The sequence below is a fragment of the Pygocentrus nattereri genome, chromosome 6, assembly GCF_015220715.1.
Source record: "Pygocentrus nattereri isolate fPygNat1 chromosome 6, fPygNat1.pri, whole genome shotgun sequence".
NCBI classification, from domain to species: Eukaryota; Metazoa; Chordata; class Actinopteri; order Characiformes; family Serrasalmidae; genus Pygocentrus; species Pygocentrus nattereri.
Genome location: NC_051216.1, coordinates 25,988,859 through 26,060,701, shown reverse-complemented (window position 1 = coordinate 26,060,701; position 71,843 = coordinate 25,988,859). Strand labels below are relative to the sequence as shown.

Here is a 71,843-nt window from a genome sequence, read left to right as displayed (position 1 = left end):
CAACCTGCATTCTGCCCGAAGACTGCTGGGATAGGCTCCAGCGACCCGGATGGATGGATATGTTTTGGTTATGATTCTTTTCTTTTTCCTTATTTTTACATGTATATGGTTAGATTTCCTTTTTGTATTTAGTTGGGTGTCTTTATATATACTGCTCAAAAAAATAAAGGGAACACTTAAACAACACAATATAACTGTAAATCAAACTTCTGTGAAATCAAACTGTCCACTTAGGAAGCAACACTGATTGACAATCAATTTCACAGCTGTTGTGCAAATGGAATAGATGTTAGACGGGTCAAAAAAAAGTGTTATTTTCTTGATTGATCTTTAAAATACATTTTGGATTTGTGTTGGTGTATTTATGTTTTGAGTGTTTGGTTTTACTTAAATTTTTCGTGTGCTGTGCTGTGTAATTTTGGGTGTTTTTGATTTCTTTTGGGGCCGTCTGACTATCTCCACCTGGACCTAATAACTGTCTCTTTAATCAGCCTATCAGCGTGGAAAGCGAGCGCGGGTGCTCGGGGACTCTTATTTTAAAAGCGGACTTTTACAGGAGGGGAGAGAGATCCGGGGAGAGAGATCCGGGGAGAGAGATCGGTGGCGAGAGATCGGTGGCACAGGTGTGCTGCGGGTGTGGATAGTGCAGCAGAGGCGGAAGCAGCCGGGAGCGTGGCTAGAACGCCAGCAGGATTCGGCGCAGCATTAGCCGGCAGTAGGGGCTTGGTCCGAGTGGCGTGTGAGTGCAGCGGCTGGCAGCAGATTCAGGAGGAACTGCTGGAGTGTGTGCATGCGGTGACGTCAGCGGCGGCTCAAAGGGAATGCTGGATAGAAGACCGAGGGTCATCCTATACACCACAGGCGTGTTGCTGCAATTTCTGGGTAGTGGTTTCGATCACTACCCGGAACTGTGTGAGTACGAGCAGCTGTTTTACAGGTGGTGTATATTTTAAGGAACCAGGAGTGCTGGACTGCCATTGCTTTTATTAATTAACTCTAAATACTCTGACTACACTCGGAAACCCTCTCTGTAGCCACTAGGCTAATTTAAACCCAAGCTTGAGTACACAAAGGACATATTACTGGTCAGTCTTTTCTTTTATTTTGTCCTAGAGCGGCGTGGTGAGACTCAAGGGAGCCGTGTCTACATTCCCCTGGTCGTTATGGACTTCTTTTATTGAAACAGTGAACCGGACTTTCCTTTCTTTTAGTTCCTGTGTATTCTTGGTTCCCCTTTGTGTTTTTTTGGTTTATTTGGTATTATTCTTTTGTTTTGCGTTTTTGTTTATTTATTTTCCTGTTGTTTTGCTTTCGTTCCCATTAATCTACCGCAACGACCTAGCTTTTAGTGTATATATTTGCTCAAAGTATAAAATAAAACATTGCTTGTTTGAGTATGCTGTCTCCTGTTGGGATCACTGGCTCATACTCTGTTCCCTCCCAAACGAATTTATTATTTCTTTACTAGTGTGGGTGAGTCGTGTGGAGTTTGGGTTAGATTGGGTTCTGGTTGTACATCTTTCTCTATCTCAATGGTTCCTAGGAGTAGTAAATTTTAATAGTAGGTTTTAAGTGTTCTAGATTGTTTTAAAATTCTATTCCTAGGGGCTATGTGATATGTTGGAAGTCCCTGGTTATTTTAGGAATACATACATGGTTTAACACTACCTTATATTTAACTAACCCACGCGACACCCGCCCCTTTTCTGGCGTAGTCGGCAGGATTGGGAGTGAAAGAGTGCCAGTTTTCCCAAAGGATAACAGAAAAAAAAAAATTTTTCATAATGATGATGCCGGTGTTTCCAGGTGCCCCTTGGGTACCTAAGTTTAAAGGACCTGATGGTGATTTTATGTACTCTGATTGGAAAGAACAGGTACAAGGTTTGTTGGAGGTACAAGATCTTACAGAACCTAGGAAGGTGCAGATTTTAATGGGTGCTCTATCGGGAGAAGCAAAGCGAGAAGTAAATGTGTTAGAAGCTGGGGATAGAGATACAGCAGTGAAAATTTTCAAACACTTGGATAACTTGTATGCAGCTGAAGTACCACTTCCTGTCCTAAGAACACAATTCTTTAGTTGTAGACAGAGGCCAGGTGAGACTTTTAAAGCTTTTGTGTTACGATTGAGGGAACTTTTCTGCAGACTGCGGAGGCGAAACCCGGAGGGAGCCCTCACTGAAACACAGTTGAAAGACCAGCTGTTGTTGGGGCTAGAAGATGGACCGTTCAGACGGGCTTTGCAGACTTTTGCTCGGAGAATGCCTGCAGGGACCTTCGCAGACCTACACCAAGAAGCCTTACTATTGGAAACCGAATATGGGCCCAACAGGTATGATATGTCATGTTCAGTGATCCGTGAGACCAGTGCATCTCATTCGCGTCCACAACAGGCGGATTGGAGGGCGGAGCTGAAACAAGAGTTGCTGCAAGAAATGCGTGGCCAAATGCGCGAATTGACCCAAGAGGTAATCAAAGAGCTGAAACCTTTGTGGTGTGAACCCAGCCCTAATGTTCCGCCTACTAGGGCTACTACCAGCCGAAACCGGGATCCGACACAACCAAATCAATGGGATGCTGATGGTAAGCCTATTTGTCGTCGTTGCAAGCAACCTGGACATTTTGCTAGGAACTGCAGGGGAACTGCTGTTGTAGGGCCGCATTTAAACTAAATTGCCCTGCTGCAGAGGTCCAAGCAGTGGGGCCCTTGGCTGAGACAGAGCATAATAGGACCACAGATACTTTTATTGGAAATTGCCCTATAGTAGAAATTCTGGTGGAAAATGTACAGGACTTTTAGATACTGGTTCTCAGGTTACCCTGATGCAACACCAAATGCTGAAGAAGTATTTCCCTCAGTATCAGATGGGTAGAGCCCCTATTTTAACACTAAAAGCTGCTAATGGACTTGAAATACCCTATGTTGGCTATGCTGTTCTGAACTTCGAAGTCGCTGGAGTTCAGATCCCAGAACGGGGTGTTGTGATCGTTAAAGATGAGTGTTCTACTTACCCAATGATTATTGGCATGAATGTCCTGTCTGCATGCTGGAATGATCTCTTCCAGGAACGAGAGCGGCTGAGGTGGAAAGGAACCTCCCCCAGGAATGACAGAAAACTGTGGCAGCAAACACTTGCGACCTGCCAACGGATTGCTGCCCAAGAGCAGCGAGATGGCTTTGTGGGTCATGTCTGGTCTGCTAGCCGGCGTAGGATCTGTGTTCCCCCAGAAAGTGAAATGATCGTGTGGGGACGTGTCCGGGGGAACAGGAGGGGCCAAGAATACTGTGGCCTAGTGGAGCCAGTGTTGGATGGAGGTGCTTTGACTGTGGCACGGACAGTAGCGAGGGTAAAGTATGGACGAATCCCTGTCCGCCTGTGTAATGTTCACCCGTATCCTATGTTTATAGGAAAGTTTCAGAAGCTGGGCAAACTGTATGAAGTGCAACAAGCTGATGTCCATGGACAATATGATCTCCAGCTGGACGTTAAGTCAGAAGGCGTGGTGGAAGTGAGTGTAATCGAGACTGTTCCTGTGGGGAAGGGTACCCCCCACATTTGAGGTGAGCCAGTTTGCTACCCGTCCGGATCTAACAGATCAGCAGCAGGCTGAATTAGGTCACTTACTCCAAAAGTGGACGAGTGTGTTTGCTCAGAACGAGGAAGACTTTGGATGCACCGATGCTATCCATCATAGCATACCTACAGGTGGGGCCCTTCCTATTAGAGAGAGGTTCCGACCTCTACCCCCTAAGATGTACCAAGAGATGCGAACATTGCTTGCCGATATGCTGAACAGTGGTGTAATTTCTGAGAGTTCTAGCCCTTGGGCTGCCCCAGTCGTGATGGTCAGGAAAAAGGATGGAAATTGGCGATTTTGTGTAGATTACAGAAAATTGAATTCTGTCACTCTTAAGGATGCTTTTCCCATGCCCAGGATTGAAGAGACCTTGACTACCTTAACCCAAGCACAGTGGTTTAGCACTCTTGACCTGGCTAGTGGCTATTGGCAGGTGGGTGTACATCCAGATGATCAACCAAAGACTGCATTTGCTACACCATTAGGATTATTCCAGTTTCGTAGGATGCCTTTCGGATTGTGCAACGCACCAGCTACCTTCCAGCGACTAATGCAGTATTGCCTGAGAGGCCAAGTAGCTGAATTTCTGTTTGTTTATTTAGATGATATAATTGTGTATTCTGCTGACTTCTCTCTGCATTTACAACACCTGGAACAAGTGTTTGAACGCCTCAGTCGGTACGGATTGAAGCTGAGGCCAGACAAGTGCAACCTGCTCCAGAAGCAAGTTAAGTTCCTGGGACATGTGGTGGATGGGTGCGGTGTACGTCCTGACCCGGAGAAAATTGCTGCTGTCCAAGAGTGGGCGGTTCCTACAACCATCAAGGAGGTGAGGGCATTTTTGGGACTTGCTGGCTATTATAGACGCTTCATTGATGGGTTTGCTAAGCTGGCACGGCCGTTGAATTCACTGTTGGTAGGTATGCCAGTGGACAGAAAGACCTCCCATCGCCAAATCAGTTGGACACCTGCATGCCAAAGCGCCTTTGAACAGTTGAAACAGCATCTTACTGAAGCTCCTATCTTGGCTTATGCAAACTTTTCAGAACCTTTTATTGTATACACTGATGCCAGTAATCAAGGATTGGGGGCAGTTTTGTCTCAGATGCAGGATGGCCGTGAACGTGTCATTGCATATGCTAGTCGGAGCCTCCACCCAAGTGAGAAAAATGATGCCAATTATAGCTCTTTTAAATTGGAATTGTTGGCGCTGAAGTGGGCAGTTACTGAGAAATTCCGTGGTTATCTCACAGGAGCCAAGTTCACCGTCATGACCGATAACAACCCGGTGGCTCATTTGCAGACTGCTAAGCTGGGGGCCACTGAGCAACGGTGGGTAGCCCAATTGGCCAGCTTTGATTTCGAGGTGAAGTACCGGGCGGGTCGTGAAAATGGAAATGCTGACGCACTATCTAGATTCCCTTGTGTCAAGGTTCCCCCAAGTGTAGGGGTGATGGCAGCTGAACTGCAGGAGGCCTCTGGCGAAACAGAGATGCCCGTGGAAGCTGTGGACTGGCAGCATGCCCAGGAGCAGGATGATGGTGTGCGTACCCTGAAATGGTATGTAGAACAAGGGGTTTTCCCCACGGCTGCTGAGAGGAAGGCTCTGCCAAGAGTGTCACAACAGTTGCTCCACCAGAGACGAAAGTTGCAAAGTAAGGATGGACTCTTGTACAGGATTGTTATTGACCCCTTCACGAATGAGCCCTATTCCCAGATTGTCTGCCCAGTACAGTGGCGGAAAGAGGTTTGGTTGCGGTACCATGAGGCTACAGGACACTCTGGGGTTGAGAAGACCCTGCTTCGCATAAGGCGGCATTTCTATTGGCCCCAAATGGAGGAAGAGGTGAGAGGGTTCCAGTCTGGGTGTGTCTCTTGTGGTTTGCAGAAAGGTAATATGGAGCTTAAGGCCCCTTTGCACCCCATTTCTGTGTCTTTTCCCTTAGAGGTGATAGCACTAGACTTTCTGTCCTTAGGTAGGCCAACAGATACTTACCAGAATATCTTGGTAGCAGTAGACATGTTTACTCGCTATGCATGGGCGATCCCCACAAGAGACCAAACAGCTAAGACTACGGTAAAAGCTTTGTGGCTGCATGTGATCCAGACATTTGGGTGTCCACTAAGATTTCATTCTGATAGAGGGCCTAATTTCGAGTCTGCACTTTTCCAGCAGCTATGCGAGGCTTATGGTATAACCCGAAGTAGGACCACGTCATATCATCCGGCTGGGAATGGTAGAGTAGAGCGCATGAACCAGACCCTGCTCCATATGTTACGTACACTAGAGGTGCAGAAGCAGGACAGGTGGCCAGAGTTTCTCCCTGAGTTGCTTCAAGCTTATAATAATACTGTCCATAGTGCTACTGGTTTTACCCCGTCTTATTTGATGTTTGGTAGGGTAGTTCGTACCCCAGTAGACACAGGCCTGGGTGTAGGACAGGGACAGCCAAGGAAGAGCTTGAGTGGGTGGGTACAGGATCACCACCAGAAATTGACCTGGGCATATTCTGTAGCTAAACGGAGAATGGATGAGGCAGCAAGTCAGTCTAAGCAGCAGTTTGATCGCCGTGCTAAGGCAACCCCTCTACTTCCAGGACAGAGAGTTTGGGTACGGGACAGGAATAGACAAGGGCGAGGGAAGCTGTGTGGTTGGTGGAGTCCCACTCCTTATGTTATAGTTGAGTCAATTGGAGAGACTGGGGTAGTATATAAGGTGAGGCCGGAACAGGGAGGACCAGAGAAAACACTCCATAGGAATGCCTTAAAACAGTGTTTGTCTAAGCCCAGTGGTCCTCAACAGAGCCAGCAGGAGGAAAGGGAAACGGGGGCTGACGGCGGGTTTATTCCTTATAGTGTTTGGACTGCAACCCCGAATGTACCTGATGAGGTTTTGGCCAATGTTCCTGTTCGCCGTTCCACTCGTGCTAATTTTGGACAGAGACCGGTACGTTATAGAGAGGATTCTTAATTATAGCAGGGACTGCTTATGTTTTAGCGTGGGGGGGTGTTAGACGGGTCAAAAAAAAGTGTTATTTTCTTGATTGATCTTTAAAATACATTTTGGATTTGTGTTGGTGTATTTATGTTTTGAGTGTTTGGTTTTACTTAAATTTTTCGTGTGCTGTGCTGTGTAATTTTGGGTGTTTTTGATTTCTTTTGGGGCCGTCTGACTATCTCCACCTGGACCTAATAACTGTCTCTTTAATCAGCCTATCAGCGTGGAAAGCGAGCGCGGGTGCTCGGGGACTCTTATTTTAAAAGCGGACTTTTACAGGAGGGGAGAGAGATCCGGGGAGAGAGATCCGGGGAGAGAGATCGGTGGCACAGGTGTGCTGCGGGTGTGGATAGTGCAGCAGAGGCGGAAGCAGCCGGGAGCGTGGCTAGAACGCCAGCAGGATTCGGCGCAGCATTAGCCGGCAGTAGGGGCTTGGTCCGAGTGGCGTGTGAGTGCAGCGGCTGGCAGCAGATTCAGGAGGAACTGCTGGAGTGTGTGCATGCGGTGACGTCAGCGGCGGCTCAAAGGGAATGCTGGATAGAAGACCGAGGGTCATCCTATACACCACAGGCGTGTTGCTGCAATTTCTGGGTAGTGGTTTCGATCACTACCCGGAACTGTGTGAGTACGAGCAGCTGTTTTACAGGTGGTGTATATTTTAAGGAACCAGGAGTGCTGGACTGCCATTGCTTTTATTAATTAACTCTAAATACTCTGACTACACTCGGAAACCCTCTCTGTAGCCACTAGGCTAATTTAAACCCAAGCTTGAGTACACAAAGGACATATTACTGGTCAGTCTTTTCTTTTATTTTGTCCTAGAGCGGCGTGGTGAGACTCAAGGGAGCCGTGTCTACATTCCCCTGGTCGTTATGGACTTCTTTTATTGAAACAGTGAACCGGACTTTCCTTCCTTTTAGTTCCTGTGTATTCTTGGTTCCCCTTTGTGTTTTTTTGGTTTATTTGGTATTATTCTTTTGTTTTGCGTTTTTGTTTATTTATTTTCCTGTTGTTTTGCTTTCGTTCCCATTAATCTACCGCAACGACCTAGCTTTTAGTGTATATATTTGCTCAAAGTATAAAATAAAACATTGCTTGTTTGAGTATGCTGTCTCCTGTTGGGATCACTGGCTCATACTCTGTTCCCTCCCAAACGAATTTATTATTTCTTTACTAGTGTGGGTGAGTCGTGTGGAGTTTGGGTTAGATTGGGTTCTGGTTGTACATCTTTCTCTATCTCAATGGTTCCTAGGAGTAGTAAATTTTAATAGTAGGTTTTAAGTGTTCTAGATTGTTTTAAAATTCTATTCCTAGGGGCTATGTGATATGTTGGAAGTCCCTGGTTATTTTAGGAATACATACATGGTTTAACACTACCTTATATTTAACTAACCCACGCGACATAGACAACAGGTGGAAATTATTAGCAATTAGCAAGACACACTCAATAAAGGAGTGGTTCTGCAGGTGGGGACCACAGACCACTTCTCAGTACCTTTCTGCTTTCTGGCTGATGTTTTGGTCACTTTTGAATGTTGGTGGTGCTTTCACACTCGTGGTAGCATGAGACAGACTCTACAAACCACACAAGTGGCTCAGGTAGTGCAGCTCATCCAGGATGGCACATCAATGCGAGCTGTGGCAAGAAGATTTGCTGTGTCTGTCAGTGTAGTGTCCAGATGCTGGAGGCGCTACCAGGAGACAGGTCAGTACACCAGGAGATGTGGAGGAGGCCGTAGGATGGCAACAACCTAGCAGCAGGACCGCTACCTCCACCTTTGTGCAAGGAGGAACAGGAGGAGCACTGCCAGAGCCCTGCAAAATGACCTCCAGCAGGCCACAAATGTGCATGTGTCTGCACAAACGGTTAGAAACCGATTCCATGAGGATGGTATGAGGGCCCGACGTCCACAGATGGGGGCTGTGCTCACAGCCCAACACCGTGCAGGACGCTTGGCATTTGCCAGAGAACACCAGGATTGGCAAATTCGCCACCAGTGCCCTGTCCTCTTCACAGATGAAAGCAAGTTCACACTGAGCACATGTGACAGACGTGACAGAGTCTGGAGACGCCGTGGAGAGCGATCTGCTGCCTGCAACATCCTTCAGCGTGACCGGTTTGGCAGAGAGTCAGTAATGGTGTGGGGTGGCATTTCTTTGGAGGGCCGCACAGCCCTCCATGTGCTCGCCAGAGGTGGCCTGACTGCCATTAGGTACTGAGATGAGATCCTCAGACCCCTTGTGAGACCATATGCTGGTGTGGTTGGCCCTGGGTTCCTCCTAATGCAGGACAATGCTAGACCTCATGTGGCTGGAGTGTGTCAGCAGTTCCTGCAAGATGAAGGCATTGAAGCTATGGATGCTTTAGTCCAAGTCTGGGAGGAGATCCCTCAGGAGACCATCCGCCATCTCATCAGGAGCATGCACAGGTGTTGTAGGGAGGTCATACAGGCACGTAGAGGCCACACACAATACTGAGCCTAATTTTGACTTGTTTTAAGGACATTACATCAAAGTTGGATCAGCCTGTAGTGTGTTTTTCCTCTTTAGTTTTGTGTGTGACTCCAAATCCAGGCCTCCACTGGTTAATAAATTTGATTTCCATTGATGATTTTTGTGTGATTTTGTTGTCGGCACATTCAGCTTTGTACAGAACAAAGTATTCAATGAGAATATTTCATTCATTCAGATCTAGGATGTGTTATTTGAGTGTTCCCTTTATTTTTTGAGCAGTGTATGTAGTTGGTTAAGTTTCTTTTCTTTTTTGTTAAGTTGATTTCCTTTTTTTATATATTTGGGTAATTTTTTATTTTATTTTTTTTAGTCTTTTTATATGTAGTTGCTTATGTTTCCTTGCTTTTTATATGTAAATGGTTACTTTTCCTTTTTTATAGTTAAGTCAAAACCAAAGATGTACAACAGGATCAGTTAAAAGTGAAACTGAAACTTAACAAAGCGCCAATAGCGAGTTCCTCACTGTATATTTCTACTTAATTTGAGTTTAATGGTTGGTTGTTTTACCAAGTGAGACGTTCCTGATACAAGGAACGGGAAAACATGGTCAGGTGACCTCTGTGAAAGATGCAACTCTCGCGACCAATTGCAAAAAAACAGGCAACGAGCGGTATCCGCATTGAAAAATACCGCAGCAGACCCAAGCATGGTAAAAAGACCTCTTTCACCTTGGAAAAATGCAGTTCTAAAGCAGGAAGAAGCCGTGTAGTAGTTCATGGCAAGGAAAATACTGCTGAAGAATTGAGCAGAGAGGAGAAAAGGAGGGAAATCGCGATGTGAAGAGGGATGTTTCAGCTCATTGTTTGACTGCAAGCTGGCACTGGTAGGGCTGTTCCTAGCCTCAAGCAGAATTGCGCAGTAATTTGATTTGATTATAATTTGTAATTGTGAGGTACCTGGTAAATTTGCATTGTATCTGCTCTTAGGTTATCAACCTGTTGCTGAATATTGAAGCACAGACTGAGTGCTAAAGGGAAAGTTCATCATATAAACCTCTGACAGAAGGCAAAGTTTGTGCTTCCTGGGGATGTTAGAAGAATATTCCGTATTCAGGAGTGGATACAAGTATCCTTGTTGCAGTTTGAGCATAGGCCCTTTTCAAGTTAGGGCAGGAGTTGAAGAAATATCCCAGATAAGTTGCCAATAGTCTTTTTTTATATGTAGCTGTTTGTTTTCTTACTTCTCTATATGTAGGTGTTTGTTTCCTTTCTTTTTTCTTTTTTGGATGTTTATTCTTTCTTGTCCTCCCTTATAAATACATTACGAATAAAAATGTTTTTATAGTCCTCTGATGAGGGGAGTGATCATGTGTTTTTTTGTTATTTTTATATGTAGTTGGTTAAGTTTGTATTCTTTTTAGATGTAACCGGTTACATTTCTTTTCTATTTATCTTTTTCCTTTACCTGAACTCAGTGGACATCCTCAATTGGGTGTTTATAACCTTTGCAGTAAGATGTTTCTAGGCCATTATGGATGTTCGCAAGAGGTCCTGTTGTAGTCCTGGTGGAGGATTCCTAAGAAATACATTCACAGGGTAACATCCCAGTATAGTTCCTCTTTTAACATTTTTGTTACCTTTAGAGAAAGTTTTAAAACATATATATGTGGTCCCCTCAGTCATTTATCACAATGTGGCAGCTGATTACGTCACTAGTTTTCACCTTTAGGTGCGAATAGGAAGCAGCCCAGTTAACAGATCTGATAGCAGGAATATAGAATACTGTTTTACAACATGTTCATATAAACTGCATGATGAACTGTAGCCTGCAACCCCATACAAAACTATTTATTTAAAAACTAAATATCCTGCTAGTGGGACATAACAGGGTGATGGTTGGTTGAAAAGTGTCCACTATTCTTTGCAGAGAACAAACAAGTGCATCGTATTGCAGTTACCAGTGAGAGGGTCTTCTTTTTGCTCTTCTAAAAATCTTTGTCATGCTCCTGATTGTGTGTGTGTGTGTTAGATTAAGTCTTTTTTGGCTTAAAGTTTTATGTTTAGACAGGGATCTAATACCTGGACAACTGAATATCAGGTTGTTTGGCAGTTTTCATCCTGTCATTATAACAATAAGAAATCAATTCATAATATATAATATTGTGCTTTTTACATCATCACAATGCGTTTATAGACAACCTTTATATGTACAGTGAGAGACAAGCTTTTTTTGTCATGCATGGTTTGTGTCAGTCATCCAGTAGTCAGTTTTTCACCCCTGGGCCACTACTGGCTGGATATTTTTTTTGTTTGCTGAACTGTTCTCACCTTAGCAGTGACACCGATGTGTAAGAAGTCCAGCAGCACTGCTTAAGTTCTTTTCACTTGTTTTAACTACACAAACGTCCATGTCATTGGCACTGCTGTGCTGATGTGTGCGGATCAGCACCAAAATTATATTTGATCAGTAGTGATCATATGGTGGTCCCCTATCAGTGTTGAATGTAGCAGGGGGGTGCTGATAAACTCTACAGCAAGAGAATGGTTACAGTCAGTAACTGTAAATGTACAAAGTGTACCTATATGTGTAAATGAAAAGGACGAAAATAAAAAGGGTATGCAAACTGTGGGGGATACCTGAAAAACAGGATCTAGAACAACAGGAGAGTGAGTGGTGGACTTGGCTTCAAGCTAAAAGGGGAGAACCAGATGCACCAGTAGCACAGGCTTGGGGGCTCCTGGAGACGTCCCATTAGTAATTGTCCATGAACCCCCAGATCTGCACCTGTTTTCTAATGGGAAAAACAACAAAAGCTTGACTGAAGAATTATGTTTTCAGCCTACATGACCTTACAGTCATATTATGCAAACTAAACACCCTGGCCAGAATACAAGTTTAGTTGGATTTCTAAGTGAAAATAAGTACACATTGTCTACAAGGAACAAACTTCAATATGGCATATTCAGAAAATTTCTAATCAACTGTTTCATGTAAGACATCAGGGAAAAAAAAATAAAATTAAATATGACGTGTCATATTTTGTTTCTTAATATGGTGAATATTTGTTAAAGTGATCATGTAATTGTGTAGAATTGTGATCTCTGTAGAGGATGTGTATTTTTTCAAGTTATAAAATCAACATTCAGCATGTATATTTAAGATTAGATTAATCCACAATGGGGAAGTTTCACCTCCGCATTTAACCCATCTGTGAAATGGAATACCACATTCACACTAGTGAGTACACACTAGGGGGCAGCGAGAACACTTGCCTCAAGCAGTGGGCATCCCTATCCGCAGTGCCTGAGGAGCAGTTGGGAGTTCGGTGTCTTGCTCAAGGACACCTCGGTCATGTACTGTGGGCTCTGGGGATCGAACCAGTGACCTTCCAATCACAGGGCTAGTTCCCTCCAGCCCACAACTTCTCATACGTACATATATATATATATGCATACACACACAGGCCAATTTATTAGATACCCCTACTTACCATATAGGTGCACTTTCGAGTTCTGCAATTACAGGATTGTACTGTTTCTCACATAATGCGACAAGTACAGAAACTCTGAGAACTGAGCTAACTCTCCAGCAGCATTGCTGACTTGTGCCACACTATGTCCAGGAACTAAAACTGTGATGTACAATACTGTTTCATTACAACCTATTTTATTCTTAAAATTTTAAATTGAATGAATAAAAGTTTATACCTCGCAATTCTGTTCAGTCCATGTAAAGTTGCATATACAGACTTTACACCCCCCCTGTTTTTGTTAGCCTATGCGTCTCCGACCTTATAAGGGAAATTTTTGCGATTGTGATTGTTTAACACTGGCCAAAATTGTAGTGTATTCCTGGCAGGAATCTAACAAACCATAATGTTTAAAGTAACCAATGATTTTATGTCTGACTGTCAGTGTCAACAGCACTTTTCTGTGTGAATAGATTCTCGTTCACTGCCAGGTTGAGTAATTTCTTCATTAATGCGGCAGTTTATACTAGGCTTAACTCACATGGTATCATTTAGTATCAGATGTTGGTGTCATTTTAATGAGTACGGGTAAATGAGCGCAGCATCAGGCTGATAACTGATACCAGTATCATTACTCATGCATCCCTAATTAACTGATTGAAAACTTGGATATGTGCTTTGTGATTTGTCTGTGCTCTTGAGCTAACCTGATTCAACTCATTAACCATGTAACAAGTACCTCATTGGCTGGGTTATGTGGGAAAACACCAGGAGTGGGGTTGAGAACCGCTGCTCTAAGGTTACTTGATTCTTAGTCTTTTCAGTGTGATTATCAGCTCTGCTGTCCTCAAGTTCATCACACAAACACACATTTTCTAAGCCGCTTCTCCCTCAAGGTTGCTGGGGGGGCTACTTTTTAAAATAACCACTTTATGGTGTTTAATATTGGACAATAATTAAATGTGATTAATCAGACGACTCGGCTAACATCACTTTAATATTCTGCAGTTAAATTACTGCAGTTTTAATAGACTATTTATGTGAAGTACCTATTTTATAAGGTCATCAATATGCTTAGACTTCATCTTGCTGTAATGTGCTATGCAGCTGTTCCTTTCGCTCTTCTTTGACCATGCTTATATTTCTGTTGTTGTCAGTTGAACCTGACCTGTGCATAAGACCTAAACTAGGAAGCACTCATGTTTCTGTTCTTGTCCATACAGAGGTCCATAAAGCTTTTCTTGAAAACAGTAATTTCCCCACTGGCCTCTAGTTGGGAGAGTTTTCAGATAGAATAAACCCTTCATCTCCCTGGCTCTATTAGGATGCTATGAAAAGTCTGTGGGGGTGGTCACAGGCTTTGGTGACGGCTCTGATATGGCCCTCCCCACTGAACCCTCACACAGAGTAACCGTACCACTGCACCCCTGAACATGCTCCCCAATGTGCTCTAAAACAGCTGTAGAAAAGCCCGTATTTCATGTTTCTGGCCTCCATGTCTTTAAAAGGAAAAAATTGTCTCAATTAAAAATAAATCCATTTTATGATGCCACTGTTGAGTTTTAAACTTGACTCCACCACTGGAGCTGGAGGTGTGCATAAACAATAGACATTATGATGACATGAAGGTATGTTTCAAAATCATGCAAATAAGAGACTCAAAATGAATGAAAAATTCATTATGTTAAGACTACTGCAAAACACAAACACATCACATCCAAGCTTATAAAAAAACCCTAAACATGGCAAACATCTCAAAACATCAAGATCTGACCACAAGATTCATGAGGAAAAAAGACAGGCAGTCCTAGATGGCATTTTCTAAGCTTGGTTGTTGGTTTCTTTAACTGGTTCATGTAATAGTCAGAATGGCTCTTTCTCTCTTCCTCCTCTTTCTCTTCTTCTCCTCAAAGCGACCTGTGGCATCAGCAAAGAACATCACATCTTCTTTACTCTCGATCTCCCGCTGGAGGAACTGAAGGCCTGCGCTGTTAAAGCCCAGCACATCCTAAGGAAGTTGAGCAGAGTGATGAAAACTGATAGTCTAATGGAGACAGCAGTTTGCTGCAGTTGAAACATACTTACTCTGATTTCGCGGACTTTGGAGATAGTGTTGGTTCTCAACTCATCAATAACTGACAGCAGCATCTGGTTACCAGTGATCTGACCAAAGTGGATTCTTCAAAAGAACATAGACTTGAGTGCAAAGCATTTCTAACTCAAATTTCATCCTCCTATTAAGCATATTTAAAATGGATCAGTGGTCCTGAAGATCTACCTTCCTGTGGAGCCCAGTTCCAACCACAATCTATCACACCTGATCCAGTCCTTAATTGGCTGGATCAGAAACAGTGTTAGGTAAGTGTGGACAGCATGTTAGAGGCAGGTTGGAAGAAAACTCTTCTGGAAAGCAGCTCTCCAGGAGAAAGGTTGGTGACCACTGATATAATGTTGCAGAACTCAGTGGCTATGTTTACATGGTAAGATTTTTGCCAATCCGATTAAATACATTCCGATGACAGATTCAGATTGATTTGTTTATATGGACACACAGATACAGGTGTTTCTCCTTCTATTTAACAGATTATTTACAGGATTACACACCTCATTCAATCGGACAGAAATTGTATTCTGAATGGCCTCAATTGGACTAGACTATTCTGATTGAGGTGTTTACATGGACATATTCTATTCCAATTGAGCTATTAGTTGGATTATTAACAGATTATTAGGCTGCATGTTAACGTGGCTACTGTCACATGTAAGTTCTTGGTAACCAAAGTCGGTAGGTGTAATTCTGAAAAATAGGAGGTCATAAATACCTGAGCAAAAAGAAGAGGCAGCGGCAGACCAGCTCCACCTCTAGGCCCTGCTGTATGTAGGTGTTGAAGAGTGAGAGCAGATCGGGGATGTAGGGGAATGGCAGCACCAGCAGAGAAACCTCCAGCTCACTGAAATCAGAGGCAGAGAGAATTACTTAAACTACACTTACAAACTAACATCTCACATACATTAGAGCAGGCATGTCAAATTGCGGACCTTCTGGTCAAAAGTGATGCAGAGATTTCTACTCATCTACCACTCTGAATTCAGTTCATGAAGGCTTTGCTAAATAGCTGATGAGCTGAATCAGAATCAAACATATTACTACTGTATCACACAATGTTCACTCTTTGTCACCTAACAAATGTTTGTATTTGTTCTGTGTTCTCAGTGTATGCAGGCCTTCAACAGCAGCAGAGAGCACATGTACACCATGCAGCACACACAGCAAAGGAGTAATTTTCCTACCTGGACCGGACCTTCTTGATGACCTCTAGCACATAGCGAGAGGGCTGTGGGACAGCGAAAAAATGGGTTACTGCAGTAATCAGCAGTATAATCCATTTTGTGACATACCAATGCACCAAGTTAAGCATATATTTTTAAAAGGGTATTCCACTGATCTTTCATTATACATAATGTAATCGTTAAAATCTAAACAAAGTCAGTCAGAATAGCCCGATATGGATGTCTAAGCCTATTATCAGGAAATTGTGAGTTCGATCTCTGCTGATGCTACAGCCATCAGTGATCGGGAGTCCACCATCATTCAGCGCGATGCTCATTAGCTGATATAACATATATGTAGGTTGGCACTTTCCTCCAAGCTCGTTCAGCTGTCCAATGACACTGCTTTAGCAGTAGTTCGAAAAGAAGCAGTGGCTGGCTTCACAGAATTTGGAGAAAAAATGCGCTAGCTTTTGGTCTCCTACAATATCGCCCTGATATCATGTGATTGAGGGCGTCCTAACCAGTGGGTGGAACTGGGTTGAGAAAATTGGGATGAAAAAATTCCCTCAAAAAACAGACAATACAGTCATGGCCAAAAGTTTTGAGAATGATACAAATATTAATTTTTACAAAGTCTACTGCTTCAGTTTTTATAATGGCAATTTGCATATACTCCAGAATGTTATAAAGAGTGATCAGCTTAACAGCAATTAATTGCAAAGTCAATATTTGCCTAGAAAATGAACTTTATCCCCCAAAACACATTTCAACTTCATTGCAGCCCTGCCTTAAAAGGACCAGCTAACATCGTTTCAGTGATTGCTCCATTAACACAGGTGTGGGTGTTGATGAGGACAGGGCTGGAGATCAATCTGTCATGATTAAGTAAGAATGACACCACTGGACACTTTAAAAGGAGGCTGGTGCTTGGCATCATTGTTTCTCTTCTGTTAACCATGGTTATCTCTAAAGAAACACGTGCAGTCATCATTGCACTGCACAAAAATGGCCTAACAGGGAAGAGTATCGCAGCTAGAAAGATTGCACCTCAGTCAACAATCTATCGCATCATCAAGAACTTCAAGGAGAGAGGTTCCATTGTTGCCAAAAAGGCTCCAGGGCGCCCAAGAAAGACCAGCAAGCGCCAGGACCGTCTCTTAAAAGTGTTTCAGCTACGGGATTGGGCTACCAGCAGTGCAGAGCTTGCTCAGGAATGGCAGCAGGCAGGTGTGAGTGCATCTGCATGCACTGTGAGGCCTGGTCTCAAGGAGGGCAGCAAAGAAGCCACTTCTCTCCAGAAAAAAACATCAGGGACAGACTGATATTCTGCAAAAGGTACAGGGAGTAGACTGCTGAGGACTGGGGTAAAGTCATTTTTTCTGATGAATCCCCTTTCCGATTGTTTGGGACATCTGGAAAACAGCTTGTTCGGAGAAGACGAGGTGAGCGCTACCACCAGTCTTGTCTCATGCCAACTGTAAAGCATCCTGAAACCATTCATGTGTGGGGTTGCTTCTCAGCCAAGGGAATCGGCTCTCTCGCAGTCTTGCCTAAAACACAGCCATGAATAAAGAATGGTACCAGAATGTCCTCCGAGAGCAACTTCTCCCAACCGTCCAAGAGCAGTTTGGTGATCAACAATGCCTTTTCCAGCATGATGGAGCACCTTGCCATAAAGCAAAGGTGATAACTAAATGGCTCAGGGAACAAAACATAGAGATTTTGGGTCCATGGCCTGGAAACTCCCCAGATCTTAGGTCAATCATCAAGAGATGGGTGGACAAACAAAAACCTGCAAATTCTGACAAAATGCAAGCATTGATTGTGCAAGAATGGACTGCTATCAGTCAGGATTTGGTCCAGAAGTTGATTGAGAGCATGCCAGGGAGAATTGCAGAGGTCCTGAATAAGAAGGGTCAACACTGCAAATATTGACTTGCTGCATTAACTCATTCTAACTGTCAATAAAAGCTTTTGTTACTCATAATATGATTGCAATTATATTTCTGTATGTGATAAAAACATCTGACAAACACACATAAAAACCAGAGGGCAGCAGATCATGTGAAAATATAATATTTGTGTCATTCTCAAAACATTTGGCCATGACTGTAGTCTGATATGAAATACTCTGTTCTAGAGAAAGACAGGATTCAGAATTGCTCACATCACCACCACTGTACAGAAAATCCAGGAAACTAAGTTCCTCTACTGTGAGCCATTTCACGTCAAAATACTTTGAATAACTTAACTATTCTGACATTTTGAAAAATCAATGGAAGTTCCCTTTAATAGTCTGTAGAGGTCTCTGCTTTCAGGATAAGGAGCTAATCCTGCTGTTTACAATGTAAAAGGTCATTATTAAAATATAAATTAAATATGTGCTGCTTACCGAGATATTACCATAGGCCATAAGGGTGGGGTTTGTTGGAGGGGGCGGTAACTGCAAAACAACATTATGTAAACAATCAAGCACAGGTTGTTGATTTCCCTGCTCAAACACATTGGATTACACCTGTCTGTTAACTGTTAGGTTTAGTCTGTGTGTTTGGGTAGGGAAACTATAAAACTCCAGGACTGCAGGTGTGCACCCCTGGTCTAAACAGTTTTGTATATGCAGCAGCTCAAAATGATTTCCACTGAAATATTAAGTATAAAACCCATAAAGAAAAGCACTAGGAAAAAAATAAGTAAAATAACAAAAGATCAAGTGAATTAAAAGAATATGTTTTCAGATGTCTCTTAAAAGTATGAACCAAACTTGACTGTCTAATTGTGTTCCACAGTTTAGATGCATAATAACAGAAAGAGGCCTCTTTACTTTTTCTGTAATTTGCACAGGTTACTTGCAGGAGGTCTGTCACTGTCAGCAGATCTAAGATCACAAGGATCTGGGCTGCTGCATTTTGTGCAACTTGTGGGAGATGTATTGCTTCCTTGAGAAGCCCTCTAAAAAGTTAGAATAATCATTGCTGCTTATATCAAGTGCTTGGACAAGTTTTCCTCCCTATCTTTGAGACTTAAAAGTCCTAAATTTAACATTTCTGATGCTTACTTTTGAATCACCCTTCCTGGATCGGGGTCTTGTCATGCCAGAAGGGCTTGTGTGGTCTAGGATCTTCAGAGCTAAGTCGTCGGGAGCAATATGCTCCTGGTAGGGTCTCCCAGGGCGAACAGGTCTGGAGTGAAAACCCAGACCAACACAATCCAAAAACTCACCATGAAAAACGGGCACAGAAAACAGTGTACCCTGCCCAGGATAGGGTCACCAGGACCTACCCCTGGAGACAGGCCTGGGGGTAGTGTCCCCTGGCAAGTGCCTGGTGGCCGGGCAGCCCACGTAACCCGGCCGGGCTCAGCCTGAAGAGGCAACATGGGGGAACCATGTGGGCCCACCACCCGCAACGTCCAGCATGGGGGAGCAGTGCAGTGCTGCACAGGCAGTGGGAGATTGCAGGGGGGCCCTTGGAGGCCTAGGCCCTTGCAGAAGAAACATGGAATTAAACCTCACTCAAGGGGAAGGAGCCGGAACTTGTGCGGGAGTTTGAGAGTTACCAACTAGATATAGTTGGGCTCACCTCCACCCACAGTGTCTGCTCTGAAACCAAACTCTTTGATGGGGTTGGTCCCTCTCCTACTCAGGGGTTGCACAGGGTGAGAGGCACTGGGCGGGAGTGGGGATACTCACGAGTCCCAGACTGGCAGCCGTGCAGTTGGAGTTTGTCCCGGTGGACGAGAGGGTCACCTCAATGCGAATTAAAATCGCAGAGAGGAAAACTCACTGTTGTGTGTGCTTATGCACCAAACAACAGGTCAGAGTATTCTGCCTTCTTGGAGCGAGTGGGCGGGGTTCTGGAAAGGGTCCCACCTACAGACTCCACAGTCTTACTGGGGGACTTCAATGCTTATGTTGGCAATGACTGGGAGACCTGGAGAGGCGTGATTGGGAAGAACGGCCTGCCCGATCTAAACCCGAATGGTGAAATGTTATTGGACTTCTGTGCCAGGCATGGATTGTCCATAACAAACACCAAACACAAGTTCAAACTCAAGGATGTTCATAAGTGTACATGGTACCAGAGCTCCTTGGGTCAGAGGTCAATGATCGACTTTGTTGTTGTTTCATCTGACTTGGGACCGTATGTTCTGGACACTCAGGTAAAGAGAGGTGCTGAGCTGTCAACTGATCACCATCTGGTGAGGAGTTGGATCAGATGGCAAGGAAAACTGATGGTCAGACCCGGTAGGCCCAAGCGAATAGTGAGGGTGTGCTGGGAACGACTGTCGGAGGCCCCAGTTCAGAATGATTTCAACTCCCATCTCTGGGAGAGATTTTCTCATGTCCCGGAGGAGGTAGGGGACATGGAGTCTGAATGGACCCTGTTCAAAACCTCCATTGTGGAAGCTGCTGGGCATAGCTGTGGCCAAAAGCTTGTGGGTGCCTGTCAGGGCAGTAACCCAAGGGAGGCCGTCAAGCTGAAGAAAGAGGCCTTTAGGGACTGGATGGCCCAAAGGACTCCCGGACTCAGCAGAGAGGTAACGACAGGCAAAAAAGGTGGCAGCCGCAACGGTGGCAGAAGCAAAATCCAGGGCGTGGGAGGAGTTGGTGAAGCCATGGAAAAAGACTTTTGGTCAGCTTCAAGGAGGTTCTGGACAACTGTCCTGCGACTCAGCAGTGGTCGGGGTGGCTGCGCCCAAGCTGTAATCAGCAAGGGTGGAGAAACTCTGACTTCAAATGAGGATATTGTCGGTCAGTGGAAGGAGCACTTTGAAGAACTCCTTAATCCGGGAGACATGCCTACCTCACAGGAGTCAGGGCCGGAGGCCTCTGGCGGGTCAAACTCCATTTCCCTGGTGGAGGTCACTGAGGCAGCTGGCAAGCTCTTCAGTGGCAAGGCACCGGGGGTGGAGGAGATTCGTCCGGAGATGCTTAAGGCTCTGGATTTTGTGGGGCTGTCGTGGCTGACGCGCCTCTGCAATACTGCATGGACCTCAGGAACAGTACCCTTGGACTGGCAGACCGAGGTGGTGGTCCCCATTTTTAAAAAATGGATGCCTCCAGTGCTCACTGGAGCGGTTTGTAGCTGAGTGTGAAGCGGTTGGTATGCGTATCAGCGCCTCCAAATCTGAGTCCATGGTCTTAGCCCCTCAAAAGGATGGCATGTCCACTCCAGGTAAGGGGGAAGGACTTGCCCCAGGTGGAGGAGTTTAAGTATCTCAGGGTCTTGCTCACGAGTGATGGGAAGAGGGATCGTGAGATCAGCTGCAAGATGGGACAGGCGGCAGCGGTAATGCAGTCAACTGTACCGGACTGCAGTGGTGAAGAGTGAGCTGAGCAATAAGGTAAAGCTCTCTGTTTACCGGTCGGTCTACATCCCGACCCTCACCTATAGTCATGAGCTGTGGGTAATGACTGAAAGAATGAGACTGCGAATACAAGCGGAAATGAGCTTTCTTCGCAGGGTGGCGGGCTACACTCTATTTGATAGGGTGAGGAGCTCGGCCATCCAGGAGGACCTCGGAGTAGAGCCGCTACTCCTCTGCATTGAGAGGAGCCAGCTGAGATGGTTCAGGCATCTGATTTGGATGCCCCCTGGACGCCTCCCGGTGGGGGTGTACCAGGCACGGCTTGCCAGGAAAAGACCCTGGGGTCGTCCTAGGACCTGCTGGAGGGATTACATCTCCAAGTTGGCCTGGGAGCAGCTTGGGGTCCCTGGGAATGAGCTGGAGGAAGTTGCGAGGGACAGGGTCATCTGGGATTCTCTGCTCTCCCAACTGCTACCGCGACCCTATCTGGATTAAGCGGTTAACGACGACGATGACAATGATGACGATGATGATGTATGACTTTTGAATCAAGGGATGGGTTAACTTTGCAAGGAAACATAAATGTTGAGTAAAAAAAATTGATGAACATAATGATGTTGCAAAGGAACTGTTGTAGTAGGGATGTGTGTGTGAGTGTATGCTAGGATTTAAGGTTGAAGAGACAGTCAAACACACCTCCTTCCCTTCTGCCTTGCAAGCAGCTGTGTGCTCCTCTAGCATCTTGCTCTCCTTCCGGTAGAGTTCTAGAGACTCCATTATACGCTCAGCCTGGAATGAAGGACAGGAAAGAGTGAGTGTTCCAGTTAAATTTTAGTTATCACCAGAACCACATCATCTTCCCTCAATGCTGGAACTCACAGCTTTGACTGTCTCTATAGTCTTCTTTCCAGCAGGCTCTGCTTCTCCTTTGGTCTCTCCAGGAACCTGGGCATAAATGAGTTATCAAATCATGAGTCTAGCTGATATTACTGAAACAAGAGAAAGCCACAAACAATTTGTGAAGATCAAGACAACTGCTTACTACAGGCTCATCTCCTTTGGCCAAAGACTCTTCAAATTCTGCTTCTCTTTCCTGAAAAAGTCAGTCAGACAGAAATAAAGTAGGTTAAATGACCAGGTTGAGGTTTGGTGGCTAACTGCTGTTCAGATACAGTTCATGATTTAAAAATAAATAAATACGAACAAAAATTAATTTCATTATTATTTGGGTATAAAAACAGCTACCATTGTATTTTTCATGTTAGTCACATCTCTGTCTACTACATCTGTAGCACATTATCTGGACAATAATTACAAAGCATTTTTTGCACCCATGGGTGGGCAATATGATTATTTGTTATCATTAATATAAGATTACATCACAATATGCTTTTCTGAGTATTTTACATATATACACACACGTGGAAAAAATTGTTGGTACCCCTCGATTAATGAAAGAAAAACCCACAATTGTAACAAAAATAACTTTAATTTGACAAAAGTAATAATAAATAAAAATTCTATGAAAATGAACAAATGAAAGTCAGATATTGCTTTTCAAACATGCTTCAACAGAATTACTTAAAAAAATAAACTCATGAAACAGCCCTGGACAGAAATGATGGTACCCCTGAAAAATGTGACCAAACGGACACGTTAAATCAAGGTGTTCACTAATTAGCATCACAGGTGTCTACAATCTTGTAATCAGTCAGTGGGCCTATATATAGGGCTACAGGTAGTCACTGTACTGTTTGGTGACAAGGTGTGTACCACACTCAATATGGACCAGAGGAAGCAAAGGAAAGAGTTGTCTCAGGACATTAGAAAGAAAATTATAGACAAGCATGTTAAAGGTAAAGGTTATAAGACCATCTCCAAGCAGCTTGATGTTCCTGTGACTACAGTTGCATATATTATTCAGAAATTTAAGATCCATGGGACTGTAGCCAACCTCCCTGGACGTGGACGCAGGAGGAAAATTGATGACAAATCAAAAAGACGGATAATACGAATGGTAACAAAAGAGCCAAGAACAACTTCTAAAGAGATTAAAGGTGAACTTCAAGCTCAAGGAACATCAGTGTCAGATCGTACCATCCGTCGATGTTTGAGCCAAAGTGGACTTAATGGGAGACGACCAAGGAGGACACCATTGTTGAAAACAAAACATAAAAAAGCCAGACTGGAATTTGCCAAACTACATGTTGACAAGCCACAAAGCTTCTGGGAGAATGTCCTATGGACAGATGAGACAAAAATGGAACGTTTTGGCAAGGCACATCAGCTCTATGTTCATAGAGGGGAAAATGAAGCATATCAAGAAAAGAACACTGTCCCTACTGTGAAACATGGAGGAGGCTCTGTTATGTTCTGGGGCTGCTTTGCTGCATCTGGCACAGGGTGTCTTGAATCTGTGCAGGGTACAATGAAATCTCATGACTATTAAGGAATTCTAGAGAGAAATGTGCTGTCTAGTGTCGGAAAGCTTGGTCTCAGTCGCAGGTCATGGGTCTTGCAACAGGATAATGACCCAAAACACACATCTAAAAACACCCAAGGATGGCTAAAAGGAAAACACTGGACTATTCTGAAGTGGCCTTCTATGAGCCCTGACCTAAATCCTATTGAGCATCTTTGGAAGGAGCTGAAACATGCCGTCTGGAAAAGGCACCCTTCAAACCTGAGACAACTGGAGCAGTTTGCTCATGAGGAGTTGGCCAAAATACCTGCTGAGAGGTGCAGAAGTCTCACTGACCGATACAGGAATCGTTTGATTGCAGTGATTGCCTCAAAAGGTTGTGCAACAAAATATTAAATTAAGGGTACCATCATTTCTGTCCAGGCCTATTTCATGAGTTTATTTTTTTAAATAATTCTGTTGAAGCATGGTTGAAAAGCAATATCTGACTTTCATTTGTTCATTTTCATAGAATTTTTATTTATTATTACTTTTGTCAAATTAAAGTTATTCTTGTTACTATTGTGGGTTTTTCTTTCATTAATCGAGGGGTACCAACAATTTTGTCCACGTGTGTGTGTGTGTGTGTGTGTGTGTGTGTGTGTGTGTGTGTGTATATATATATATATATATATATATACATACACACACACACACACACACACACACACACACACATTCTAGTAGTACTGACATTATATATATAGAGCAAGTACTAATGTAGTTAATGGTTAGCTAAAATAAGTAAATGCTATTTAAAATTGTGACCATCATTTATGCCTTACATCTTTCCAACAAAAATTAGTCATTTATGGTGTAGAACCTAGTAGCTTAGCATGCTTCAACTTCAAGGAGCAACGCGGTGTGTACAATTGGCATAAATATGCATATTCACAGATCTTCGCACTTTTAATAAGTGTTAAGGTTCAGGGATGCTTCTGTGCAAATTTTAAGTGGTGTTCTGGGCATAAAAATAATACACACAAACTAACAATTTAAGTTTTTTTGTGTATTATGTATTAAATTTGTGTTCATTTAAGAACACACCAATTAACATCGATGATTTATTTATGGCTTCAACTTTAACTACTTTGAGACTGCCAGTAGCCCCAGCACCTCTGTCCTTCCAGCACTCACCATCTCTTTTTCCTCCTCCAGAATGATAGGCTCCCTTGTTCTTTCCCAAAGCCTGAGGGACTTATCATGAGAGGAAGAGACGATGTGGTCTCCATTGGGACTGATGGCCAGGCACCATACTTCACCTTTGTGACCCTGAAAAAGAAAGATCCAAAGTTAAAGGTCAGAAAAGTAATGAGGCTTTAGTTGTGTTTTCTTTGATACTTGTGTTGACTTCTGCTTGCATAATTCAATCAACCTTTGATGCCTATTGACTGTGTTCTATTCTTATTACAGGTTTAGCCCTAAAAGTGAATAATAGCTATTTTCACCCCATGAAGCCCAGAACAAACATTCAGCTCATGAAGATGTGCATATGTAGAACGGTTCACTTTGTTAAAAGAGATCACCTCCAGGGTCTGGATGTGCTCAAACTTGTCTGCATCCCACTGTTTGATCTTTCTGTCCTTCCCCGCTGTGAAGAACAGATGGGTTTTTGGAACAAACTGAAGGAACATTACACTGGAAAGAGAGAGAGAGAAAAAAATAGATGACAAATACTGACTGACCTTCTGAGATGACACCACCCTGTGTCACCAGTACAGAATACATACTGATACCGGACATAAGTAATAACTAACTAAAAGCAGACTCTGGGAAGGGAATTATCACACTTATGTCACACAGTGATGAAGTCATATACTTTCTTTGGGCTCTATAGCTATCGAATTGAGAAATGTAATAATGTATAAGCAGCAAAAAGCATTAACTACCTGTCATCATGTGCAAACATTGAACGATGGCAGTCACCGAAGTCCAAACCCCACACTTTCACATTTCTGTCTGCTGATCCAGTAACTATCAATGCACAATCCTAAAGAACAACATTAAGAAATTGGCTTATATTTTTTTTAAAAGCAAGCTGTAATGAGGGACTGCATACTGAAATTAGATTTGGCACGGGACTCACATGTGAAATGTCCATGCAGAGCACAGGCAGTTTGTGTCCATACAGGGACAGGAAAAACTAGAGAAAGAAAGAGAAAAATACATATATAACATCAACTTCATTTTCACTGTACTTTTAGCCTTTTAAAATGGAGCACAGACAAACATGTTTATGATTAATTGCATGTGTGAACCAGCAACTTTCAGAGCTTTCATCAGGCCTGAAATTTTAGTATGAACTTGAATGTAGCTTGAATTATCTATATGAGCCTTGCCTGAGCCTGACCAAGCTTTGTCCAGACCTGACCTAAAACACATCATTATGTTTTGAGTCAGAAACTGAACCGAGTACAAGAAAATTCTGTCCAAAACTGACCAGAGCTGGCCCATCATGACCCAAAGTGCAGAATAAAACCTGACAGGATAGCTTGGTTACCATGTCTTGGACATAATATTAGTCATTATATCACAGACCAATAAAATAAAAAATATACAGAATAATGTACTATGATAAAATAAGGAGCGGTCCAAGACTTGTACCTTGAAAATTTTATTAGTCAAACAATGGTTCTGAAAAGCATCTCAGATGTTTTGTGGTGTGGACGAAGTTTGCACACTGCACTTTTCCCACACTGAGTGATGCTTATATAGCCAGATGTCAGCTTCACCTGTTCAGTCCTAAAGCTCTATTTCTTCGCATAGAACACTACATAGAACATACTACACATATAACATATGACCTATTATAACAAATCGAGCATCTTTTTGGTTATACTGTAAGGAAAACTGTGCTTTCCTGAATTGATTCATTGTTTATCTTCTGTGGACCTCTGTAATGAAAATGTGACTAACGTGCCAGAATAAAATATGTTTGACATGAGCTCAGCTCATAACATAAGCAGGTCACATCAGTTTTGGACAAATATTTCAAGTTCTAGTGTCTTAATAGCTTACAGACACATAAGCATCATTAGTGTTTGTGTTGTGCTTCTGCTGTATATGCTGCGCAGTGTACCTTTAGCGTATCTGTGTAGAATATCTTCACAGTGCAGTCGAGCAGAGAGACAGCCAGCAGTCTCTGATTAGGACTGTAACGCACACACAGCACATCCTCATCCAACTGCAACGTCCGAGCGTGTTTCACCGTCAGTCTCCTACAGCAAAAATACATCTGTGAGAACTTTCTACTGCTTTTATACAACAGTGGAGTAGTATAGGCAGAGAACTTGTACAGAGGAGAATTACCATCTCTCTCCATAATGTCTTCTGGGTTTCTCAAACACTAGAGGGCGTTCCCAAGCAAGTCCAAAATAAATGGGTTAAGATGGAGTTTTTAAACAAAATCAATTTATAGACGCTTAAATATTTTAATGTAAAGGAATACATTTATTTCCTGAACACTGAATAGCATAAAACATTTTAACATTGCTGTTCTATTTTAAGAGCTTTTATAATCGAGTTATAGGAGTTTCAATGTGTGAGCGCAAACAGCCAATGAGCAGCTCTACGCGCCAACCAAGTGGCACTCACTAGCACTAATGCCAGCATTCTGCTGCCCAAAACCCATGTGCTATAGAAAAAAGGAAACATGCAGGTATGTTTTCTATACTTTTTTAGTGAACTACATTCTTCTACTTTCCAAAATTAAAGGAAGGTTCTGGGCAAGTGATGAGGAACTATTAGCGAGTAAACAAACAACGGCCCATTCTTTTCACCCTAGCTCATCCCTTGTAAAAATTCTCTGGTAGCACAGCTTACAGAAGTTTATAATGCTTTTCACTGCTAAATAAGGTTATCCACAAAGCTAGCCAATGCTATGTTTATCGGTGGAAAACAGCTAATGTTAATGAGCAGTCACACTATAGCATTTAACTTATTCTGCCCAAATGCATCAATGGTAAATATATCTGCAACTGACATGACATGGTCAACACACTGGAAATGATTAGACCAGAGGAGTTGAACAAGTACCCAACATGACTTGGTAGCCAACAAAGTTATTTAGCGTGTGTGTTGTAATGCCACTACACTACTTGGTTAGTGTGCAGAGCACACTGATATGCTGCAAGATGTTACCCACAACTCAAAAAGGAGTTCTGGTATAGTTCAAAGTATTGTTTCTGACAAAAAAGGTTTATATTTAAACTTTTTACAAACTGTTTACAAATGTAAATGTAAAAATGGTAAACAAATGTTAGGGAAAATCTTGGCTAATATATTTCTGAAAGAAAAAAAAAAGAATATCTACTTTTGAACTAATCCAATTGTGTGGTTGGAACTGTAGTATAATTGACAATTACACAACCTATGCATTAGCCAGCAGTGAGAGTAAGAGCAGTGGTCAGTAATTCTATATTGTCTTACTTGTTTGGTCCAGATTCGTTGTCTTTTATGAGCTCGAAGTCCCAGAATTTCACTGTCTTGTCTGCTCCTCCGGTTACGATACCCCTCTGAACACACAAATACACATGAAAAAAGTGGAGCAAAGAGACACATAAAAAACTCATAATGACAAACAAAGAACACACAGGCACAGATGTAACAAGAAATGCAGCATCTACAGAGCAGCTATACACTGGCTACGTTTTTTGAAATAATAACAGTGAGTATAGTTTCCTTCAGCACCTGATCAGGAGAAAGGCAGATGGACCACAGAGCTCCATCATGTGCTTCTGTAGTCTCCAGCAGACTTCCTGATGCAAGATCAAAAATCTGAATCTTTCCACTCTGTGAGAAAACACACGCGCCACAGAGACTCATGAGATCAAAAGAAAATCTAATCTTATTTCATTCAACTTTTCCCCATTCAGTAAAAGCACCAGTGAGTCATGACCTCATCACCCCTACTTCAATACTTCTTTTAGCTGAAAAGTGACAAAATATTCAGATCTAGCTAAGTGTATTTTACTTTATTGTTAAAGTAAAGTGATATTTTGATAGTTTTACACACCCATATTAGTTTTTAATTCAAGTTGTGTTAGATGCAAGTGAAAGGTTGTTACCAATGTATTTAAGAACATCTGGCAAAACACTCAAGTATTTAAGAATTAAAAGAGACAATGATGTACCTTGGTTCCTATGATAATCTGTCTATCTCCAGGCACAAACAGTGAGCAGAGGGCATACTCGCATGCCATGGTGCGAATCACCTGCAAAGTGGATCTAAGAAAAAGGAAAAGTCTGGTTAAGACCTCAAGGATACTAAAACAAAGGTTAGGAAACTGGGCCTATATTACATAAACCTCCTATCTCTGGTTCCAAGAGAAGCTCTGAAAAGCCAAGATCAGATTTTTTCACAAGATGATACTACAGAAGCAAATGTTATTTCAGGAAGTTTATCTGTTACCAAGCAAGCAGCAATGCATGCACAGCTGAAACTTAAACACAATTAAAATAACATTTAAAATGTTGGCTAAGTTAGTTAGCTGGACAGCTGCCATTATTTAGACTAAAAATGTCAAAAAACGTCAAAGTGCAATGAACTGGAAGTTATGCACCCACTGCTATTAAACAAGTTTCCATTTCTCAAAGCTTTAGCCAGTGTAGAAGATGTGCAAACGCTAGTCCCCTTAATAAACAACCACACATTCAACTCTGTCTCATTATTCACCTCCATTGTGGTAATATCTCATTTGGCAAATTTTCATCAACATTAACACACAAAGATAATGAAAGGAAATGGTGGAAAACATGCTGACACCACCAATCAAGGCTGCCACTTCTGTAAACATCAGCTAGCCAAAATCACTAGGCTAGGTTTTCATCTAAAGGATTTTTTTTTCTTTTTGCAAAAAATTTAACACTGTTAAACATTTGTTAATGGAAATTGTTTAAATTGTCAGTAATATTTCATGAATATAAACAAAACTTTTTTTTTCCCCTCGATCAACTTTAGTAGGAAATTTTGCATTCATACATGAAGTGTGGCAAGTGGTGCCACTTTTCAGCACTTACAGAAAGAGATGTTCAGAAAAGGCTACAGTCTTTCTTAACGAAGGTAGAGAAACATGATCTCTCACATAATAGTTCTGGCAGAATAATAAACATAATATAGATATTTCAAAACAGAACAAAAGAAAATTTCATTATTAGTAGGTTATTGAGAAGTCAGGGAAACCAAAATATACATACACTGCCTTGTGAAAAAATGTCTTTAGACTGACCTGTTCCACACTTTGACTGTCTCTCCAGAGGCAGAGAGGACAGCAATGTTGTCAGAGCTGAAAGTTAGAGTTCTAACGTCGGTGCGGTGGCCCCCGAGCGTGAGCCGACAGGTCTTGGTACTAGCAGGGTTCTTCTCTGTGGTGTTCAGAGTGTATGTCTCTACTGTGTTATTCTGCAGTAATAGAGCAATCTTCATCTCACCATTAGGAGACAGAAAGCAGTCCACCGACCTGAGAAATACATATTAGTACTACTCCATCTGAGATTTACATGCGCAGGAGTTGATAATTGCATCATTTACCCAAAATCTGATCGCATCTACCTGATCTTGGAAGAGGCTTTTATATTGGTCAGCTTTTGAATCTCATCTGTCAACTTTCTCTCCACTACTGGGTCTGCTGAACCAGCATCTCCATCCTGAGACCTAGACCGCAGGCATAGTTATGTGCAAAAGGACATTTAGAAAATTTTAGATCTTCGATTCTGATTTTGTTTTATTTTTTTCATAATAATCTAAATAGTCATCACACACTTAGCCTTCTTCCTGGCTTTCTTCAATTTTCTCTCCATTTTCTTCTGAATTTCCTCCTCTGGAAGCACAGCAAAGATCTCCAGATTGGCATCTAGGCCCTACAGAGATAAGCCACTGCAAAAGTCAATATTACTGTAACTATTTAACAATAAATATCTCTCATATCTCAAAGTCACAAACAAAGAACATACATACATGACATGCTAAGATTTTAGCTTTGGGGTCAGCAGTCAAAGACACAACCCTGTCTCTGGCTTCTCTCAGAACAGAGCCGGCTTTTTTACAGCTGAGAATTCTCTGGAGAAAGACAGGATAAAGGGAAGATCAAACATGTTTTGAAATATATTCATCTAAAACAAAAATATGGGACATAAAATTATAGCAATATGATAATCTCATATCCAGATGTCAAAGGTCAGTGGTCATATTTGTAGAATTAGTAGAAAATAAGCATCATTAATAACAGGAGCAGCACCTCCTCTGGGTCTTCATCAGGGCCTTCATCTTCATTGTCTTCATCATCAAGAAGACCTTTCCCTTTTTTCTCCCGTGGTTCCCCTACTTCTTTATTCTTAATATTGTAGGAAATATGAGTACAGACAATAAAATATTACATTTCTCTTGTTTCAATAATGTGCCAAACAAGGATTTCACAGCTTTTTCACCATGTAAACATATGGCCTAAATTATATCTCCTTACCTCCTCCAGGTAGTCAATGTCCCAAGCTCGGAGCTCGCTGTCAGCTGAGCCAGTCAGAAGCCTGTTTTCCTGATTCAACAGAACCATCCCCCAAACCTAAAGAATGAAAGAGGATCAGTAACTGGCTTATTCATAACTTCAACAACAATCATGTGGTAATGATGGCAGAGAGTTCACAAACCAACTTTACTGCAAAGGTAGTGAGCTGCACTCAGAGCAGCCCCGTCTGGAAATACTTTGGAGCACTGCTTAAAGGTGAATGGACTGCAAAATTGTGAAACCTCAAGATAAAGTTGTATGTACACTATGTAAGCTACAGTTACCCTACCAGCACTAGCAACCTAAGGGGAACATCTTGAAAATATGCACCTGAATGCATCTCGTTTATTTCCTTCTTAAAATTCATGTTAAATCTTTTAATCAGTTGCAGACATGCAACTATAATTTAATATTCAGCACTAAACATTGGAAAGTGAAATGGGTGAAAAATTCATCTGCCTCAATTTAATAATACAATCTCTGGCAACAGCATGTGTCACATGAACAGTAGCTTGAACGTGAGTGAGACCTGTCAGCTGCGTGGCTGTGAGCGCCTTAAGATGCCATTACGATACTTCTGGACATCCTCAACAACCTCGGAATCACTGGTTATGCGTGGAAGTGGTTCAAGTCCTATCTGGAGGATCGCTCTTATCAGGTAACATGGAGAGGGATCACATCCTCTCCATGCAGGCTATCCACTGGTGTCCCCAAGGCTCGGTCCTGGGTCCTCTTCTCTTTTCTCTTTACACTAGCTCTCTTGGTGATGTAATATCTTCTCATGGCTGCTCTTATCACTATTATGCTGGTGACACTCAACTAATGTTTTCTTTCTCTCCCTCTGACACACAGGTTTCCAGTCGCATCTCGGCATGCCTGTCTGACATCTTTTCATGGATGGCAGCTCACCACCTGAAGCTCAATTCCAGCAAGACTGAGCTGATATTCATCCCTGCAACTACAGGTCCTCATCATGATCTTGCCATCTCATTCGAGAACTCCCTGATTGTTCTATCTGTAGAGGCAAGAAGTCTTGGTGTGACGCTGGATGGCCAGTTATCGTTTTCGACTCACATCGCAAACCTGACTCGGTCATGCAGGTATCTCCTGTACAACATCCGAAGGATCCGACCCTTCCTCACCTGAGAGGCCACCCAGGTGCTAGTGCAGTCTGTTGTTATCTCAAGGCTTGACTACTGCAACTCACTCTTGGCTGGTCTTCCCATGCAGACCATCAAACCTCTGCAATTCATCCAGAATGCGGCAGCACGACTCGTCTTCAATCCCAAGTTCCCAAATGCCCAAGTTCAGCCATGTCACCCCACTGCTGCGCTCCCTTCACTGGCTTCCTGTAGCTGCACGCATCAGATTTAAAACCCTAATGCTTGCCTACAAAGCCAAAAATGGACCAGCCCCTACCTACTTGATGGCAATGGTGAAATCTCGAACTGTACCATGAGCCCTTCGAGCTTCGAGTACAGCTCGGCTTGACCCGCCATCCTTCAAGGTGCACGGAAGACAAGCGTCGAGAATGTTCTCTGTACTGGCACCCAGGTGGTGGAATGAACTCCCCCTGGCTGTCCGAACAGCAGAGTCTCTCGCTGTCTTCAAACGTAGACTGAAGACTCATCTCTTTACACAGCACTTAAATGAGCACTGAATTATAAGCTGCACTTTATTGTACTTCACTGTGTATTGCAGTTTATTGTATTGCATTGAATAGCACAGAGTTCTGCGTTCAACTGTTTCTTTTTCTCTTGGTGTCTGCAGTGACATTTTGTTTCTAGCAGTATCTGAGCTCAGCACTGTCTTTTTCTCTAAGCTTTTGGTAACTAGCAAAGATACTTTCTCTAGATTGACAAAGCACTTCTTGTAAGTCGCTCTGGATAAGAGCGTCTGCTAAATGCTGTAAATGTAAATATAATGCCATGTTCCACTGTACATTTTATACTGGAAATACTATTTTTTTTTATGGTAAGTCTACACTGCAACTTGCTTTTTGCTATGGTATGAGATACAGGTGTCACTGGGCGTTGAAACCTCTGCACAAAAGATGCATTTTAAATGTCATTTTAAATGTTGGAATGGTCCTGACTAATCAAAAACTCTGCTAAAGGTTCTGTGTGTGAAAACAGTTTAAACAAACCGCAGGATTATGTAACAGAGGGGAAAAATGGTATCATTATGAGCAGATACTCAAGACTGACTTATCGAACATGAAAAAATGGTATCGAGCAACCCCTAGTAATAACCCAGTTGTACTGCATTTGAATTGCACTGCAAAATAACATGAATTCCAAACATTAAAAACACCAGATAACCCCAGAAATTAGAGGCACTGTTGTACTAAATATACAGTCACACAAAGGCAGTATGATATTTTATTTTGCAACAGGTGCAAGTGGCCTTGCTTACCTCACTCCGATGGCCCACCATGGTTTTAAAACAGTGCTGGGTATCCAAGTCCCACCATTTCACAAAACTGTCCTTTGAGCTGGGGAAAATATGACATAAGCAAGTCAATTCAGAACATGGCTTTGATTTCAGAGTACAAACAATTTTCACAACAATAATTTACTGAAGGTACATAGTGATTCAATTCTAAATTTTTTTTGTATTTGAGCTGTTACATCATTTAAAAGGAATCCGACTGACCTTGTAACTAGAAGATTTTTGTTCTTTAAGAAAAAAGCCTGTGTGATGGCATCTTTGTGCCCTTTGAGTCTGTACAACCCACACTCATTTATCACGTCCCAAACAATCACGTCTGTGTCCTTCAGGAAGAAAGAAAACAGCTCTTTATTCAGTTGTAGTGAGATATTCTTTGCTTAGGGACAAATGTGAGATCACACTTTATTTACAGGGTAGCGCAGAGAAGAAAAATCAAACACAGGCTCTGTTCTTACCCTGGACCCAGTGACAAGCCGTGCTCCCAGTGCATCATACTGGATGCTTACGATAGCAGATTTATGTCCATTAAAGGAGACGTTGCTTTCACCATTTAATAGACTGAAGATGCGCAGACTGCCATCCTCATAGCCCACAGCTATGTGGACACCATCCGGAGAGGGGCAGAGATGTGTCACCTCGTGTTTATTACCCTCGAGGATTAACACCTAGGAAACAGCAGGTGAGTAAAGCAGGTAACCACAGACATTTACCACTGATTCAACCACAAGACATCATCAGTTTCACAGAGACATAATAAAACGGATTAGTTTATGCCTACATTACAAAATTAAGGTGATTTCAGGTTCAATGCAATTCTGAGGTCTAAATTCATTAGATCCTAGATTTGATATTCATCATTTTACCAAATTTAATGGCATCTTAGCATTAACATTGTCTTAACTAGTAGAGAGAGTGTTAATTGTGGTACACTCTGCTGTTTCATCTTTGTGCTAAGACACTTTTGAGAAACTGATTGGCTAGGCTTGGAAAAATACAAAATTTTATTTCTAAGCGTAAAGCAGTATGGCCTTGAGCAAAAGTGTGTTCACATTAGATCACAGTAAGATGCATCTAGATGTTTTCCATGAAAGACACCAAATAAGAGAGCAACAGGCAGATCAGTGGTACTGTTGGTCACTGTCATAACTCATGAACAGCCTCGCAGTTCAGTCATTACCGACCCTTAGATGGTCCACATCTTCACTCCATCCCACCTTCCAATACATCTGAACCAAACTAGCAAGTCGTACAGAGAAAAAGAGCAAACATGTGAACCGTCTGTAGGTCCACAAGGATAATGAGATCTTACTGGCTTGAAACTTTACCTTCTCCGCTTTTCGCACGTCCCATATGAACACATGCTCGCAGGCACCCACCGCTACGTATCGCCCCCTCTCACCGCCCCTCAGGGTCACAAACACGATGTTGGATTTCTGGCTGCCAATCACACCGAAAACAGCAGAGGGGGTGTAGCGCAGGTACTGTTTAGTCAGGCCCATGGCAAGTCGCAGGAAGCTTTCCACAACCTGGACACAAAGTGAAAACTTTTTCAATTGGAATCTTTTATTATAAAGTTTTTACAGAGTGAAGTTTCAAACGCAAGTACTAATTCAACCGTCAATAAGACAAGCTAACTGCTAACTGAGCCTGTTTTCACTCCAAAATCTCCACTTAAGAGTCACAGTCAATATAAGAAAACCATGTAAACTGTAAACGTTCGTACACTAACTTACACGAAGCTGAAGTCACGTCTCATTTGCCTGAGGCGCCCGAACGCAACTGCTGCCTATTTTAACATTGCTGTGTTCGGCGTTGTGGTCCAGGCTAACATGCTAAAACTCACTGGTCTGGACACACGCGTGTGATGGGAGGTGCAAACTAAATAGTCTAACAATTCAACTAATACGTTTCCACAAACTACTGCGGTACAAACTCTGCTCACCCACGTACCTTTCAAATAGTAACCCACTGATTTAATTTAACAGATTTCTAGCAGGAGGCTGGCGAGCTCTTCCATCATCCAGTCCAGGTACACATGTGGTCTTCAACAAAGTCCGGAGTAATCGATTTCCCCGATCGATTTGGAAGTTTATTTGTAAACCTTGTTTTTTGTGATTTAAACATAGATCATTGTTTTAATTTATTTACATAAATATTACATTGTCCTTATTGGATTACATGTGCTTTATATTACTTCGTGTGCTTTCGATTACTTTGGCCTTACCGTATCATGTTACCGAGCATCCGAGAGTGATCTACAGCTGCGTTTGTACAATAAGATGTGATTAAACAGAGAATATTGTTATTTATTTATTCCTTTACTTCACCTTTAATGGATAACAATAATACAAGTCATGAAAAAATGCCGCACTGCACAGATTCATAGCTGACTGTACGTTTAAAACACAGGTCGACAATGTTTTGACGGTCCCTTACAGCAACCTCCCGGAAGTGATCGAGTTCACTAGTGAATCAGCTGATCACACACGCTAAATCAGCTCGAGCAGGAGCCTCCAGACAGCGAACCTGACACGGTGTCTTATTGACCGTAGCGCTCGCCGGCTCACCCGTTCTGTAATGGCACAGTGAGCAGGAGATTCTGCTGAATTGTCCCCTGTTCCTTTGAGGTAGCCCGCTGTACTCGTTTCCTCCCGTGTTCGGTAGCCGGTGAGCTAACTGAGCTAACGGCAGGTCTGGGTGGGCTGCAGCCGCAGCCGCAGTAGGGCTCGGAGTAAGTATCATCGCTCCACACCTCCTTCCTCGCTATTATTTAGTGCGGTCTTGTTAGCTGGACTACTTTCTTCATATTTCCACGCTGGAACATGGTCGTCTTCTTCTACTACTGCTTCGCTGTTCTGCCGCACTGACAGGTCGCTTCAGGTCAGCTGGGTTCTTCCTTCTCTGTGGTCCGTGGGCTTCAGGGTTTGAGTCCGTTATTCACTGAATTCTCTTACTCTGCAGCCGCTTGACAACCTTCGTTTCTCTAGTGGCAGACCACTGACTTGCAAAATCAGATGAAGTAATATTCCTTCAGATATACAAGCGAAGTGCTCAGGATTGTATATTTTGTGTTTATGTGTCAAGCGTCAAGTCTGTATCATGTATAGAATCTCAGAATAACACTTCCTCGACGTTCGCACTAGATAACATTGCGGAAAATGAGCTACTTTTGTTAGTGTATTATGCTCTTTATTTGCTTCTATTTTTTATTTTGCTGTAAAAACAAAATGCTTGGCTAGAAAAACACTGCACCATATGATCAATCTGTTACCTTTCCTAGATTAAGAGTAGTGCCTGAGTGTTCATTTGGACCTGTCATAGACGTGGTGGAGCCTAATGGTCAGCACTCTGCTGTAGGAAGTTTTAAACATGTACATCCAGTGGTCAAGAGGAGGGGAATGTTGTAAAACATTGCTTTAGACTGTTTCTGAACTTGATTAAAATGATTTTAAAAACTTTTACAGTAAGCTGTGCTGTAAGGTTTCAGGGTTATTATTTATAGCACATGCTCTCCATTCATCTGAAATATTATTTATATATATATATGTAATTCGTTTTTTTTCTGTCTGAGTTTTTTTTTCTGAGTTCTTTCAAAACTCCATTTTGATGTCAGACGCCATCATTTTGGCATGATGTTTTGTAAAAAATCTTTCTGAAAAGCACACAGAGCTGGAGTCAAATATATGGGACTACTCTCACTCTTAAAGCAAGGCAAGTCTTCCGTTTTCTTGGAGATGGGTGATGACATGAGCATGTGATGACAGTCATTTGGAAAGACTTTTTAAGAAACCATTAGGCTCTGTGCATCTGCTAATACCATATTGGCTTTTTAACTTAAACTTTTCACATTGGAGTGTGTTTTATTTAGAGTCTGTACAGTCATTGGTATTTTTGGACTACATGGACGTTTGCACGCACCATTTCATCAGTTTTTTCTTGCCTGGACACACAGATGTTCTCGGTGGTGGTTAATGTAGCAGCTCAGTGAATGAAGGAGCCACGTCATATGAATACGTCTGCTCATCGTCTTACCTTGCTGTAATGTTCAGAAATGCAAGTCACATTTCTCGACAAGAAATTGTGGCTTATCACTGAGGCATGTGAGTCTAAGATTTTGTGTACAGGAAAATATACAGTGTTGTGAAAAAAGCATTTGCCCCTTCCCTGTTGTTTTTTTCATGTTTGTTACGCTTGAACATTTCCGTTTATCAGACTACTTTTAATATTGGACAAAGATAACCAAACTAACACAAATTGCTGTTTTTAAATGATAACTTCATTAATCGAAGGACAAATGCCTTACAGCCCTACATGGCCCTAAAAAAGTAATTATCCCTTTAGCTACTAAATCAACCAGTTAACTAAATTCATTTCACTATTTGGTACAGTTTCACAAAGGCTCGTCTTGCATCTGCCAAAAAACATATTGTCTTTTGGAGTTATATTCTGTGGACTGATGAGGCAAAGGTGGAACCTTTAGGGAAAACATGGCTCATGTTATGTTTGGCATCAAGCTAACACCACATTCCACCTTAAGAACGTCATACCAACAGACTAACATGGTGGTGGTAGTGTATTGGTCTGGGGCTTCTTTGCTTAAAAGCTGCATCTTGTGTTTACCTTTGTTGTCTTTATCTTATGTCAAAATTAGATGATTTGAAACATTGAAATGTTTTAAAAAAGAAGAAAGTTTTTCCAAAGATTGTATCTATGCTGTGTTTGAAGGAAAAAATAAGCTGCTTTTTCATGTTTACTGATTAAAAAGCATTTTGTCATTTGTTAACATTTCTTTTACATTTGTCGCAATTCAAATGTCATGAAAGTGCTAATCACTGTTGGGAAATGTCATCAAAACATAAAGCTCTGTGAAACATTGTACCCTGTTTTATCACAGATGTTTTTTTTTTTTCTGTTTTATCCCTGAAACTTAGAAGGATGTCACTGTAATTGCTTTATGACATTTGTGCTGAATGATGCTCTGAGTAAGTATTTCATGTGTTAATATGGTCTGACAGACTGCTAACAGAAAGGCCCTGTATATTGTGTGTATGTTCTGCTCAGTTCACTGCTGAACTACCGATCATCAGCATGGATCCCTTGGGAGCCCGCTCGCAGTTTGTAGAAGTCCAGAACCTTCACACCTGGGATCAGCCTGAACTCATGGAGGAGGGAGAAGAGAAAGGAGAAGGTCCTAAGAGCGATGAGGTGGACAACCTGTCTTACCAGATCAACTCTCTTCTCTCTCCTTTCCCATTCAGAGAGGATATCAACAGGAAGATTATTCTCTTGTGAGTACTGGGACCTGACTGATCAATCAGTTGGCCAGTATATAGGTTCTGTCACTTAATTGGATTTGGGGATCATCCCACTCCAAAAAAAGCACACATTTAATTGTAATGTAAAGAACGTTTTGAGGATTTAGTGGTTCAAAAAGACTATCAGCAATATTAGTTGAGCTGCTAAATGTGAATGCAAAGCAAAGTCCTGGTTAAAATAACGAGAGCATGTAAACGCATCCACACCTAATGCCTAACATAAGGGAAATGAGAAGAGATGAAAAATAAGAACCAATTACCAGCCAACAAAACTGCTAAGACTTTTCCAGTAAAGCACTGTTTGAAAGGCCCAAGTGCTACATTTTTCTAGTACTTTATTTTTTCTCCTGAGGTCCACTTTGTCTGTGTGGTTTATTTACCAGAAGCACACATGATTCATTTTTAAATGACCATTTTCCGATTTCTTGGAAAACAGGCTGTTTTTGTTAACTCTGCCAATAACACTGATATGTAAAATATATCTGTTATGATTAGCTGTGTTTCATTAAAAAAGCAGTCCAGGCTACAACACCACTTAGAACTTGAGCATGAATGAGCTGCTGTAGAAAGAGTTTTAGCCGCCTAAAATTGGTAGCGTAATCGCTGAATGGTTTTCAGACCCACATCATCATACTCAATTGTTTTATTTCTTTTTTCCTGGAAACTTTAGCTGCTGAGCTACATGAGCATGATTTCTGCATTTTCAAAGTTTCTGTGCCAGATTCACACACGCAGCTCCCCTCCCTTCCCCTCATAGCCCCTTGCCATGTGAACATAAATCCTCTTTGTTGCACAACCACATGATAGTGTGAGGTCCCTCTGGCTGCTCCTTTTGCAACATGACTGTGTCTGAACAGCCATTTTGCACAACTCTGATTACGTAGCTTCTGTTTTTTCTAAGGGAAAAAGAGAAATTCACTCTTGCTGTTTTAAGAAGCTGCTGTGTTGTGTATTGTCACAGTTTTAAAAAAGAGATTGTTTTTTCACAGTAGATGCTTAATATAAGATGGTAAGTTCTGTCTACTGCTAATGTTGTTCAGACTGCAAAATACAGTCTATTTCTGTGTACTGATCTTCATAATATAGCACTATTAAATGGTATAGACTACTAATTGCCCTGCCCATTTTCTGCTAAGGGGAGTGATGTGATCTCTTCCTAGAGTCACTGCTTTAAACTAAAGTCCATTTGTGTCTTGACTTTTGCGAATGATGCTGTTGCATTACTGAAAAACAAGCTTTAGTGTTATGATGGCATGCACCTAATAGTTTGGGGTTAGTTCCTCTTTACATACCAAAGGCATGTGAAATGAACCTTGGTGCACTGAAGTAGATGAATTTGTTCTCTGAAAACTGGATGGGCTCTTTTTCTCTAGAAATGATGGCCAGCATAAATTTTGTACTCTTACAATGAAACAAAGCGGTCTTTAGCACTTGCATGCATTTTTTTTTTTTTTCTGCTTTCATTAGGTGTTTCTGATTGATGTTATTTGTGCTTTTCATTACAGCAAAGGAGACGTGGCACTTTTGAACTGCACTGCTATAGTGAACACAAGCAACGAGACGCTAACTGATAAGAATCCAATCTCAGACAGCATTCACAGGCATGCCGGCCCTGAGCTCAGAGATGAACTACTCAAACTGAAAGGTTGGGGGCACCACTAGGAGAAGAAATATGAACAAGACAAAGCAATACTACTGGGCCTACTGTGAATTTGTGCATTTGTTTTTAAAATATTTTTAAGCATCTTGCATCCTGATCTCATGGGAGCATGTTTGTGTTGTTATAGGCTGCCGGACAGGGGAAGCGAAAATGACCGAAGGTTTCAATTTGGCTGCACGCTTTATCATTCATACAGTTGGACCCAAATACAAAGCCAAGTATCGCACAGCTGCTGAGAGCTCTTTGTACAGCTGCTATAGAAACGTCATGCAGCTTGCCAAGTAAGCCTGTCCAATTACATCACCTAATGACAGATTAGCACACTTCTCTTACACACTATCATTACAAGCACCTCTGTCTCTAAGGAAACATTATGATAACCTTTCCAATAAATAAACATTGTCTGTTCACTTATCAGCCATGTACATGTCAGAAAGCCGCTTTACACTGATGTAGAGTGCTAAGAATTGGTTTTCAATGTTTGAGCATAGCTCAATTTGCCAAGTTCAGAATGTGCCAGACTCAAGTTAGATTCCAGTGCATGTCAGAGTTGTATAACTGCACTGAATGATTTGGGCGTGAGTCTGTGACAGCGGAGCTGTTGATTACGTTAAGCCTTGTTTTACGCAAAGTAGGTCTTCATCAAAGAAGCTCCTGTCTGCTACTTTACAGTGAACGGTTTCAGCTTATTGGAGTAATTTCTCTCAGGGTAATTCAGTCACTACTGTGAGTGCATCTGAAAGGCACAGAATGTATGTAAGTTGGAGTCTAATGCTGTCTGTGTTCACATGTCTCATCCAGGGAGCACACCATGGTCTCTGTGGGTTTTTGTGTGATCAGTACTACAAAGAGAGGATATCCCCTCGAAGACGCTACTCACATAGCATTCAGTAAGTCACTTTTGTGAAACGATTCTATTATAACAAACAAAATTAGCACATTGTCATTGTCATAACAGTCCATTCAACTTTATTTTGGTTGTTTTTTGACATACTTTAAAAATACCAGCTGATTTTTAGAGTGTTCAAAATGTCATTACAGGCAAAATTATGTAAAATGAGATCTTGTTACATAAATATTAACTTTGAAGTAAAATGTAAAATTTATTTTTTTTTGTAGATAGAAGATTTTGTTCTAGCAGTGACTAAATGTAACTAACCACTTTCTAACATAAAAGTCTTTGGCTCATTATCTTTTATTTCTTTTGTCAGGGACTGTTCGCAGGTTTCTTGAGAACCATGGTGAAAGCATAGAGGCTGTGGTGTTTGCAGTGTCAGATGCTGAGGAGGTCTGTTCCATGTTATATCACTTGTTGCATAAGGTCGACCCTTTTCTAGCTTGCATGCCTTCATTATGTGCTAATTCTCAGATTGTGCTGATTTTTATGTTGAGCTTGTTTGTTTCTTTTAGTAAATGAAACATAGCACAATCACTGTGTGCTGTGAGCTGATTTTAAGCTTGTGCATTAAAGATATTGCTCAATGACATGTTGATTGCCGATTGAGCAAGTGAAGTAGTTTTTCTCTGAGTATGCTCATCCATCTGAAAATCTGAATTGATGGGTTCCAGTTGAATGTCAGATCTTGATCAAACATGAAAGCATAATGCATTCTGATTGCTTCACTGAGTTTGTAAGCTTTGCCTGTGGCTGATGAGATTGCATTTAACTTTAGTGTGTGTGTGTGTGTGTGTGTGTGTGTGTGTGTGTGTGTGTGTGAATGCTGTGTGCTACTCAGGTAGTGTACAAGAAGTTACTGCCACTATATTACCCACGCTCCAAGGACGAGGAGAGAGCCAGCTTGCCTCTCCTCCCTGCAGATATTGGGAACTCTGAAGGTGAGCCGGTGGTGCCGGAGAGGCAGATCCGCATCACTGAGAAGCCTGGCAGTGTGGAGGGTGAGCCTTTCAGCCTGTTCTATGTAGCATATGTACAACATGGCCAGTCAGTGAAGTGAAAATTTGGTTTGGTTTTTCACACTCCTAAAAGGAATGACAATGATCCGGAATTTGTAATATGATCGTGGGCGTTCAGTATCACAGTATCAAAATGCCTCCAGGAAAATACCAGTCAGCACTGTTCAAATTTGCTTATGTAACCTGTAGACTAATATTACCCTTTAAGGATTTTGGAGATTGAACTGTTAAACCAGTAATGCAAGGCATATCATTAATCATTCTCATTGTTTCCAACTTTGCTCGCTCCAGGGCAAGGATGGCTTTTATGGGGAAAATGTTTTTGGTACAGTGAAGAATACTCAGTAATGTATAATATTCCTCAGCAGAATGGAAAACCATGGAAAAGACCATTTCATTATTGTAGAGCAAATTTGGGCAAGTCTTGATTGTGAAATGAGCCAGTTCTACCTTGCTGACCTGTCATTTTTGGTTCTTTTGAGTAATGTTTTCAGGAGCATTCTTCAGCTGGCATGCAGTCCTCAGGCCCTCAAAGTCACAACATGTGCAGTGACAATCAGCTATAAAGCATTGCTATATATATGTGTATTTTTGCATGCTTGTGTGTTTTCTACTTTGTGTCAGTAAGCCCACATGGACATGTTTATTTGTTAGGGAGGGTTTGGACACTTATATTTGTTTGCCAGCCATTATTCCTGTCCCAGATCCTGTGGCCTGTGGTCCAGCTGTGTTGAGATGGTCACCCCTCCATTGAGCTATCAGTCCAACTCAAACAAACTGTGCATCAGCCAGTCCCAATGTAAATAAACATGACTGCATCCCTGCCTGCAAGTCGGTGCTTTAGCGCAGGATGTGCGAGGGCAGCCCAAGGTCTCTGTGTGGAACTGTTCACTGTTACTAAGGCCTTGGGTAGTCAAAGAGAATCAAGGCTTATGGGCCTCTGAAGTGGATGAAAAGGACCGTATGGTGCAGTTATTAGAAAAAACAAAATCTCACTTTGTTCATTAATGTGATAGAAATGTTTTGGCCAAAAATAACATAGCAGAGACATCTGTGTATAATTCAGCCACTTCAGTTTTGTGCCTTTTTTCTTTCACCCAAAGCTGGGTTCTTTCTTGCTGTAATCCAGGGTAAGCATGGTCTTTTCATAGAAGAAATAGTGTGCCTGTTTTTGAACCATGACTGATTTTATTTATTTTTTTATTTATTTTTTTTAAAAAACCTTTCCACAGCACCTTTCACTCACAGTAATCATGGAGCAGGAGAGAGGAAATAAGGACAGCCAAGCAATCAGACATTATCCATTAGGTGCGCTGAGATATGGAGTTTCACAACAGAGTAGCAGATTTTGGCATGCTGCTTTAAGATTCAAATAGCAGGAGTATAATTTCCCAGGGTGCCTGGCTCCACATCACACATGCTGGGGTCTAGGAGTTCTTGTGGGGGCAGCCAGTCTTTGTTTAATTGCCGTAATGCTGGAGTTATCAGACCTGGCATGTTGTGTCAACTGAAAAATGCAAGCATATATGAGATTTTGATTGTTATTCATTTTAAACTTATTGCTAGTTACAAACATAACATAACTCCTCAGTGTCAGCATCATGTTCATAGTGTGCCAGCTCAACACATTAGAATGCCCTCCTGGTACTATTGAACACTACATTACATTCCCCAGGGACAGCAGGGGAAGGCTGTGGTTCGCCAGCCATTGCATTGGTCCAAACTTGCACTGATGAAACTGCTTTTATCGTTGGCCAGAATGTAAATATACTCCATAAAGAGAGAAGACACCAACCATTATCGCTGTTGTAGGTTAGAGAGATGGGCTTTGTCTTGTTAAAGGGGCTTCTTTATTTTTGTCACTCACATAGAAAAATAGCTGTCCTGTATGACAAATGTCTGCAGTCAAGCTCACAATGTCTTGGAGCATAACCAGAAGCATTATGCATCCTGCCTGACTCAGTACACTGATTACTAGTATGCATGAACTTGATGGAATAAGACTTTAGGGAAAATGTCAGCAAAGAAAGGTATCAGTCAGTTACATGCACCTATGAATAATCCACCCTTTTGCTTATAAGGTGAAACATAAACACACAGCTACAAGCATAGATGGGGTACAGCCTTTTTCAGGAGACGTTTTAGGTCTAGTATTAGGCTAAAAAACAGAACTTCAATCTGTTGTCCTTGACCTTGCAAGGCAACCAAAAGAACTGTATGTAGTTGAGGGCAGCAGGTGCACTGCATAGCCAAAAGTATTTGACCTTCACACCTACATGAGTTTGTTGAACATTAAATTCCAAATTCATAGGTATTGTGATTATAACAGCCTCCAGTCTTCTGGGAAGGCTTTCAACAAGATTTTGGAGTGTGTGGAAATTTGTGCCAGTTGGGTTCGGAGAGCATTTGTCAGATCAAATGAGAAGATCTGGCTGACAATCGAGATTCCAATTCGTCCCAAAGATGTTCAGTGGGTTTAAGGTCAGGGCTCTGCAGGCCACAGGACGTCCTCAACACGAAATTCCTCAAACCCTGTCTTTATGGACCCTGCATTTTGCGCAGGGGCACAGTCCTGCTGAAAACGGAAAGGGCCTTCCCTAAATTATTGCCACAAAGTTGAATGTATTTAATAATTTAAAATGTCTTTGTGCATTGTGGCAATAATACCCTCCCCTAGAACTATGGGGCTGAGTCCAAACCCTGAAAAACAGCCTCAGAACTTTATACTTCCTACACCAAAATGTACTTTTAGCACTATGCATTCCATTAGGTAGTGTTTTCCTGTCATCCACCAAACCTAGATTCATCCGTTAAATTTCCAGAGAGTGAAACATGATTCATCGTTCCAGAGAACACACTGTTCCAGAGTCCAGTGGTGAAAAGCTTTAAATCGCTTCGGCTGACACTTGGCATTGCGCATAGTGATCTTAGGTTTTTGTGCAGCTGCTTGACCAAGCGAATCCATTTTTTGTGGAGCTCTCGGCAGACAGTTCTTGTGCTAGCAGAGGCAGTTTGGAGCTCTGTAGTAAGAGCTCTGTGGTTTTGCATACCATGTTCTTCAACATTCGGCAGCACTATTCTGTGAGTTTCTAGATGTGTGAAAATGTGGTGTTTTGATAGCACTTCAGATCTAGCAGGGGAGAAATTTTAAAAACTCACTTGTGGTAAATGTGGCTCTTCAGTATGACCCATTCTACTGCCAGGGTTTTTCTATGGTGATTGTATGGCTGTGTGCTTGATTTTATTCACCTGTTAGCAGTGGGTGTGGCTGAAACACATTAACTGAATTAAGAGGGATGCCTGTTGGCCATATTGTGCCATAAAACTCTGAATATAAACAGTTGGAACTGTCATGTTAAGAACTTCTGCAAAACATGAAGAAGGGCAGAAATTCTTGCAATTTGTGAAATTAAGATTTTTACATAGGCAGATTAGCACATTAGTGTTCTGTGCCTGCTTCAAAGCTGGTTCTGGATTTTCCAGTTTCTGGTAGTTATGCTACTAGGTGGCCAATCAGTTAGTCTAGCAGTTCAATAAAATTACCAGTGGTTACAATCCAGCATTGGAAATGGGATATAATTCCCTAAAATGAAGACTTAAATATTAAGAGACCCTTATTAGTCCCACAACGGGGAAATTTCACCTCCGCATTTAACCCATCCGTGAAGTGAAATACCACATACACTCTAGTGAGCACACACACACTAGGGGCAGTTAGCACAGTTGCCCGGAGCGGTGGGCAGCCCAATCCGCACCGCCCGGGGAGCAGTTGGGAGTTAGGTGTCTTGCTCAAGGACACCTCAGTCATATGCTGTCGGTTTGGGGATCGAACCAGCGACCTTCCCTTACCTCCAGCCCACAACTGCCCCCTCAATATATTAATAATGTGTTCCATCCACTTCTTTTATGCAAAGTTTGAAAGTGTGCATAAAATAAATATGGATGTATAAAGAAAATATAAATTTATAAATATATAAAGACAATAATGGATAAATATTGCAAAAAAGTTGTATGCTTGGGTAACAAAGTGGCAAAGTTGGTTTATTGGTAAGGTAGATGCACAAAAATGGTGAAAAATATTTTTGGATAATTGCTGATGTTGCGTGAACAAAAGTCACATGTTGGCACTATGCCCTCTGAGAACGGTTTTCCTCAGTGGTGTTTGTAGGGATTCAGTGCATGACGGCTAAGTGGGACTACAGCTTCAGCCCTCATTAAATGGTCTACTGCCTGCTCCCCTGGCGCCTTTAGACTGTCAGCGCTGCAGCCGCATACAGTGGACAGAGCTGTTAAAACTAGCTCTACTGAGAGCTAATAAAGCAGAAGCCTTCAAATCTGGACCTTGCATCCTGATTCCTGTCCTGGATTTTATAATCACTGCGAGACAATAGGTGCCTAGTCAGTTACATCAACAGTTCATTGTTTCTTGTGCATCATGGATACTTCAGGAGATTGCACATTAATTCAAATTTTCTTTGATCAACTTTTTTGAAATCAAAAAACTCCAAGCTATATAAAATATTTGAATGGTAGCCTCACTAGTGTCACTGTCAGAATTCACAAACCCCTGGTAATCCAGAAGTATTAAACTGAACCTTTATTAATTTATGCTGAAAATTCTCATTTTGCTGCCTAACCTTATACCAGTCTGGGAGTGGCACAGCGTTTACAGCAGAGCTGTCCCTCTTAGGGCAGTGGAAGTTGAGTGCCTTGCCCAGGGGCACAACAAGGAATCCCATGTGAATCCTGGGATTTGAACTCAGGACCTTCATCTTGCCTGCCACTGGGCTGTTAGTCACCTCCAGTGAATCTTACTCTTTCTATGAAGATCTCAGTGGTTATGGAATGGTAGTGTATAATTCAGTTTTTGTGTTTTTTTTTCGCAGATGATTCGGAGGATGAGTCTCTGGAGTTGGGTCTGGGGCTGGTGGGCAATCATGCATTTGCGCGCATGGAGGGTGATGTGGATAAGCAGCGGAAGCAGATTCTACAGGGCCATCTCTCTGAGGCAGCCCAGCAGAAACAACACCAGAGAAAGTAAGACTTTGCCTTCCCCCATACTACAGTGTCTAAAAAATTGTCTAGCATACCTTAGACTCCAAAAGGTATTTTTGTAAGGTGTGTTTATGTTCATGAAGATCTGATCAGCAGTCAAATTTGACAGCTGACTCCTTCTGAGAATTGCTGTTATTTATTTAATTTCCACTAAAGTGTATATTTATTATGTAGAGATTCAATTGTGTCATAAGCTTTCTCTGAGTCAGTCTGTTTTGATAACAAATTTGACTCTTTCTTGTCATTCAGCTATAATCGCTGGCTGTGCAGAGCTCGAGCAGAGGACCTCTCGGACATAGCAGCTTTGAAAGCTTTATATCAGACAGGTCAGCTTTTGTTCACTGTATTAATATGAGTAATTGTATGATGGCAATCCAGAAATGTGGAGTCAAGTCTGTGCTCTCATGCCTTCTCCATTTGTTCTCTCCAGCACACATGAGCTTCTTTGCTTCTTTACTTTCTTACTGTCTGCTGTGTCTCTGTGCACATGTGCACGCTCGATCTTCTCTCCCCATGTGTTTGCTCACTGGGCAGGAAACCTTAGTTCCAGCTCATTGAGCACAACATCAGGGGGTTCTGTAATCCGTTTCTCTCATTTCACAATTTCAAGATCAAAAATAGCCACCAAAGAAACGGTTGCTGTGGTGATGTTTTAGATCGTCGTCCCTTTGTTGCTTGGGTCAGGTTATGTCGTGGCTCTATGTGGTGAAGTGTGGTAGTTCAAAACCAACAGCACTGTGTCATGTTCAATACCCATTGCTTTCCAAAGCTTGTAAATTAGAGATTGAAGACCTGCCATCTATAGCTGTCTACAGGCAGTTATGTTCATTTTTACAGTCAGGTAATAAAGCCAGCTGTAATTAACTTGCACAGTGCTGATTGGTTTGACCTCAGTAAGTGACATTGTCACTTTTGGCCAGAAGGGGGCAGACTGCCTCTGGCCCTTCTGCCTGTAACTGTATTAATCATGTGAACACAGACTAGATGAAAGAAAACATCTGGCTGTGTTTATCCCAGAACATATAACCTGTTTTCCTTTTTATAGTACTGAACGAAAGTTCAGAAAACAAAAGTAACCGAAACTAATTATGGAATTTTTTTTATTAATTAAAATGGGCTGTGTAAGGAGATGATCTCAACTGAGTCGGCTCCAGAGTCAGTGTTTTGTTTTCAAATTTAATTCCAGTTACCCATGATGCTGTGTGTTTCTTGCCTGCAGGTGTTGATATGTGCGGCAGAACAGTAATGGTGGTTGTAGGCAGGAACATTCCAGTAACTCTTATTGACATGGAGAAGGTAAAAATAAAATCTGATATTGTTTAATTCAGTGATGTGTATTAAGTATATATAACAATTTTTCTGCTTCTCCCCTATGTTCATGCACTTCTGTGTTCATGTGAGGGTGTTTGTGTTTTTAGGCCTTGTTATATTTTATCCATGTGATGGATCACATCACAGTGAAGGAATACGTGATGGTGTATTTCCACACTCTCACTGGTGAACACAACCATCTTGACACAGATTTCCTCAAGAAGCTCTATGACATTGTGGATATAAAGTAAGTACTGTTTATGCTGCATTTTTATGCTACGTTACTACATGTACAGTTAAACTGTATTCAAGCTACAGTAGTTTTACCTGTGGAGGTGCTGTAAATTGAATGATTACCAAAAAAAATCTGTGGTTGAAAGCCGGTACGAATCTGCCAGGTCCGCAGTTTTTCCTGCTAAGTAATTCCATCTTAAATTACCTTCTATAATTCGAAGGACTCTGAGGTCCCTCAGTAATAGTAGTCTTGCTCAAATTGACATCACAGTAATGTAATAACAAAACCAGGAAAAGTTTAGCTCCTGACAGCTAAAAGTTCAAGGGTACTTAAATCCACAGCAGTTTCCATATGCAATGGTTGTGCACCATCATTTGGAACTGCCATTCATAACAATAGTCACCCCAAACTGAAAAGAGAAGTCTTCTCCCTTGTCTAGTGTCCCGTTCTTATTTTGTGTGTGTTTGTTTGTTTGTTTGTTTGTTTGTACATTTATTTATTATGTAGCTGTTCTGAAATTGTTCAGAAATGTGGCACATAAATGTAGGTAAAAGAAAAAAAAATGCAGTTTCAATTCAGGATATTTGACGTAATTTGGGGAAATTCCACAGATCCTTTATGCTTTAAATACACTGAACACGGAGCTCCTTACAGTAAGGTTGTTCGAATCATCACAGTAATGTAAGGCTAAATGGGTTTGACCCATTTTGATGTGACCCAGTTCCTTAACCATTAAATTCATGACAATACACCTTAAATACACAACTGCTCAGTCAACGTATGTTCCCTCCCACACAATGATTATGTACCGTAATTTTTGCCATTAATCTGTCACCCTACAGTGAAATCCATTTGTGTGGGGTTTTTTTTTTTTTTTTTTTGGAAAGTATGGCCTGTGTAGTCTCCTCCCTTGTCCAATGTCATATTTTCTTTTCTTTTGCTGTGCTGTTTTTTTGTTAAGCACTGTATTTAACATTTATCTGTCTTGTTACTGTTCAGAATTGTAATGCATGCCTCATAATGCTGAGGTAAACATCCGTGCAGTGATGTTTCAATCCGGGCTGTTTTGGAGTAATTTGGGGGAAGTTGCACTGATCCTTTATTCCATACGAATCAGCCAGCCAAATCATCCACAAATTATGTTGCTGGAGCCCCTCTGATAAAACTAATTCTGCTCAAATAGGGCTTTAACTTGCGAAAGTGACTACAAATTCCATACAATGACCAATGATTGGCCTTTTGAGAGATCCCTCACATGCAGCTGTGAGGCTGATGCATTCTCTTCTGGCATAAATAAGAGCATCTCTGACACGAAGATAAGCCCATCTGAGTTTCAAAATACGTGCAGCCTCACTTGGTGTGAATTTTTTATCAGGTGTTTTTTTTTTGGGGGGGGGGGGTTCATACATTGATTTCTAACCCAAAGTTTAGCCAAAAGATTACACATGTTGTGTTTGTGAGATGGGGAGGAACTGTATTTTTCCTTCCTAAGCCTGTTGTCTGTCGTCTGGGTTTACAGTGAGGAGTCTGACCTCGCTCACCCTCCTCTTGTATTTAGTTAGTTGAAGGGAGTTAAGCCAGTGCTTTTGTAAGTGACCCTGGGTTGTGCCAAGTTTTCCATCTCATACATATTCTGCTCTGTCCTGTCACCATGCTTTCTGAATTGTTTTAATGCAGCCAAGAGGATGTGTTTTATCCCCATAAGAGTGAAATGAAATGGCTGTTTGGGACAGTTTGGGGGAAATTGGAGGAAATTTTGTCCTTGAGATTCAAAGCACTGCTGGTGATTGTATTGGCCTTGACACACTATAAATCAGACATGTGACAATGCATTTTTTTTTTCCCCCTTTGCTAATATAGACCTGTACTACAGGCAGTATTTGCAAGTGTCAGTCTGCATGCACATGGATGCAGTACCATGTTTGTCAGAGTGGCAGCCTTCATGTGAAAATCCATGCTGGGTTCTTCCCTGGCTTAAAAAACAAACGTTGAGTTTCTGTTGAAACTGGTGAGTTAACGAACAGTTGTGGGAGGCGAACATGAAGTCAAGCATATGTTTTGCATTCAGTGGGCACACATTGCGCAAATGCCTCAAAAAAAATAATAAACCTGTCAGGCATAAAGCTTCACACTTACTGTAGACTGAGCAGGTTTATCAAGCATCGTTGCTTCATCCAGCTTTACTCATAAAGAGACTCATGGTTGCATGACATTCATCTACTTGCCTGTGTAGTGTCCTGTGTGTAAAATGTTCTCCTTCTTTTGTTGCCCTTTTTTTTTTATTTCTTGCTGTCATTTATTCTGTTCTTTTTCATTTTTCTTTTTTGCCTCTATTGACTCCCCTTCTTACTCCCCTGTCTCATTTTCTCTTCCCTAATTTCTCTGGTGTTTGGCCATTGTGGTTTGGTCTTGACTGAAAGCAACATGTGTGTTCAGTGTAGGAGTGGAACAGGTATGGAGGTCGGTCTCTCGCATGTGAGACTTTCACCCTGGCTCTGCTTTTATTTCTTCTTGTCTCTTCTCTGGGTCCAGTGGCCCTTTTTTCCTTCCAGCAATATCCAAAATACTGAAACACCCAAACCATTTGTGATTTTAAAATGATGTCTGTTGCTTTATGTGTTTGAGCTAGGAGTGTAGCAGTGCATCCCAATGCAGAAAATATTACGTTATTCCAGTAAGCCAATGAACCTTTTCATTCATTTAATAGTGGTCATGTGCCAGCTGTGCATTTCATTAGGTAGCAGTGTTTAAAGTGGAAACCTTCAGTTTATAATGGCCTTTGTTTAACTTACATCACCTCTTATGGAATTTGCAGTGCAATAACCTTGTAATGCATGTAATATAGTGAGTTATTTTTTATGTAGGGCAATTGTTGTGTTTTTGGTTTTTTTTTTCCTTCTTCTACTTCTTCTTCTTCAATGTCAGACCACACATTCCTTGTTCAATTACCCAGTTGAATGAAGGAGGGGATGCTAGGGATGCACCAATATGGGAATTTTTGGAAAACATTTTTATAATTTTTACATTTAATTACAGGAGGCTGGTGTTGCTAAAACATTCTGCTTATCTGTCAAATCTAAACATCTATCCAGTGCTGATTTATTTTATTTAATTTTAGAAGAAATGTATGCTGATACCCTATGATTCCAGTAACATTTATGTATCCCTAAGAAAACTAACTTGCATTTGGATATGTGTGCAAATAAGCACATCCATTCCATAATCCACATCAGCATGTGTAGTGTCATTCAATTTATTCAATTTTGTTTGATTCAGTTTTTCTTAATTCAAAATATAAAGAGAAGTAGGATCTCAAGCTCAGTATGGATAATTGAATTGAGTCTATCATTCCTATGTCTGATTTTTCTGGAGTCATTACTGATTACTTACTGATCAAGAACAGTTTTTAAGGGATGTTGTCTGCTGGAGTTTCCAAGCCCAGGTCCTGGAGGCCCCCTGTCCTGCCTGTGTTGGTTCTTCACTGTAATGAGTTGTTAATGACCTCATTAGTTGGGTAAGGTGTGTTGGGATCAGTAAAATGTGCAGAGGAGGGAGCTTCCAGGACCAGTGCTGGCAGTTACTGGTCTATACCATGAGTGCTGTGAAATATGAAGCCTGGTTAGGGGGAAGCTCTCTTCACAGCTCTTCAGCACTGTTCAGTTAAACATGTAGTCTAGTGCAGTGCTGTTGCTTCTTCTCCTTCTCCTTCTTCGGTCGCCACAGCAGATCATCTGCCTCCATCTTGCCCTATCTACTGCCTCCTCTACTTTCACACCAACCATCTCCATGTCCACCTTCACTACATCCATAAACCTTCTCTGAGGTCTACCTCTTCTCCTTCTACCCGGCAGCTCCAACTCCAACATTCTTTGACCAGTATATCCACTATTCCTCCTCAACACATATCCAAACCATCTCAACCTGGCCTCTCTGGCTTTATCTCCAAACTGCTCCACCTTCACTGTCCCTCTGATCTGCTCATTTCTAATCTTGTCCAGCCTTGTCACTCCCAACGAAAATCTCAGCATCTTCATCTCCGCCACCTCCAGCTCAGCCTCCTGTCTTTTAGACAGAGCCACAGTCTCCAAACCATACATCATAGCAGGACGCACTACTGTCTTGTAAACCTTCCCTTTCACTCTTGCTGCTATCCTTTTGTCACACATCAGCCCTGACACCCGTCTCCACCCACTCCATCCTGCCTGCACCCTCTTCTTCACCTCTTTTCTACACTGTCCATTGCTCTGGATGGTTGACCCAAGATATTTGAAGTCATCCACCTTTACGACCTCTACCCCTTGCATCTTCACCTTTCCACCTGCCTCCCACTCATTCGCACAAATGTATTCCATCTTGTCTCTACTGACCTTCATTCCTCTCCAGTGCAAACCTCCACCTCTCCAGATTCTCTTCCACCTGCTCTCTACCCTCACCACAGATTACAATGTCATCTGCAAACATCATGACCCATGGATCCTCCTGCCTGACCTCATCTGTCAACCTTTCCATGACCATTGCAAACAAGAAGGGGCTCAAAGCTGATCCCTGATGTAACCCTACCTTCACCTTGAATCCATTTGTCACTCCAGCTGCACACCTCACCACTGTCTCACTATCCTCATACATGTCCTGCACCACCCTAACATACTTTTCAGCTACACCTGACTTCCTCATACAGTACCACAGTTCCTCTCTTCCTCTTCCTCTCATACAGTACCACAGATCCACAAAGACACAATGTAGCTCCTTCTGACCTTCTCTGTACTTCTCTACCAACACTCTCAATGCAAAAATTGCATCTGTGGTACTCTTTCTGGGCATGAAACCAAACTGCTGCTCACTGATCTGGACCTCTCGCCTTAGCCTTGCTTCAACAACTCTTTCCCATACCTTCATGGTGTGGCTCATCAACTTTATACCTCTGTAGTTACTGCAGCTCTGCACATCACCCTTGTTCTTAAAAATGGGGACCAGTACACTGCTTCTCCACTCATCAGGCATCCTCTCTTCTCCACTCATCAGGATTTTGTTAAACAACCTGGTTAAAAAGTCCACTGCCTTCTCTCCTAAACATCTCCATACCTCCACATACCTCCTCTCTCTCTCGTTTTCCTCATTCATTAGTTCTTCAAAGTACTCCCTCCATCTACTCAACACTCTGTTCACTCACTAGTACATTTCCCTCTCTATCCTTTATCAGCCTAACCTGCTGTACATCTTTTACAGCTATATCTCTCTGTTTAGCCAAACGATACAAGTCCTTTACACCTTCTTTACTGTCCAGCCTCTCATACAGCTCATCATAGGCCTGAGCCTTTGCCACCATTCAGTTCGCTATGCGACTATGCCTCACAGTACTCCTGCCTACTTCCTTCATCTCTCTGGTTATCCCACTTTTTCTTAGCTGCCTTCTTCTTCTGAATACTCTCCTGGACTTCCTCATTCCACCACCAACTTTCCTTGTCTTCTTTCCTCTGACCAGACGAAACACCCAAAACATTTTTGCCAGTTTCTCTCACCACCTTAGGTGTATTTACCCAGTCCTCAGGTAGCTCCTCACTGCCCCCAAGGGCCTGTTGCAATTTTTCCCTGAACTGCCTGCAACCATCCTCCTCCTTCAGCTTCCACCATTTAATCTTTGGCTCTGTCTTCACTCTCTTCCTCTTCTTTGTTTCTGATCTCATTCTACAGCCAACCACCCTATGCTGCCTTGCTACACTTTCCCCTGGTACCACTTTACAATCTCCAATCTCCTTTAGGTGACATCTCCAGCTAAGGATATAATCCACCTGTGTGCACCTCCCTCCACTCTTCTATGTCACCCTGTGTTCTTCCATCTTCTGAAAATACGTGTTCACCACAGCCATTTCCATTCTCTTTGCAAAATCTACAACAATCTGACCTTCTGCATTTCTGTCTTTCACACCATACATACCCAGCACCTCTTCATCCCCTCTGTTCCCTTCACCAACATGTCCATTGAAGTCTGCACCAATCACTAATCTCTCCTCTCTAGGGACACCATCTACCACTTCATCCAACTTACTCCAAAATTCCTCTTTCGCCTCTAACTGACAACCAACCTGTGGTGCATATGAACTGACCACATTCAAAATCACACCATCAACCTCCAACTTCAGGCTCATGATCCTGTCTGACACTCTCTTTACATCCAGAACACTTTTCCCAAGCTGTTCCTTTAGGATTATCCCTACTCCATTTCTCTTCCTCTCTACACCATGATAGAACAGTTTGAATCCACCTCCAATGTTCTTGGCCTTGCTTCCTTTCCATCTGGTCTCCTAGACACACAGAATATCTACCTTACTTCTCTCCATCATGTCTGCAAGCTCTCTGCCTTAACCAGTCATTGTCCCTATGTTCAGAGTCCCTACTCTAACCTCCACACTCCTGCCTTTCCTTCTCTCTCGCTGCCTTCTAACCCGCCTTCCTCCTCTCCTCTTTGATGGTCTTCGACCTACAGTAGTCCAATTTCCACCAGCACCCTGCTGGTCAACAGCACCGGAGGTGGTCGTTGTTAACCCGGGCCTCGACCGATCCGGTATGGCAATCATATTTGTGCTCCGCATGATAGTTTTGGCATAAGTTTTACGCCGGATGCCCTTCCTGACACAACCCTCACCATTTATCCGGGCTTGGGACCAGCACCAGAAGCTGACTCTCATACATCAGATCAAGGAATGTTGTGTGTCTACTGTGGGAATAGGAGAAAGGGTGATAAATGTGTCCCTAACACATTCCTCTAGCTTTGGACCGCAGTGCTGGTAATTTGTATTTTCCTGAGTGCTTTGGACTACACTGCGCTTGGACTGAGGAGAGTGAGCACTCTGGAGACACTTGGACCTGACATTTGCATGTTCTGTAAAAATGCACATTGTTATACAGTGTTTATAGTTCTCGGTTTAGCCAGGTTGTCTTTTTTCTAACTATTAATTATTTGCCACTAGGGAATTTGATTTGTGTGCTCTGATATGTGATTGTGATATGTCATGAGTGATTTATTGATATGTTGATAGATTTAATAAATTACTTTCACTTTATTTTCTTTCATTTATAGGTTTAAGAAGAACCTGAGGGCATTTTATTTTGTCCATCCCACATTTCGCTCTAAGGTAAATGTCAGAGACCTCACATCTCTAATACAGCACATTCCTGTTGTTTTAGAAATGCCATGCCTGTAAAAGCTTTTCTGTCTATATTTGCAGTATTTGTGTTTTATTAACTGTCAGATTCAATGCCCTCGCTTTATGAGCAAATGTAGTGGTCATCTTCACATTTTTAGCATGTAAAGCCCTCTCTGTATGTCCGGTGTAATTTCACTTTAAAACATTTGCGAGACATTCTTTGCATCCACACTTAGATAGTTTGTCTGAGTATGTGTGCATCACCAGCTAGTTAGTGGAATTAGCCTACCTTATGTGCAATTAAGCAACAGATAACTCCCATTTTTAAAGCCATCCTTTCCTTTTCCACTCTGATACGTTCAGATCAGCTTAATGCTCACTGGTATGAAACTTGTTTAGGCATGAGTAATTATTGTGCTGAGAATTAGTTGCTCTTTTGCTCTCTAATTGGGCTGAACGATTAGACATTTTTATGACTAAATTAAAGTTTGAAAATGTTTAAAATGATTATCATAAGATCTTCAGCTTTAATTGAAATTTGTCTAAAGTTTTACGTGGGGATATTTAGCCTGCTTACACAAAACATCTAGGTCAGAAGAAATTGCAATCAGATATTCTTCACAGGTCATACAGCCCTGATCTCTAACCTTGGTTTTGAGGAAAGGGTGTGCTGCTTGTATCTTTTTTTTGTTTTTTTGTTTTTTTTCTTTATGGTCATGCTGAGTCAAGCTAAATGTAATGGAAGCTAAAAAACATGATGGTCATTTGTCAGTTAGTTGTTGCTTATTGGCTTAATTTGAATAAAAGCTGCAATGAATTAGGAGAGTCATCGGTTTTGTTTTTTAGTGGGCAGAATAAAAGTAACTTTTCACCAAGAAAACTGCATAGTCATGACTAGACATTTGCCTCTATGCTCAACTGTGTCAGGTGTCCGCATGGTTCTTCACCACGTTCAGTGTATCTGGAATAAAGGAAAAGGTTCATCACATAGAAAACCTCCAGCAGCTCTTCGCCTGCATCCTGCCTGAACAGATTGACATCCCTCCATTTGTGTTGGAGTATGATGCGAGGGTGAGTCCCATACAGTCCTCACTTCACTCATGCTCATTATCTTAACTACGCAAGTTCTGTATCCTAGTTTCATAGTTACTAAACGAATAGTTCATAGTTTATAGTGAACAGAGTCCATCTTGAAGCTAACAATGGTCAGATGTAATGTTCTAAAAGAGAGTGATGAAATTTGATGTCTTTTTAAGTACCTTAATTGTCATTATGCTTACACAGTACATTGAAACTCTTCTTAGTCAGCCATGATACAGTGCCCTTAGAGCAGAGAGAATTAAGTGCATTGCTTAAGGCCCCACAGTGGTATATGTATAAGAAAGTATTGATGGTATTTTACTTAAATATACTGCTGTAAAAAATAAATAAATAAATAAAAACCTCCCAACATTCTCTCGTTAATTTGCCTCCAGAACTCTTCCATCTCCCAGCATTTAGATTAGGGTTGGATATGCTGACGGCAGTAAATGAGAGAAGAGGCACTATGTGTGCAGTGTGTCGGTAGATCCTTTCATAAAGCAGTTTTCACATGGTTCACACTCGTATTCTGTTTTAACTTTTTTTTTTTTGTGTAACGTATATTCAGCATTAATAGAAATGTTAGTGTCTTTTGAAGGCAACACTTAGGATAAATTATTTAAGGTAATTTTCTGCAAATTCCTGAGAAATTTATATTTGAGGTCAATTTCCTTCAGATTCTCTTAATGGGTTTTTCTCAAGAGCTTAACAGTTTCTGTCCAATTTGCTATTTTTGGTAGTGCTACTAAGAAAAGTACTCTTTGTTGTGATACTAAATGAGGGGATTCATGTTATTAGAAAGGGAATTTTAGAGGGTTTTGTTCCTTAGAGATTGGTCACTTACTGAAGTAACTACGTGGGAAACGACTACCACGTTTTGCTCAGTAGTTTTTTTCCTATGTTCATGGTATGTGCAGGGCTAGGCTTGGGTCAGGATGTGCTATTACTGCATGATGCATACTGCATCATTTCAGTTTTTTTCTTTCTTTCTTTCTTTCAGTCTGTGGCTTAGATATTTTGCAATTTCTAAGCCATAGATGTAATCAAAAATATATAGTAATGCTAGCAGTAATTAGGCATGAATGCATAAATTGATTCCTGCTGAGGAGCATAATGCACTGCATGCTAAGCTCTTGCTGTTTCTGTAGTTAAGCTCTACTATCAAGTTCCCATTTGGCATATGGAAACATGCACAAGATATATTATTAATATCTTGCCTGTTAACATGTTTTAGTGGATTGACTACATTTGACAATAAGGAGAAAATTGTGGTTTTTAGCCTAACCGTTGATTTACTGTAAAATGGAAACGGTTTTGCAGACTCATTTGTTGCTTTAAGGATGTTTACAGTCTTCTAGTGATCTATTTCCTGCAGTAATCGTTGTGGTCCAGGTTACTGCAACATATCAAAGTGCTGTTACCCAAACTCAAACTGAATCAGTCCAAATTGAACACTGGTGAACTTCACTTCCAACCAGAGAAGTGAAATAGTAATCAGATTGTGGTTATGACACAACCCTAAATACCATAATGCTTAGACTGTTGCTAAACGTTTGAAATGGTTTTAGTGCAATTAAACAATTGTAGGTGTGTTTGAGGAATAAGGTGTTGAAACAGTGTGATTACCACATGCAGCTTTTTCTGAGGAAACTATATTGTACTTGGCCTCATGTGGGGGAGGCAGAATTTTCCTGTAGACTGTCGTTTTTCTCTCTGTAGCTCTAATCAAATATGCATAATAAACCTTTCCAAGAAGTGAGAGTTGGCAGTGCAGGGATTATATATTTACTTTATTACTCATATCCTCTACTGTAACACAAATGGATATGTTCTGTGGCATAGCTTGCCGTTGCTTTTGGCTGAAAGGTCTGGATTTGGTAGATTGGGTCTTGGAGGCAGGGTATGTTCCTCTTTTTTCTTTTTCTTTTTCTTTTTCTTTTGTCTGCCCTGGGCTCGAGGCTGAACCCGGGAGTGAGTGCAGTTGCAGTTGCTGATCCCCATTAGTCTGGCTGAGAGACTAGCAGACAGCAAGAGGGGGAAAAAAGATATAAAACACAACAGCAGGGCAGCTGTGAAGAACTGATCATGCTTCTCATGGGTGTAATGGATAGCCCTGCTGCTGGAGCCAGCTGCCTGTCCAACCATGTTTGTGTGTATATTGTGTAAGAGACCAGACATAGAGGCTTAATCAGAACACAGTGTGTGTGTGTGTGTGTGTGTGTGTGTGTGTGTGTTGGTTTGCTTATGCATGTGTTAGAGAAGGGCTGCAATAGCTAATCACCAACAACAAAATATATATATATATATATATATATAATGCAAAAGTTTGGGTGCCCTGGTCAAGTGACATCCTCCACACAGAACACACTCCTGCACATTTTAATGCACATTTGCTGTTTGTTTGCTGGGTTTAACATATTTTGGTGGTAAAAAGAATGTCTCATTTCCCCACTGTGTATTTTTTATTTATTTATTTATTTATTGCTAAAATTGAAAAAAGTAGCATTACTGAGATAGGAGAAAAAAACATTCTGTGAAATATGTTGTGCATGCGCTGCTACAGTCACAGTGTAAAGCCTGAAATAGTCATAGGAGTTTTTCAGCCATGTCATACATCTTTACATACAGCATTAACATCACACACAAGTTCAAAAAGCAATGATCTGGTTTAGTGTTTGTCTGAAATGCAAAATCATCTTTATCTTGATGAAGATATGATGAAAATAGTAGGTAGTTCACATACATTCATAGAAGGTGTGTGTTTTTTATTTATTTATTTTTGGACTGGATTCTCTTTTAGCTTGCACGCAATCATCAGACTCCTCTGCTCAGAGAAGATAGATATACAGACCCATTCCAAAAAATTAGAATATCATGGGAAAAGTTGATTAATTTCCATAATTCCATTCAAAAAGTTAAACTTTTATAGATTCAGGGCCCACAATTTAAACGATTTCAAGTATTTATTTGTTTATTTTTCCATAGTTTGGGCTTGAAACCCATGAAAACAGGAATTCAAAAAATTAGAATACTGCGGAGAAATCAGCCAAAATTTTACAGGGCATGAATGTTTTAAACTGAGTGTGACACACTAATCATCTACTAAACTCAAAGCACCTGCACATGTTTCCCCAGGTGTCATTAAATTGCTTAAGTTTGATTCAAATGTCTCAGTTCGGTTCAATATGGGGAAGACTTTAGACATAGCTGGTCAGAAGACCATCATTGATACCCTCCATAGGATGGGTAAGCCACAAAAGTTCATAGCTAAAGAGGCTGGCTGTTCAGAGCGCTGTATCCAAGCATATCAATGGAAAGTCTAGTGGAAGGACAAAATGTGGCAGGTGAAGATGCACCAGCAAAAGAGATGACCGTGGGTTTCAGCAGACTATCAAAAAGAGAAGATTCAAGAATCTGGCAGAGATCCAGAAAGAGTGTAATGAGGCAGGAGTCACAGCTTCAAAAACCACCACATTCAGACGAATCCGGCAGCTACAACTGTCGGGTTCCTCGGGTCAAGCCACTTCTGAACCTGAGCCAACGTAGGAAGCGTCTCAACTGGGCCAAGGAGAAGAAGGGCTGGACCGTTGGACAGTGGTCCAAGGTCCTCTTTTCCGATGAAAAAAAAAATGTGCCTTTCATTCGGGAATCAAAGTCCAAGGGTTTGGAGGAAGACGGGTGAGGAACAGAACCCAAACTGCTTGAGATCCAGTGTGAAATATCCACAGTCAGTCATGATTTGGGGTGCAATGTCTGGTGCAGGTGTTGGTAAACTCTGCTTTCTTAAATCCAAGGTCACCGCAACAGTCCAGAATGTTTTAGAGGACTTCATGATTTCTTCTGTTGAGAATCTGTAAGGAGATGCAGATTTCATCTTCCAGCAGGACCTGGCTCCTGCCCATGCCGCCAGAAGCACCAAAGCCTGGTTTGGTGCCCATGCCATCACAGTGCTTGACTGGCCAGCCAACTCGCCGGACATAAACCCCATTGAGAATGGGGTATTCTCAAGAGGAAAATAAGGGCCACCAGACCCAACAACAAAGAAGAGCTGACAGCAAGCATCAAGGAAATCTGGGCTTCCATAACTCCCAGGCAATGCCACATGCTGATTGCCTCAATGCCACGTCGCATCGAGGCAGTGATTTAAAGCAAAGGGATTCAAGCCAAGTATTAAAGATTGCCATATCATTTTGAAAGTACCATATTTTGATTGATTTTCTTTTTTTTCCTGCAAAAACTGAGTAGTAGTTTGGGCTGATTTCTCCACAGTATTCTATTTTTTTGAATTCCTGTTTTCGTGGGATTTATGAGCTGAAATTATGTAAAAATAAACAAATAAATACTTGAAATCATTTAAATTGTGGGCCCTGAATCTATAATCTATGAAAGTTTAAGTTTTGAATGGAATTATGGAAATTAATCAACTTTTCCATGATATTCTAATTTTTTGGAATAGGTCTATTAGACATATTGCATGCAGTTATTCATTTCCACCAGAGAGGTGTCCAGATCCCCAAGTTTTACTCAGAAAGCAACATGTCTTTTGACTGATGAGAGACAGAGACTTACAAATTAACAGAGGGCAAGCTCCGTATTAATACCATTCATTTCAGTAGAAATGTTGGATGAGCAGGTGTCTACACACTTTGCGTCATACTGTATGTAAAACATGTTTGTTGTCATGAATTCATAGAAACTACCAGATGTTTTGAGCAAAAGCTGTGAACAAGGCTGAAGTCAGAATGCAGAATATACTTCTTACTTGTGCAAATAAACCAGTTGTGGCAGTACTGCTATGCAAGCCTGAGGTAATTTTCTCTGTATATTGGTTTCTTGGGGTGATGCTACTATAAAAGTGTGCAGCTCTTAATTAGTAATTCCAGCACTGACACCATATCATTTTATTTCAGTGGCTTGGGAGTTGTCATTATTTCATCTGCAAATGCCTTTTAATCAATTTGAATGTCTGGTTTGTCCTTCCTTTGCGAGAGCATCTTTAAAAATTGTGTATACGGGGGCTCCTCAGAGTGTGGCTTCTTGTGGGGACATGCGATCTGGCCAGGAAGTTACGCTATCCCCGTCCACTCACTCAATGAGAGAACTACATATAACTTGTTGCATTCTTACTGCCTTTTAAAATGGTGTTTTGTTAAGAATTGTAGCTACGTCTTTTTAGTATCATTTATTTATTTAGTTATGTCTTTTTTATCTTCATTTATTTAGTTATGTCTTTTTAGTTTCATTTATTTATTTACATAGTGTGTGTGTGTGTGTGTGTGTGTGTGTGTGTGTGTGTGTGTGTGTGTGTGTGTGTGTGTGTGTGTGTTTGAGTGTTGATTGAAACCTGCTTCTGTATTTGCATATAGTTTTGAGTTTTTTTGGCTCTTGGCCAACCGCAAATGCCGCACTGCATTACCCCAAGGCAAAACGTTGGGCACCCTTGCTGTAGTAGATCTGGCTGAGGAGATGTATGTGAGTCTGTCTTATCTACATTGGTATCTTGGCCTACACTCCTTCATCTTGTCTCTCAGGCTGCACTTCTCAATTACCTTGCTAAAGCATTTCCTGTGGGTTTTGATTGCTTAGTTATGATAAGAAAGGAAATAGCAGCTTGTCTAAGTATTTAATGGTAACTGCACTTGGCTTTCTCTCGTTTGCTAGCACTATGAATAGATTGTACTGCCATAGAATGTACAGCTACAATCACCCCAAATTACCTAGTCAGCCCTTCACAAAGCATTGAATTGCGCTCAAAAGGTTTTTGTAGGCGACAATTTACGCTTTTTTTTTATTATTATTTTTTTTTCCCTCTTAGCAGAATGATGAATGTTTTAAAGGAGTGCTCCAACTCAATTATTTGGTCATGCACAGAGCAGAATAATCTGCTTTTGTTTCAGTTTGACCTGCAGGCTTAGGACCCTGCTGCTGGACCCTATTCAACTCTGTGGTTATAGCTGTGGTAAATCACATCAGTCAGGGCAGCAGAGCAGGCCTGAGGTAGCTGCTCACATAGCACGTAATCCACTAAACCATTAGAAACCGCTCGCCATGGTTTTTGCTGTGTAGGAGATCTTTATGAAGACAATTATAAGCAGTAGTGACTTTGTATCTTGTGCAGCGCTGAACATGCATTAACAGCAGGATTGTAGTGCAGTACCTGTAGAACCAGTTTGCCTCTATTCTGTTGCTTACTAGCTAATACTAATGAATTCTCTGCTAATGACTATCAAATTTAAAGATAAATACAAATTCATATAAAACATTTTCAATATACTAATTACGCACCACTACTTCATAATACTTTTAAACTACCTTTTGTCTTATTTGTTTTAGCATAATAAATGCTGTCACTGTCATATCAAAAACTTGTGGCTTTCTCCAGTTGCCCTTTACATTGCATAAACGGTTTATAAATAATGGTTCAAAATTACTTAAAACCTCATGGTGATGCACGTTATGGGAGATGGGGAAAAAAAAACCAAAACATTTAAAATTTTAAAATGGCAATTTCAGTAGCCAAGTTTACATGCAGCCTGATAATCCGACTAACAACTCAATCGGAATAGAATACATCCATGTATACATGTCAGAATAGTCTGATTAAGGCCATTTGGAATGCAATTTCTATCCGATTGAAGGAGGTGTTAATCTTGTAAATAATACGATAAGTAGATTATTATAATCATGTTCAGGGCTGTATCCCATTACATTACCGATCGGAAAGTACGTTCTGCGCGTGTGCATTTGTGTCATAGCAAAAGTTTAACATTCAGCATGCCAGGAACCAGAAACTGATGCGTACAGGAGACAGAGTTTATTATTGGAATGTTCAAAGCCAGCTTCTCATCCCTTCTTTAATAAGTACATGTCTAGAACGTTTTCTGAGTCTGACATTATTTTAAAGCAATCGAAAACACAAGCACTGCTTACTCCTCGCGCTGACTGGACTCTCATGATGCTCGTTGTCATGGTGACATCTATGCTAAGTGGTTCTCTGCATGTGCTCATAATTTTAGTTGTAGTGTGAATGTAAATGGAGATTTTCATCGGATTATTGAATAGAGTACATATAAACACCTCAGTCTTAATCCACAATTGGAATAGATTCAATTGGATTGGCAATAATCATTGCACGTAAACGCAGCCACTGTTGCAAGGTTTTCTGATGAGTGACTGTGTTTACATGCACTTAATAATCTGATAACTACAGAAAATCAGATTTTGTCTGTAACTGTCAATGCATTTATATGCACTTGAGTAAACAGATAATGTAAAGAAATATTTATTCATTTCGTGAAACGTAGTTGGGTTCAGTGTTGCTCCAAAAGTAATGTGCTGCTATCTTCCAGTACCGCCGTCTGTTTCTCACATGCGCGGACTAAGAAATCTGAAAGAAATCAAAGTAAGAGTTTACATGCACTCCGATTAGAAACCCGATTATTGAGCTGAAATCCAGCTCACTTTATTGGATTTCTTAATTGGATTTCTAGATTGGACTATGCTGTTTACTTGACCTTTTGAATAATTAGATAACTGCAGAAATCCAATTATGATTTTGTTAATGAGTGCATGTAAACTCACTCAGTGGCAATACATTCTTATAAAAAAGATGTAATGGATGTCTAACTTACTAGACCTTATCAACTTTAATCATTTCTAGTCCTTTGTTGTTTTAGATGAACGGCCCATACTACACTTCCCATTCTTCAGGCCTATGAAGTTAACTCTGATGCAGGTGGTCCTGACTGGGTCGACTTGCACCCGATGCTTGGGAAAGCTCACCGCTGGACCTGATTTGGAGCCAAATGGATTCAGTATGTGCATGTGAGCAGCTCCAGTAATGAGAGTGAAACTGCTGCATGTGCTGGTTCTGAGACAGACACCAAAAACGATCCTCCTCCTCCAGTCACGAGCCGTGCAGTCAGCCTCCCGATGGTTTACTTGTGCTGCTGACGCTTAAATTGGTAACATTTCACTGAAGGATACATCACTGGCTAGACTTATACACCAAGGTTTGTGTGTGATTAACAAAATGAGTGTTTTTAAAAAAAAAAAAAAAAGTGTACATTTTGTGATTATGCTGGACACCAATCATTTTGCTCATCTTAATTGTCTCTGTCCATCCACTAGTGTCCCAGTCTTGCACTACAGCTCTGTCTGTTCTGTGAAGTCTATACTGTCTTTTCTTTTTATTTTATTTCACACTTCCACCGGCCTCTGCTCGATCACTTTAAGATGCCTACATAAGCCGGTTTATTGTGATGAAGACAGTCTCATAAACATGGCCTGCCTTTCCAATTTGTAAGTGTGTGTACAAAATGCTGTGATTGGCCTTAATTTTCCTTATAGTCACAAAAAAATTTTTAGAAAAAATTACTTGATGAAGAATCGTTGTCATTAAATTTAATATATATGTAAGTTAATATTTTTATACTCTACACAGTGAATACTGAATGGTCTGTGTCACAAAGTAGTGTAGTCAGAATGGGAATATAATCTTCATATCTCTTCCCTCTTCACACTTTTTAATCAGCTTTTTAATTAATTGCACAGTGAGATTTCATTGCTGGCCTTTTTTCTGTATTTTTCTGTGAAGCATCTTTGGTCATCTTTTTGTACATATTCTTTGCAGATCTTGTAGGCTTTTTGTAGCCTATAATGACACACGTCATGTTTGATTTTGATTTATTTCAAATACCTTCCACTGTCTTAAAGGTAAGATTTGTGTCTTTATTTTGATTCTGCTGGACTTTAACTCCTATTACTGTAGGTATGAAGGTAATGGTAATCTGATACCAGATTTACACACATGGCCAAAGGTACTTCATGTATTGAGAGTTTATGCATATGTTAAGAGTGATTTATTGTACAGAGTTTACTAAACATGCAGTGTAGTTCCAAGATGCGCTGTTATTATAGTACGGCATTAAATAAAGGTGCCATCACTTTGAGCCGCATTCCATGCCATTTTAAAGGAGAGAACTGCACCTGTACGTTGTGGGCAAGAATGCTTTGTTTAAATACTGTGAATAAAAATCATGATATTGGAAGTCATCATTAATCTTTACATGTAACGTCTTTGCTCTTTCTAAGACCGTGGAAAGCCACAGTAGATGATTGCAGTATGCTGTTGATAGCCGATGTCTAGTGCCATGACCTCAGAGATCTTTAATTCCGCTAAAAAAAGCCATTTGAAGAGCTTCAGTGTGCCTCTGCATTGATGTTGTTTAATAAAGCTGATGAAAAGCGCTGTCAGATCTGGCCAAAATCTCCCAGACATTTCTGATTTAGTTGAGACCTGGTGACTGTCAAGGCAACAGCATATAATTTACATCATTTTCATGCTCATTATACCAGTCAGTGACCCCTCATGGCCTGTGAATGAGGGCATTGGTCTGCTATAACAAACCACTTCCATCAGGATACAAATGTTTCATCATAGGATAAAAGGAATCGGAACAACTGTACTGATTTGTAATGACCCTTCCCTCTAAGGGAAGTGGACCTGAATTATATAAGGTAAATGCCCCCCACAGTATAACAGCCATCAGGACTGTATCAGTCAAGCTTTCAAGCCTCTTGGTGTATGCCACACATGCGCTCTCCCGCTAGTCAAGATTAGGGTGAAGAATGACCCAGCTGACCATATCACTTTCTCTGTTGACCTGTTTTACACTACTGAACTCAAACGTATTTGTCTTTGTAATGTAAATGTTTATCTCCTGCTTTGTTCCGCATTCTCAGCCACCTGAGGCATAGTTGTTCTGTTTTTGTTTTTTTTGTTTGTTTGTTTGTTTGTTTTTAATCATTGCACTAATGCAAAAGCATTAGTTATCTTTAACATAGATGTATTACTTTTTGGCTTAAATCAAAATAAATATTGTATTTTTGAATTGTGATTTGAAGATGTACATCAGGTTTTGAATGTTAATTTATTAAAGTGCAAAAAAAAGTAAATTATATGAGTAATTTAAGGGTCCCTCATTTCTTTGTATGTGAACTTTTCAGTGTCATTTGTTGCACTTTTCTCAGAATTGTAATCATACACCCCAGAGAAGTGTATTAGGCCTGCAATTAAGGTCATTTTTGGGTCATGATCATCTGACACCCTTCCTGATAAATGACTTTGCTATCAGAGAACGTGTTGAGGAGAACTGATCATGTCACTTGATCATGTCTTCTGGGTTAGTCAGATGTTAGAAGATGCTCCTGCACAAGTCCAAAATGATTGGGTTCATTTGAAGCTTTTGTGCAAAATTGTAATGATTATTAACATTTTTGTCATTTTGCCCTTTTCACCTTCATTCAATAAGGACTTGCTCGGGCAGCCTCTCACGTTGTTGTTTTTTTTTTTTTTTTTTTTTTTTTTTGTAATTTTTTTATACAATGCGAGTGTTAAGTAGTGTCTGGGCTCCCAGCTCTGGTTCTATCTAGTTGCTGTCAAGCTTCTTTATTAAAGTGTCTTAAAACATTGCAGACGGTGAAGACCGGGTCTTTTATTGTGAAGTGTTGAGCAGTCAAGAACCAGAAGTGACCATAGTTGCCAGCTTCACACACCTCTCTGGGGTGTAGGCTTTTTATTCTAAGAGGTGAGCAACAACATTCAAAAGTTCACACACAAGGAAATGACAACTAAACTAGTGTAAGTTAGTCCAAATGAACAGAATGTATCACAAAGATTGTGGGTAAAGTTTAAATCTGCCTTTCTTCTTACCATCATGTTCACAAACTGTAACACTGTAACAAAATTCAGATGGTACAGATTTAATGTACAGATTTCCTGGCACACGTTGATTGTTGCACTCAAACCAGAATCATGTTGACCCAAGTTTACATATAGCAAGCAAACACAAACTGGTACAAGTTGATCTGAATGAAGGAAAATGGAAAAGGAAGTGTATGTACCAAGCAGTGGCATTTCGGGGGGCGACAGCGTTTCAGTGGATTTATTTCATTTCACCAACTAAATGTTTCTAAAAAGAGAAACCAAGAAGGACTAAAGGCGGGTCAGATGTTTTGTCGAAACTGTTCATATAATCGTGCTTTGTTAGTTATAATTAGGATAACGTTTTTGAGAACGTGTAGCACATTATGTCGTTTATATATGTAGCTGTGTGTTTAACATTCAGCTATCTTAGCTCGATAGATAGATACTTTAATGATCCCAAAGGAAAGTAAGGCTAAGCTAAAGCAGCGGTCCCTTTATAGTGGTGGCTTAACACTTGTTTTTTACTCTGTAGTTATTTTCAAAATGAGGAAAAATGATACTTTGCACGTCTTCCAAAAAAGAAAGAAACTCATGCAGAAAGGCATACAGAGGCATACAGGTGAGGGAAGAGCCAACAAGACTGCACACAATGAGCAGGATCAGCTGAAGAAACTGGCTCAGAGGGGTAAGACACACTAGAGCAGGGAGAATGGTCAGCTGGAGAAACTGGCTCAGAGGGTTAAGACACACTAGAGCAGGGAGAATGGTCAGCTGGAGAAACTGGCTCAGAAGGTTAAGACACACTAGAGCAGGGAGAATGGTCAGCTGGAGAAACTGGCTCAGAGGGTGAATACGCACTAGAGCAGGGAGAATGGTCAGCTGGAGAAACTGGCTCAGAGGGTGAATACGCACTAGAGCAGGGAGAATGGTCAGAGGGTGAATACGCACTAGAGCAGGGAGAATGGTCAGCTGGAGAAACTGTCTCAGAGGGTGAATACGCACTAGAGCAGGGAGAATGGTCAGAGGGTGAATACGCACTAGAGCAGGGAGAATGGTCAGCTGGAGAAACTGTCTCAGAGGGTGAATACGCACTAGAGCAGGGAGAATGGTCAGAGGGTGAATACGCACTAGAGCAGGGAGAATGGTCAGCTGGAGAAACTGTCTCAGAGGGTGAATACGCACTAGAGCAGGGAGAATGGTCAGCTGGAGAAACTGGCTCAGAGGGTGAATACGCACTAGAGCAGGGAGAATGGTCAGAGGGTGAATACGCACTAGAGCAGGGAGAATGGTCAGCTGGAGAAACTGGCTCAGAGGGTGAATACGCACTAGAGCAGGGAGAATGGTCAGCTGGAGAAACTGTCTCAGAGGGTGAATACGCACTAGAGCAGGGAGAATGGTCAGCTGGAGAAACTGTCTCAGAGGGTGAATACGCACTAGAGCAGGGAGAATGGTCAGAGGGTGAATACGCACTAGAGCAGGGAGAATGGTCAGCTGGAGAAACTGTCTCAGAGGGTGAATACGCACTAGAGCAGGGAGAATGGTCAGCTGGAGAAACTGGCTCAGAGGGTGAATACGCACTAGAGCAGGGAGAATGGTCAGAGGGTGAATACGCACTAGAGCAGGGAGAATGGTCAGCTGGAGAAACTGTCTCAGAGGGTGAATACGCACTAGAGCAGGGAGAATGGTCAGAGGGTGAATACGCACTAGAGCAGGGAGAATGGTCAGCTGGAGAAACTGTCTCAGAGGGTGAATACGCACTAGAGCAGGGAGAATGGTCAGAGGGTGAATACGCACTAGAGCAGGGAGAATGGTCAGCTGGAGAAACTGTCTCAGAGGGTGAATACGCACTAGAGCAGGGAGAATGGTCAGCTGGAGAAACTGGCTCAGAAGGTTAAGACACACTAGAGCAGGGAGAATGGTCAGCTGGAGAAACTGGCTCAGAGGGTTAAGACACACTAGAGCAGGGAGAATGGTCAGCTGGAGAAACTGGCTCAGAGGGTTAAGACACACTAGAGCAGGGAGAATGGTCAGCTGGAGAAACTGGCTCAGAGGGTTAAGACACACTAGAGCAGGGAGAATGGTCAGCTGGAGAAACTGTCTCAGAGGGTGAATACGCACTAGAGCAGGGAGAATGGTCAGAGGGTGAATACGCACTAGAGCAGGGAGAATGGTCAGCTGGAGAAACTGTCTCAGAGGGTGAATACGCACTAGAGCAGGGAGAATGGTCAGCTGGAGAAACTGGCTCAGAGGGTGAATACGCACTAGAGCAGGGAGAATGGTCAGCTGGAGAAACTGGCTCAGAAGGTTAAGACACACTAGAGCAGGGAGAATGGTCAGCTGGAGAAACTGGCTCAGAGGGTGAATACGCACTAGAGCAGGGAGAATGGTCAGCTGGAGAAACTGGCTCAGAGGGTGAATACGCACTAGAGCAGGGAGAATGGTCAGAGGGTGAATACGCACTAGAGCAGGGAGAATGGTCAGAGGGTGAATACGCACTAGAGCAGGGAGAATGGTCAGAGGGTGAATACGCACTAGAGCAGGGAGAATGGTCAGAGGGTGAATACTCACTAGAGCAGGGAGAATGGTCAGCTGGAGAAACTGTCTCAGAGGGTGAATACGCACTAGAGCAGGGAGAATGGTCAGAGGGTGAATACGCACTAGAGCAGGGAGAATGGTCAGCTGGAGAAACTGACTCAGAGGGTGAAGACGCATTAGAGCAGGGAGAATGGTCAGCTGGAGAAACTGGCTCAGAGGGTTAAGACACATAGCAGGGAAAGACAGATGAGCATGACAAGAGTGAGGCTGAGTGTGAGGCCCAGAGAAAAGAGCCATTTGTGTCCACAAGCACAGCACTATCAGGGTTGTAATGTCAGAAAGCTCTGTGTGAGTCAGTTTATCTGTTGGGCATCTGTAAATTTGTGCAGGTTTGTGGTTGGTTAGAAGTTATTATGACGTTACATTAAACCTCAGTGGTGTTAGTCAAACAAGTTTTTTCTAAATATTTGTTTGTTTTTGTTTTGATTTTATTCATTTTTTACTGCAGATATCAGCAAACGTAGAGATGATACACCAGTGCAGCCAATGTTGAGAATATATTCAAGGACTCTGATGGGAGACAGGAGGAGTTTCAAGGCAGCCAATTGAATATGAAACAGAAAAAGAGTGAATAACATTGTAAAGCATAGCAAAAGCTTTGAAGGGTGATTTTTGTTAATCTGTTAGTATAAGATGTGAGAAAATAACCTGAAAGAATACTGTTGGCAAGAAAACATACAAACTACCTAAGACAGCTGATGTAAAAGAAATTTAATATGAAACTGAAAAAAATTAATAGCATTTTAAATTTTAGAAAAGACATTGAAAGGTGATCATTTGTTAATGTGTTTGTATGAAACATGAGAAATATAGAATTCAGATTACGCAAAATTGTAAATTGTGAAATTGTAACTGAAAACTGTATGAATAAAATGTTGAATGGCTTTAAATGCATACATTTGTTTCTTAATGCCTGCACCATAAGCTAGAAAGAAATTGCGTAAGCGCTGGCCCTAGACTGGCCCCCCCAGTTGAAATGGTCTAGAACCGTCACTGGGACCCCAAAATTACTCACATACCTTACTTTTTATAGTTGCACTAATAAATTTACACTCAAAACCTGATGTACGCCTTCAAATCATACTTCATGAATATGATTCATTTTGGCTTATATTTAACTCCATAAACACAAATGCCACTTTAATAGCCATCTTTATTAAAACTGTAGCCAGTTAAGCTGCCTTACTTACTGAATCTCCTATAATTAACCCCCTTTATTCATATCTTGAATCTGCCATGATCCAAAGGGTCAGCTAGGCCTAATCACCATTTTCATACATGCCACAAAGCACGGTAGGATGCTAACTGCTTAACTGTATCATGCAGGATACCCGTCA

General features: G+C 41.5%; 2 protein-coding genes across 4 annotated transcripts; one reads left to right on the top strand and one right to left on the bottom strand.

The window, feature by feature from the left end:
• Positions 1-14,021: 14,021 nt before the first annotated feature.
• wdr3 (WD repeat domain 3) lies at positions 14,022-35,554 on the bottom strand. Of its 2 annotated transcripts, none has more exons than XM_017704587.2 (27): positions 35,439-35,554; positions 34,814-35,014; positions 33,944-34,153; positions 33,693-33,811; positions 33,453-33,531; positions 30,999-31,094; positions 30,774-30,869; positions 30,494-30,595; positions 30,299-30,396; positions 30,089-30,190; positions 29,766-29,996; positions 28,671-28,764; positions 28,228-28,329; positions 27,967-28,052; positions 26,618-26,756; positions 25,625-25,681; positions 25,428-25,528; positions 25,065-25,176; positions 24,676-24,810; positions 22,120-22,170; positions 21,957-22,022; positions 21,774-21,866; positions 18,163-18,213; positions 15,789-15,832; positions 15,320-15,448; positions 14,583-14,676; positions 14,022-14,505 (listed from the first exon to the last, which is right to left on the bottom strand). In XM_017704587.2, exons 2-27 carry the CDS (start codon positions 34,985-34,987, stop codon positions 14,350-14,352), a joined length of 2,817 nt encoding a protein of 938 aa, XP_017560076.1. In that variant the 5' UTR covers positions 34,988-35,014; positions 35,439-35,554; the 3' UTR covers positions 14,022-14,349. The 2 variants fall into 2 exon arrangements, with proteins under 2 accessions (XP_017560076.1, XP_017560077.1); XM_017704588.2 differs by lacking the exon at positions 35,439-35,554 and adding an exon at positions 35,222-35,411.
• A 407-nt stretch (positions 35,555-35,961) lies between these two features.
• On the top strand, positions 35,962-67,102 carry gdap2 (ganglioside induced differentiation associated protein 2). 2 transcript variants are annotated; one of them, XM_017704585.2, is made up of 14 exons: positions 35,962-36,219; positions 38,550-38,776; positions 40,309-40,448; positions 40,591-40,744; positions 41,265-41,353; positions 41,675-41,751; positions 42,200-42,359; positions 47,264-47,414; positions 47,682-47,758; positions 48,652-48,728; positions 48,851-48,990; positions 56,057-56,111; positions 57,051-57,194; positions 64,880-67,102. In XM_017704585.2, exons 2-14 carry the CDS (start codon positions 38,577-38,579, stop codon positions 64,919-64,921), a joined length of 1,506 nt encoding a protein of 501 aa, XP_017560074.1. In that variant the 5' UTR covers positions 35,962-36,219; positions 38,550-38,576; the 3' UTR covers positions 64,922-67,102. The 2 variants fall into 2 exon arrangements, with proteins under 2 accessions (XP_017560074.1, XP_037395551.1); XM_037539654.1 differs by lacking the exon at positions 35,962-36,219 and adding an exon at positions 36,237-36,368.
• The last annotated feature ends 4,741 nt before the right edge of the window (positions 67,103-71,843 follow it).

What these genes read in the sequence shown, in the direction of transcription:
- gdap2 (XM_017704585.2), top strand. Translation starts at nt 38,577, where the DNA reads ATGGATCCCTTGGGAGCCCGCTCGCAGTTTGTAGAAGTCCAGAACCTT. An exon ending in AACAGGAAGATTATTCTCTT is followed by an intron (nt 38,777 to 40,308) that starts GTGAGTACTGGG and finishes TTTTCATTACAG; the next exon opens with CAAAGGAGACGTGGCACTTT. An exon ending in AACGTCATGCAGCTTGCCAA is followed by an intron (nt 40,745 to 41,264) that starts GTAAGCCTGTCC and finishes TGTCTCATCCAG; the next exon opens with GGAGCACACCATGGTCTCTG.
- wdr3 (XM_017704587.2), bottom strand. Translation starts at nt 34,987, where the DNA reads ATGGGCCTGACTAAACAGTACCTGCGCTACACCCCCTCTGCTGTTTTC. An exon ending in AACGAATCTGGACCAAACAA is followed by an intron (nt 26,757 to 27,966) that starts GTAAGACAATAT and finishes TTTTTGCTGTAG; the next exon opens with GAGACTGACGGTGAAACACG. An exon ending in TGGCCTATGGTAATATCTCG is followed by an intron (nt 15,833 to 18,162) that starts GTAAGCAGCACA and finishes GCTGTCCCACAG; the next exon opens with CCCTCTCGCTATGTGCTAGA.